The 72,089-nt window shown below is 42.2% G+C and overlaps 2 long non-coding RNA genes across 2 annotated transcripts in view; both read right to left on the bottom strand.

The window, feature by feature from the left end:
- Positions 1-10,531, bottom strand: part of LOC135188009 (uncharacterized) — an 11,044-nt gene extending 513 nt beyond the window's left edge. The window contains exons 1-2 of the long non-coding RNA XR_010307535.1: positions 10,347-10,531; positions 4-165 (exon numbers count right to left, since the gene is read on the bottom strand). This is a non-coding gene — a long non-coding RNA (uncharacterized LOC135188009). The remainder of the gene's footprint in view (positions 1-3; positions 166-10,346) is intronic.
- Positions 10,532-20,237: 9,706 nt separating this feature from the next.
- LOC135188020 (uncharacterized) lies at positions 20,238-39,530 on the bottom strand. The gene is made up of 4 exons (XR_010307541.1): positions 39,427-39,530; positions 29,016-29,252; positions 28,433-28,501; positions 20,238-20,320 (listed from the first exon to the last, which is right to left on the bottom strand). It is a non-coding gene; the product is annotated as an uncharacterized LOC135188020 (long non-coding RNA).
- Between the last annotated feature and the right edge of the window lie 32,559 nt (positions 39,531-72,089).

The raw sequence follows: 72,089 nt of genomic DNA on the forward strand, positions 1-72,089 counted from the left end.
TACCTTCAGTCTGAGGTCCAGCTGACAGGAGAAAGTTATCCACTCACGTTCTTGAAGGCAAACAAGGGCATAGGAGCTCCAGACAATAGTAGTCTTCTGCATGATTTTTGTCATGTCAAACTCCTCAAGAATCATCTTCAGAATATCATCCAGGCCCTTCTTAACCTATGCAGACCAATACCAGCACAGTGATTGGAAGTGTTTTAATTTCAAGTCTGATTTCTTCTCCAGGACAGTGTAAAGAAGCCAGTTTCTTAGGAAAATAAAATCCCTCATCTTTGCTGTTTCTTTGTCAACAGTACTGAGAGTGATGACTCCAAACCAGTTAACTCTTAGCAGCCTCCATTGAACTTTACATTTTCAAGCAATGTTTGCCCCCATCAGCACCTTGTCCCTGAGCTGGGATGTACCCTGAGCTTGACTTGGTTTCTAATCAGGCATGTTTAGTAGTTTGTACATTACCTAATTGCTTCCATCACCCCACAGAGCCCTTACTGTCTCAGGCACTGCGCACAATACAGCACAGGCATACACACCTCTCATCCCCAAGAGAGCCTCTCCCCCTCCATGCAAGCCTGATCTGGAGCTGAGACAGAACCAAACCTAAGAGTACTGATGAGCAGAAACTGAAATCACAACATGACCGCAGCTCAGTCTCCATTTCAGCCCTGGCTTGGGCAGAATTAAATGATGAATGCCACATAAGATCATCCACACTCCCTGAAGTGGACAGGAACGAAATGTGAAAAGCACAACCTTCCCCTGGGAAGCGAAGTGTTTGGCTGCTTGCAGGCAGAGCTGTCGTACTCCCTCCTGCAAAACCTCTATCAGCTCACAGTGATGAGAGCTAGGAAAAAACACAAACCAACCAAAAGAGTGCCCAGAGGAAAAGGAGGGAGCAAGGGAGAGAGCTGCAGAGCAGTAGTAGCAGACATAGGAGAGTTTAAAGCCTGGTAAAGATGAGGAGCTGAAGGCTTAGTCTCATGGTGTGCCTTCTTTACTGCTCATCCTTTAATCATTTAATCTACTAAGCACAGCAACAGTGCTGTTTCATGGTTAAGTCCAGTCTCTTACATTTTTCTGGAATCAGTTTGGTGCTACTAAGACATCTGAGTGTTTGAGATAAAGCTTGACTATGAACAGAATTACAGTGCCCCAGTCAACTCTGTATTGTGACAAATCTTAGCTATGGGTTAGCGCTGGTCCCCTCACATCTGCTGTCTTACAGGTACTAATGTTACTGTTCTGCCAAACTCCAGATTTGGCACAAGAGAGGCGCTGGGGCTAAGGTGGTCAGAGAGCCTCCTTGCCCAGATTTCACATCCTCAGGCTACCAGAAAACTAAAAAGCTTGAAAACCTCCTTCTCAGTTGCTGCTTGCAAGGTAAGTCTCTTGGTGCAGCCCCAAGGCTCCTGCTCAGATGAAGGGCCCAGGAAGGGAAGTGGTGGTAGAGCTCTGTGCTTGGACTGCTCTTCCTGTTGTGGAGACTACAACACCGCTGCTGGGCTGTGCTGTAGATGTGGCAGAAAGCTGCCAGGGCTGTGGGCTGGGAGGGTCTTCCTACACTCAACACAAGCAGGAAGGAGCCACCCAAAGCAGATTTATCACGCAGGAGGTGGGAACAAAGCACAGAGGCAAAGCCTGGACTCACCAACTCAACCAGCTGTAGCTTCTTTTAGTAAGGGAGTGTTGCTGGTACTTGCTTATAAAAGCACACAAAAAAGTAAAATAGATGCATGCCTCGTTTACTACCCCACCTTGAATTCAAAGTGAAAATGAAATGATCTGCAAAACATGTTAGGTGTTCTGGTGCTAATTCCTCTGGTCCAAACTCTGCTCTCATACAGTGCATTGCACAGGCTGGAGCATTAGACTCACTGCCATTAACACTCAGCTGATCTTGGCTAATTTAATGCATCTTTTTCTTCCTAGAAGTGAAGTGTTCTGCAGAAATAGCACAGTAACATGTTCCACATGCCATTCACAGCACTGACAATGCATCACATGAAGAACTTGACCTTTTCATAGAATCACCCAGGTTGGAAGAGACCTCCAAGATCATCCAGTCCAACCTAGCACCCAGCCCTGTCCAATCAACTGGACCATGGCAGTAAGAGCCTCATCCAGGCTTTTTCTGAACACCTCCAGGGACGGCGACTCCACCACCTCCCTGGGCAGCCCATTCCAATAATAACCTTATAAAGAACACGGGGAGATAAGTGAGCAAAGTGTGGGAATGAGATAGCAAATGCCAGTGTATGAGCAATCCTAGCTTGTCAGAAACAGTGCTCCCACTCTGCTTTCCACAGGAACATTTGCCAGTTAGGGCATTTCTCTACGTGTTGTTCCTTCCTTTCCCTTCTGCCTGGGGTCTGGAAGAGATAATGAAAACAAGCTACTTGACTGCACGTCACCAAATGCAGGAGTCTTACCCAGGATTTTGTAGTGCTGTTTTGGGCTCAGCTAGACAGTCACTGGGGATAATTTTCACAGTAGAAAATACTGAGGTCTCAATGAGCTCAATATTGAACCAGAGACCTGTGCTGTTGCTACAGAACAGGCAGGGCTTAACCCTGTCGGGTTAGGGGAGATGAGACTGAGAACTTTAGTGAGATGTACTCTTGGTGGACTGCCCTCCTGCTGACAGAACAGAATAAAACATTTATTTTCCCATCTCCCTGAGCTTCTGCACTGTAAGGACTTCACTGGGCTCAGTTTCTCTGAACCTTATTGCCATGGAGGTGTTTGGCATTTAAACCAGACTTGAAAGTTGCTTTGGCTGAAATGTATTTCAGGCTGCAAAGTGCTAGTTTTCACAGGAGCTATTTCTTTCTAATGCAGGGCCCACTCCACAAAAAACCCACAATAAAATTGAATGGCCTTTGGCATTTAGAACAGTCAATAACAAGCTGCTGCTCAAAATAACACCAGCAAGCACTTAGAGCTGAAGTAATTCTGGTTCTGCAATCAGACATTTAGGTGCGCCTGAACCCGCACTCCTAACGTCACCCACGGTAAGCTGTGTCCTAAGATGCCACTCTGAAGCAGAGCTGAGGCTTTGCAAAAAGCCCTGTTCACCTCCAGCAGAGCAATTCTGCCAGACAATCTGTGCTTACCAGTCTCTCTGCAGGCACTTAAATTTGGTTTCACTGTAGCCCTGGGAGTCATGCATGCAGAAGGAGGCTGTGAGCTACCATGGTTCAGAGCAGGAACTCGCTGCCCCCTCTGCCCTCACCACATTTGCCAGAGGAGCTGTAGCAAAGCTGAGAGGCAGTATTTTATTCTAATGCCCCTCGTGGAATGAGCTTCCAGCTAGAAGATCTCATAACGCCAATAGGTAACAGAGAAGTTAACTTCCTCATCAAACACAAAGCACCATCACAGAGGAGAGGCGTTGCCAGTCTGGTTGCATTCATTTGGCTGCCAGTCAATGAGTGATTTTCTGTTTCTGCTGGTAATTTGGGGCTCTAACATCTTCCAATTACAGCAAAAAGCTTACAGCAAATACCAGTGGATGCACACTCGGGGTTGGGTCCCTAAACTTTGCAAGGGCCATACAAATAGCAGTGATTCTGCCCAGGTTCCACCACCTATACTTATTTTACAATTATTTGAATGAAAGTTCAGGCTTGTGAAGGTTAATGGACTGCCTAAACTGGAAGCAGTAATTCTTTACTTATCCATAGGCTAGAAGCAGAGCTAGAGCTGGCAGGATGAGCTTCCCACCACGCCCCTGTGACCTCAGCTGTCATTTGGAGAAATCAGCCTGCACTGAGGTCAGGAGTACAGTGGTGTTTAGCCTTTCCATCTCCATGGCAACTTAGTCTTGGGCATCTTCTTCTGAGCAGTTACTTCCAATTGCCTTCATCTGACTCTGGCTCTTTGACATATGAAAACCCACTCGCTAGGGACTGCAGGCACACCAGCAAGCTCCCCTCACAACCAAAAGGCAGGCTTCTGCTGCATCACCAAGGGTGAAAAGTGCACCTTCCACAAGTTAGCCAGGCTTGGCAAAGAGCCTGCTCACACAGAACATGCTACCTGTATTTTACCTTTTTGCCCAATTTTATGCTGTTTTTAATTTGGGCCATGAAAAAGTCTGCAAGAGGGCACTTGAAAGTTCTCTTGGCTGGTTTTAGCTCATTGTGTACAATCAGCTCTCTCTAAAGTTCAGCAGCTTAGGAGAAGCTTCCAGTTGGTTTGGGTTTTTAAAAGCTATATGTATACACATACACACTCCTACATATACCTAAATATTTGGTACAAATATGTGTATATGAAAATATATGTAGATGTATACAAAAATAGATGAAAGCAGTTTCCATGCAAGACTTTTGGGAACTAAAATGAATGCATTGCTTTCCTCAAAACTGCTAAGTTTTGTCTCTGATTAGAAGCCACTTAGGCAATCTTGTACTTTGGATGCATTGCACTGCTGTCCAGGCCCAAAACTCAACAACTGCATTTGAACAATTCAACATGTATCAACTATTAATCATGGAACCACAGTATCACAGAACTGCTGAGGCTGGAATAGACCTATGAGATCAAGCCCAGCCTATGACCTAACACCACGGCATCAATTAGACCATGTCATTAAGTGCCACATCCAATCTTTCCTTAAACACCTCCAGGGATGGCGACTCCAGCACCTCCCTGGGCAGCCCATTCCAGTGCCTAATCACCCTTTCCATGAGTGGTTCCTAACATCCAACCTAAACCTCCCCTGGTACAGCTTCAGGCCATGCCCTCTTGTCCTGTCATGTTGTCTGGGACAAGAGCCTGACCTCCACCTTACTACGGGCATGTCCTCAATCTGCCTGAGCTGATCAGTGAACTCACCAACAGTGAATGACCTTCCATTATCACTCCTTGCTAGAAACTTACTGGCCAAGATGTTAGCATAGGATGAAGGAGCAAGCTTAATCAGCTTCTTCATGAGACCTGTTCCCAAAGGAATATCATCGGGCTCATGAGTGCCATGATCTCCATAAAGCACTTCCTTCACAGCAAACTCCTTCAGAAGCTTAATTCCCTGCTCAACAGTGTTCCACTTCTTGGCAGCCCATGGCAAATCATCTCGGGAAGGATATCTCATAGCCACAGCCAACAGAAGGCGTGTCCACAAGCTAACCCTACCAAGAGGACTTGCTAGGTGTTTGTCCACTCCACTCTCCTTAGTGAGTGGTCCCAGCTGCTTGGCAGACTTGTCTCCTACCTGCAGAGCATTAGCACCAATGCCACGGCATCTCACTAGCCAGCTTAGGATTGGCTCACCTGATTCTCTTGTATATTCCTTCCTAACTTCCCTGACCTCTCTGAGTGGATCCTTGGAACCCTGGATGTCATCTTCCTCCTCTTCCTCCTGTTGTTCTGGTGGTGTCGGGCCTAACACAATCTTCCTCATAGCATTCCTAAACTCATTGGAACCATCCTCTCTCTTGGCAGCTAACCTCACAGCACTCCTCTCACTTGAGTATTGTTGTCTCAGCACATCTACAAGGTCTCGCAGACTAACTGCCTCCTCTTCCTCCTCTTGCTGCTGATCACCAGAGGTCCCATCTCTTACATCCTCCTGCGAACCACTCTTTGTCTTAGCTTTTGCCTTAGCAGGTGCCAGAAGGGCCTGAGCAGCAACAGACTTGGATGTGTCTGCTGGAGGATTTGAATCTTTAGGAGTCTGACCTGGAGCTTGTGAGTTCAAATCTGCCTTACTTTTAACAGGAGGATTTTGGTTCTGGTCTGCTGGCTGGGGGTTCGAATTGGCTGAGCTGGTGTCATTAGGATTTGGACTGACTGGGCTAGCATTACTAGCACAGGGCACTGTGGTAAAGGGTTGGACTTGATGATCTGTGAGGTCTCTTCCAACCTTGGTGATACTGTGATACTGTGATACTTCCCTTCAGGTAGCTGTAGTGTGGGATAAGGTTCCCCCGAGTCTTCTCCAGGCTAAACAATCCAGCTCCCTCAGCCTCTCCACAGTAGACTTCCCCTCCAGCCCCGTTACCAATCTTGTCACTCTCCTCTGGACCCACTCCACCACCTTAATACCTTTCCTTTTCTAAAGGAAAAACCAATGCTGCTCAAAATAACTGCCATGAAGAGAGACAAAAGCAACTCAAATACCTCCTTTCAGAAAGCTTCCTGGTTATATATTTGCACTGCTGGTTCTGTTTGTTTAGCAAATAACTACACTGAAACACAGATTTAGGTGTTTTTTTTCAATCCAGTGAGAGGTATCTATAAATACCTGAGTAAAATTATCAAGTTTGTGCCTAAAATTCAGTAAGGGTGTACAGTGCATGATCTGAGCCTCATGTCATGTGCTACACCTTACCCCTTCTAAAAAGCTTTTAAGAGAAAAGTGCATTTTCAAAACACTGCATGACATAAGAGAACATAACTCATTAACAAGCACATGTATTTTCCCATACCAGTCTTTAAAAACATAATCCTCATGAGTGCCAGAAAGGTAACCTACTGTGCCTTTCATGGAGGAGAAATAAAAAAACTTGTATCTGATTGCAGTCTTTTGTAGCTCCTCACTAGGAAGCATTCTGTAACTGAAATTCTACATGATTTGAATTTGGGATGCATTCAAGAACTTCAGTCAAAATTGAATTAATATTAATCCCATTACTACCACCTCACGTAAGCATTATGCTTATTGTAGAACTCCACTCAAAATGCCACTATTATAGCATTCAATTAACAGTGGTAGCACATTTTATGCAAGGAACTACTGTCCCCCCTTTTTCATTTGCCTTTGCAGAGTTTGAAGCTTCTTTCTGCTACCCTTTGGTTTGCAAAATATGCCAGTTTGTGATGAAGCCTTTCCAGATGGGAACTTCTACCACCATGGGGGCAATATTTGCCTCCCAACAGTTCAAGTGAAAACTTAATTACAGGCTTTAAATATTGCATGATGTGATAGAACAGAATAAGTTAAATAGCTGCAGCTATTCCAGCCTGCTTGGTACAAGTTTATTTCAAATTCAACTATGTAAAACTCTAATCTGTTTCTTTTAGACTAGTTTGAAGGAAATGAAAGGAAAAATAAAGAGGGAAAAAAAAAAGAAAAGAGAAAAAAAGGCCAATGGAATATAATATGCAATACTGTGTGCTGGTGATGAGAATCCTGAACAAAGAGTCCCTGTGAAAAATGTCAACAACTTGGATTTAGAATGAAGCATTCTTGCAGTTAGACTAAACCTGCTTTTCTCTTTGTCGGCAGCAGAGATGCATTTTACTGTTTGTCTAATTTCATATATATTTATCTCAAGAAATGGCTTTTGCCTTTGTCTTTTAGAAGAGTCTATCAATATTCTAACTCGGTACAAGCTCATTCAGCTGCACACTTCCAGGACATTGATTACAGCAGGGTAATCAAAGCTTGGGCTATAAAAGGGACATTTTTTTGCTAGTGTGAGAAAACTGAAGGGTTTGCATTAGAAATGGTTTGGGCTGTCAGGTTTGCATAATTGCCATTGTACTCTATAGAATTTTGCACTCAAATAAAGACTGAGCCATTGCTCAAGTCAATGGATATGGTGAGGATAGGAACCCACATCCCCCAAAAAACTCCAAACAACAATTCTGTGAACGTTTGTATGGAGATGAGAAGATGGAGGGGAAGTGTGGGACAATGAGACAGAATCTGGCGTCCTGCGCTTCAACTAAGGGAACTTTAATTACCAGGGACTGGTGTGGAGTTTACCTTAGCAAAGTGGGTTAAGTCAAACTGAAATGCAAGATGAAATACTCAGAGGGAAGCACCACAAACTCGTGCAAGTGATGATGGAGTTAAGGCCACTTGCACTAGTTGACAGACCAGCTCGAGCCTCTCAGTTCATGCTTTCTGATTAATCCCTAATTGCCTTCAAGTCATCCCCAACAGTCAACTGAGAGGTTTTTATCACAGTATCACCAAGGTTGGAAGAGACCTCATAGATCAAGTCCAACCCTTTAGCACAGAGCTCAAGGCTAGACCATGGCACCAAGTGCCACGTCCAATCCTACCTTGAACAGCTCCAGGGACGGCGACTCCACCACCTCCTCGGGCAGCCCATTCCAGTGTCCAATGACTCTCTCAGTGAAGAACTTTCTCCTCACCTCAAGCCTATATATATGTATACACAAACACACACAGAAAATCACACACAAATATATACAGACAGTCATGGTTTTAAAACTATTATCTCTTGTCTCTCTCCAGTATCTATGTTAAGAAAGTGCTTATGAAGCCACCGGATAATGAATCATTAATAGAATGAGAAGGGCCAATAAGCAGTATTACCAAGAGGAGAGAAGAAATAACTCCTGCTCTTACAGACCCTTCTAGTCCTCCCTCTCATTAATTAGAAAAATTAATTATCCAGCTTATGAATTGTGGTTTGAAAAGAACAGAGCTTAAAGCAGTAAGATTTATTAGCACAGAAAACTAAGGGTTGGAACAAACTGATTTTATAGACTTGTTTTCTAAATGGAAAGCATTATTAAATCATCACTATAAAATTAAGCAATTATTTCACTATGACACCAAGTACCACAGAAAAAGGAAAACAGTTTCATGTCCTATTAACTAACTAAAGGTCAGTAGCAGTAAAAAAGGAAAAAAAAAAAAGGAAAATTAATTTCAGAGACTCACAGAATTAACCAGGTTGGAAAAGACCTCTAGGATCATCCAGTCCATCCTATCACCTAACCCTTCTAATTAACTAAACCATGGCACTAAGTACCTCATCCATCCTCCTTTTAAACACCTCCAGGAATGGTGACTCCACCACCCCCCTGGGCAGCACATTCCAATGCCAATCACTCTTTCTCTGAAGAGCTTCTTCTTAACATTCAGCCTAAACCTACACTGGCACAGTTTGAGGCTGTGTCCTCTTGTTCTGTCACTGGGTTCCTGGGAGAAAAGACCAACCCCACCTGGCTACAGCCTCCTTTCAGGTTGTTGTAGAGAGCAATAAGGTCTGCCCTGAGCCTCCTCTTCTCCAGGCTGCACACCCCCAGCTCCCTCAGCTGCCCATCTGTGCCGCCTGTCCAGGTCTCTCTGCAGAGCCCTCCTGCCCTCTAACAGATCCACACATGCTCCTAACTTGGTGTTCTCAAACTCACTGATGCTGGACTCAATCCCCTCATCCAGATCATCAATGAAGATATTAGAGAGGATTGGGCCCAGCACTGATCCCTGGGGCACCACCACTAGTGACAGCTGCCAACTGGATGTGGCTCCATTCACCACCACTCTTTGAGCCTGGCCAGCCAGTCAGTTCCTAACCCACCAGAGTGCATCTGTCCAAGCCAAGGGCTGCCAGCTTTGCTGGAAGTTTCCCATGGCAGACAGTGTCAAAAGCCTTTCTGAAGCCCGGGTAGACTACATCCACAGTCCACCCTACATGCACCAGGCAGGTCACCAAGTCATAGAAAAAGATCAGGTTGGTTAAGCAGGACCTGCCCCTCCTAAACCTGTGCTGGCTGGGTCTGATCCCCTGGCCATCCTGTAGGTGCTCTGTGACTGCACTCAGGATGATCTGCTCCATCATCTTGCATTTCTAAGAGTAAAGACAAGATGGAAAATACAGAGAACACCTCAGGGGCTGACATTTCCCTCTCTTTATAACTATCTCTTAAATTTCTTTAAATTACTGAAAGGGGAAGATGTATTCAGTACTACCCTAGATGGTTCAGTAAATAATAATTACTACTGTTAGTTATGCTTTTCATGTACAGAACTTATACAAATGACCTCAACTGAGTATTTAAACTATACAAGTGTGAAATATGCTGTAGCTCTGAAATAAAATCACTCATCTACCCTTAACTTTGACTCAAGGGGAACATTACAGAGAAAGTCACAACAAGGTGGCATCCTTAATACATAATAATGACACATGCAGGAAATGCACCATTATTTATACATGTGACGTGCTGTAAATTGCTTCCATCATCAGAACTAATTGTAGTGATTATTAATGCAGTGTTATGAACTGTCAGAATTGCTGTATGTAATTACATTTGTGCAAATGCTTCATTACCTGCCTAATGAATTTGGCATATATGCACATGTAAACCACTGTTTTTGTTAACGTAATGAAGGGCATTTTTTCCCCCTTAGCTACTGATGTGGAACTGTTTTGACCTATATTACAAAGTTCAAGAATCCACTGCCTGTAAAAAGCCCCCACAACCTCCTTGGCTTTGATCTGATTTATTTTCATACTCAGCAACAGCATCATATAGAGCCAGCCTCTTAAATAACAGCTTCAGAGAAGGAATGGTGCCCCCCCTATGACTGAGCTGAAATGACCTTGATGTGTGGGTACCTGACCACTACGTCTCACCTTTGTACAGATCTCTACATAGCTGCAGAGGGCAGTGATGCAGACAGTGAGATCTCCAGTGCTGAATGGGCATCTTCCATTCCAGCCCCAAGGGCCAAACTTTAGTCTCCCAGCAACACAAGTGTGAAAATAGCAGAGAGGGAAAAAAAAGAATGCTTTTACCTTCTCCATCTCTGGTACAGACCCCAAGGATATCCTGTCAAAGAAAAAAAAAGGAATAGATTCATTCAGTTGCCAGCCAGCAGCACTATCAATGGCTGTGCCTGTCCCATCAATGGCTGTGCCTGCCCCAGCTGCCAGAAGGGAACACTCACAAGCTGGGAGTTGGAAGGAGGGTGTGAAGAAGGTTCCTTAGTCATCAGTGGCTATTAGGCAGTATGCCCTGCAGTAATTCCCAGCTGCTGAAGTGATGATGGTTACCTTTTTATTCCTGTATGTCTGTCTTCTTTTAAAGGGGCAGTGAGGGAAGACAGAGCTCTAAAATTACTTTCAAAGAACTGCTCCCCCTCCTCCCTGCCAGGGTTGGAAAGAAATACAGAATAAATTCAAAGATTAAACGGAAGCTTCTGCTAATAACTACAAACTACAATGCAAAGCAGTGCAGAAGCATATGAGATAGATACAGAATCCCATCAAGCCCCAAATCTCCCTCCTAACAGACTGAAACCCCAGAACTCCACCTGGGGTTCACCAGAAGCATTCTTTCTTCCCTCTCTCCTCACATTGTTAGGCTAGCTTGGGCTGGCCAGCCCCAAGCTGCCTCCCCCTGCTTTAGTCAGGCCAAACAGACTGGTGATATTAGCCCATTGTTACCAGAGAGAAGAGCAACTCTCCCTGGAAGAGCAAGAACTGGCTTTGCTACCAGCCTAAATAAAGTACCACAAAGAATTATGAGAGTGAAACACCTTGGGATTACAATTTCCTGTCTCCTGGCTGATCTGGACCTCTGTGTCCTGTTCTGGGCCCCTCCATTTAAGAAAGATGTTGAGGGGCTTGAACATGTCCAGAGAAGGGCACCAAGGCTGGTGAGGGGCCTGGAGCATAGCCCTGTGAGGAGCAGCTGGGGGTGTGCAGCCTGCAGAACAGGAGGCTCAGGGCAGACCTTACTGTTCTCTACAACTAAATGGAAGGAGGTTGTAGCCAGACAGGGGTTGGTCTCTTCTCCCAGGCACCCAGCGACAGAATGAGTAGACACAGCCTCAAATTGTACCAATGCAGGTTTAGGCTGGAAATTAGGAAGAAATTCCTCATGGAAAGAGTGATTGGCATTGGAATGGGCTGCCTGGGGAGGTGGTGGAGTCACCATCCCTGGAGGTGTTTAAAAGGAGGCTGGATGAGGCACTTAGTGCCATGGCTTAGTTAATTAGAAGGATTAGGTGATAGGTTGGACTCAATGATCCTAGAGGTCTTTTCCAACATGGTTAATTCTGTGAATCTTGTACTTCATGGTCCTTAAAAGACAAAAGGCTAACCTAGGACAACATCTCTTAGGAAAGGAGGTCCCCTTCAGATACTGGAAGGCCACTACAAGGTCTCCTCAAAGCCTTCTCTTCTCCAGGCTGCAGAGCCCCAACTCTCTCAGCCTGTCCTTATAGCAGAGCTGCTGCAGCCCTCTGAGCATCTTTGTGACCTCCTCTGGACTTGCCTCAACAGTTTGATGTCCTTCTTGTGCTGGGGGCTCCAGAACTGGACACAATACTCCAGGTGGGGTCTCAGGAGAGCAGAGTAGTCCATCTCCTCATTTGTTTGTAGGCAACCTGGTTGACAGCAAAAAAAGCCAAAAATCAGAAGGAATCACCCATCCCTGTGACTTTCTTAGTATCAAGACCTGGAATATGCATTTCTTGTTTAACTTCAGGGCAGAAGGGTTATTACAAACATTCATTTGGGTATTTATTAGGAAAAGGTGGGAGGGAAGCATCTTCCTTCATATCATGAATGATTGCAGGGCTCCTGTCTGCTCCCTTACTGTGCTGGGAACCACAGCTTGCCAGGGGACTGCACAGGTCTTTCCGTCTGCTGCAGAGTGGTTCTTGGACCTCACAATGCTGGCCAAAGCTGTGGCTGCTATCTCAGAAGAGCAGTCCTCTAGGGCTAACTATGCAGCTTCCCGAGGAGCAGTCAAAGCCATTTCATTAAAGTCTCCACTATGGACCTCTGGATGAAACAGGAGCTCTTAATTACGCGGGGGAAGCATATGCCTGAGGGCAGTCCTGCCTACCCACCAGAGGCTTTCTCTTCTGTCTCTCCTTTTCTTATTGGGAAGGTAAGGACAGTGTTCAGCAACACAGGACACTTGTCCTGTTAAATTAGGAGCAAAAAGTTACACCATTATTAGCTGTTTAAAACCTTCTACTGTAATCACTGCATAGTTTGCTTGCGTTCTGGGATTGTCCTTCCAACTGAGGAGACAGTCACCATCAGAGGGGCCCTTAGAGGAAAAGGGGCTCTTATGGCCACATCTGGCAGCTGCCTTGAGTGCCTCCTCTGCAACCATCTCCTGCTTTTGTTCTAGAGGGATATTATGAAGGCTTCCAGAGTCAATAGTGAACTCAAGCCTTTTTCTGCCTGTAAAAGAAATAATTGGGGAAGGGTGAGCAACAGGGGGGGAGAAGGTAGGAAAATTAGCAGAGCAGAAAGGAAGAAAGAATGATAATGCCCCCATTAATTTCACTATCACTTGTGCAATGCATATTACTTCTTCTGAAGCACTTCACTAAACCCTTACAATTTCAACAAGCCAAATTGCGAGCTCTCAACAGTGGCCTTATTGCTGGTATTAGAAAAAGCCTGCAGAAATCTGTTCCCTTGGTTTTAAGATAATGAACCTTTTGACATTTTGATAGATGCTCAGCATTGTTACTGAGCTTTAGAAACTCTTATAGGGGGTACAGAGCAATTCCCTTTTGAAAAAGGGAGCAACATGTGGTAGATATCACATCAGTTTTTTAACTGATTGGTTCAGTGGGTAAATGCACGAGCCTCTCACCTTGTGAGGCCTCAGTTTAAATTGAGCACAGTGAGGTCACAGCTGTATTAACCTGGTATTCCCACTATTGTCTGTGGGGAATAGTAATCCTAAGTATAAAGCTACAGAACCCTATACAATTGAATATAGTTTGTATAATGACCATTATTTAGTCACAGGGGGCACAAGATTACATGAGCATGGAGAAAATTGCCCTCTGGCCCTCATCTAGTCAAAAGGTAGAAAACAGCACAAAGGAAACCTGCATTATGCCAAGCAGAGGAATGCTTGGTCTAAAAATTTCCTTGTACTGTAGTGCTTATGGCCTTACACTTTTCATCCACCCCATTTACCATGAATACAGTGGGGGTGGAAAAAACTTCAGAACTTAGATTTCCTGCTGAAAAGATCTGTGCCCAACTTTCCCATAGCAATGAATACTCCATCATAGTGGCAGATGATTCCAGAAGGCTTTGTTCTGTTTAGTATAAATACCCCCATACACTTCTGTGTGTACAGGGACATACACTCAAGTGTGCAACCATATACCAATTTACCTACTTTTCCAGCCCTGCATACTCCATTTCACTTTGAGTTCACTGTTTCTTTTCTTTAATGAGAAGACAGTTGGAAGAAATAATAGATTACACAGCATCTCAGCATCTTCAGTTGGGTCTACTCCTGAAGACAGAATGAAAACACAGGAGTGGCTGGACTGTTCTCTGTATAAAATTTTAAGTCCATCCTTGTGCTTCCCTTGTATCTTGAACAAATCTTTTTCTCCACAAAGTTCCTATACATATAAGAATGATCAACCAGGTTGGAAGAGACTTCCAAGATCATCCATTCCAACCTAGCACCCAGCCCCATCCAGTCAACTAGACCATGGCACAAAGTGCCTCATCCAGGCTTTTTTTAAACACCTCCAGGGACAGTGACTCCACCACCTCCCTGGGCAGCCCATTCCAATGCCAGTCACTCTCTCTGCCAACAGCTTCCTCCTAACATCCAGCCTAGACCTCCCCTGGTACAACTTGAGACTGTGTCCCCTTGTTCTGTTGCTGGTTGCCTAAGAGAAGAGACCAACCCCACCTGGCCACAGCCTCCCTTCAGGTAGCTGTAGACAGCATCTACATCTACCAGCTTTCACTGAAGGCAATAATTTGTCTTGCTGACTTGGTTTCAGTGTGCAAGGAATGGAATTCTCCTTCCAGCAGTGATGCCTGATGTATTAGTTATTACTGGTAACTCATGTCTACATTTGCAGGGCTATGTGTCTGAGAAAGGAGAGCACCATCCTGCTGAACCATACACGGTACATTCCTATGGGTCTCTTTGTCAGCCCTCTCCATTCTCATGGTGTTTCCTGACTGCTTCCAATGTTTATCTTCCTTGTGTTGAATTATCCCACAGGGTCAGGTAGGAAGAGTTTTCACAGTATCACAGAATACATCTGTTTGGAAGACACCTCAAAGATTCTCCAATCTAACCCTCGTCCTGGCACAGAAGGGTCAACACTAAACCTTGCCCCAAGCACTAGGTCCATGCACTGTTTGAACACCTCCATTCTAATATCCCCCTCTGAAGAAATATTTCCTAATATCCAGCCTGAACCTCTCCCAGTGAAGCTTGTAACCATTTCATCTAGTCCAGTTGCTTGCCATCAAGGAGAAGAGGCTGCTCCCTCCTTGCTGCAACCTCTCTTCAGGGTTTGAGAGATTCTGTGTGAAAAATTCCCTGTGGTTAATCTACCAAATGATCTAATGCTATGAGGAAGAGAGACCCTGCACTGCAAGATTACTAGCTTGCTTAAGTGAGAGCTTCTTCCTGCTGAGAGAGAGAAAGAAGCAGAAGAAGCCATTTGCAGCCCTCATCCTTGACTTGCTGAATGTTTCCTCAAAAGCCTCTTGGCTTTCAGACTGCTTAGGCCACTTCTTAGAAGTCTCTTCTTAGAAACCTGCACACATCCAACTTTTCTTTTCACAAGCCATGGACTTCTTGAAAAGGGTAAGCTCATTTTTTGGCCTAAAGAGCTTTTCAGACAAGGGAAGATTTTCAGATCAGTGATGCTGATGTGCACTGGTTTGCTGTTTCTTCACTAGAAGGCAGTGCCTCTGTCCAAACCTTGTAGCAGTGCAGTTTCTCACACAGTGTGACTGCTGCTTTCAGTATCAGTAATAACTGCAGAAATTCCAAAGATGCTTTTTTTGTAATTCCCCTAGTTTAAAATTCTGCAATGACTTCATGTAGCTGTGCTGAGGATAAATAGCATGAGTTAACTGCTTGTGGTTGGATCATTAGGATTGAAATTAATGTTGCATATAGAATAAGAATCCAGTAAATAATCCATATCTCATTTAGACTGTTATTTTTCCTTTTAACTTCAGTATCTCTATGCCCTAGAAAATATCAGGGCTTAGTGATACTGGGTGGCAGATTTTGCCCTGAAGAGCTTGCTCCAAAAATGCTGGTCAGTAGCAGCTCACTAGAGCTGGTCAGTAACACAGGTGGGAAATAAACTAGAGAAAGGAGGAAAAAAAAAGAGGGAAGAAAAACTGGTGATGATTCTCTGTATCCTGGTGCAAATGAGTTTATACATCTGACCTAAGTTTGTAGCACTGCATTGCTTAACTTCTCTCCTTTGTAGTTGTGGTACTGCAATGGATCATGAAGAATGGACATCTGTGCAGCGAGTGAAAAATAAGCTCAATCACAATTACAGAGTAGGCAGAAACCAGAATAAAGGGCACAATAAACTGACTCATTAAATAGATCTGTAGATGGAAAGAGAAAGGACTTTTAATAGAGAAAGAGATGTATTTATATCAGAAAGGAGAAATAATATATGGTATCACAGCAAAGGTGTTTCTTCTCCTGTTGTATATGATCTCTCTACAACTACCTGAAAGGAGGTTGTAGCCAGCTGGGGTTGGCCTCTTCTCTCTCCCAGGCAACTAGTGATGGAAATAGAGGACACAGTCTCAAGGTGTGCCAGGGGAGGTTTAAGCTCTTCCTCATAGGAAGAGTGATTGGCCATTAGAATGGGCTGTCCAGGGAGGTAGTGGAGTCACCATCCCCAGAGCTATTTAAAAAGAGACTGGATGGGGCACTTGGTGCCATGGTTTAATTGATTAGGTGGTGTTGGGTAATAAGTTGGACTTAGTGATCTCAAAAGCCTTTTCCAACCTGGTTAATTCTGTGATTATGTGTAAAGTGATTAAAATAAATTAAGAAAACCTCTCAGGGAACCTAAAGGATTTTCTTCAGTATACATGCAGCTTATATTCTAAAACTGATTCAGTGTAAAACAACTCTCTCAAAACATCCAAACCAAAAAATAACCAACAAAGAAATCAAAATGAACCACCACCACAAAAAAAAAAAAAAAAAAACACAACAAAGAAGAAATACCAAACAACAGCAAAAAAACCTCCACACCAACCCTACTCAGGATCTGCACATTTCCCAAAGCTTTGTGAGGGCTTGAAGTCTAAAGAGGTCTTAGAATGATGATGATGGTGGAAACAGCTGTGCACTGTTTTGCTTCTCTCTATCTTACGAGTTATAACCAGGTAAAATTAGGTGGAATTCAGAAATCTCTACTTTTGGGGTTAAGTTGGTCTAAGGTTAACTTTTGCATGCAGGATTATGTTGTTATATTTGTTTATACTCCCACAACCTAAAGAAAAGTATCTGCTCTTGTTCGTTAGGTCATCTTAAAATTTGAGTGAATTTGACCTTCAGTACATAAATGTACTTTATATATAAATATGCAGTTATTTTATGGAGAAGCTTTGACTAACAGGTTAGGTTTGGCTTTTGTGGTGTCTTTTTGAACAGATAAAAGAAAATTCATCTTTTGTGTGTAGGAATGGTTTGAAAACATTTGTCACACCCTCTGGTGACTAATAACTAAGCATATCTTTCCCTGTCTCCCTCTCTGGAGATATTCAGAACCCACCTGGACATGTTCCTGTGTGATCTGGTCTAGGTGATCCTGCTCTGGCAAGGGGGTTGGACTGGATGAGCTTTCAAGGTCCCTTGCAGCCCCTGACAGTCTGTGGCTAACAATACATTTCAAGCAACTATTTTAAAATAGCTTTAAAATAAGATGTAAATTCTTATACCAAGGGTTTTCAAAAATAAGAGCAGTAGGAATTCCTGGCAGCTTGAGCTTCCTACTCAGCAATACCTTGAGCAGTGAACACTGCAGAAGCGACTCTGCAGCAAGTGTGATGATGACCTTTATCGATTCCGTATGCCACCAAGATTCTTCTGAGAAATAAAGAGACAGAACTCCTTGAACTGGATTTCCTTCTTCAATTCAAAGTTGAACACACTTAGAGGAATCCTGGTTGACTTCTTAACTACTTAGTCATGGAGTGCCATTAGAGTAGGTTGGGAAAATCGCTGCTCAGCTCTAAATCTCTTTTGGTGTCATTTCTGGAGGTATGCTACAACTGGACAATTTCAGAGAAACAGTTTTTAGTGGAAGCAGTGATGCTTTCAAAGAGGAGTTGGCTTTACTTTTTGAGTCTGTTTTTGTTTACTTGTCTGGTATGCTGTTTTGTAAGGATGTTCTGTTTCACTGTAGTTTGTCTTGTCCTTTACAAGCTTCCCAGTTTGTTCTGTCTTGATGTTTAACAATAAGTAGACAGAATGGCAATACTGACCTAAGTAAACTCTTATCAGTACTATTATTTTCACATGTGTGTGTATGTACACACACATATATCTGTATATATATGTCTTTCAGTATTTTAAGGTGAATCCTTGTGTCTGGTGAAGTACTTGTTTTCCTGTTTTAGTCTTCATGCAGAAGGTACATCATCCATGTGGATGTCTTTGTCATGCTCCCAGGCTATGGCAGTGTGTTCAGGGGGTTAGATAAAGATATTGAAAGCTGCACCAAGAGGTGAAAGAAGGGGATGGACTCAGTGAACGAAGAGAGAAGTCCAGAAAAGGAAAGGCTTCCCCAGGAATGGACAAACAAAAGCTCTCTTCAGAAGTAACCATACTAAGTGTGCTCCATCTGGACAGATGATCTCTTAGGTGTGAAATCTGAGAACATGTCTTTCAGGGCAAGCACTTGTGAGTGCCTTGTATGTGTCAGTGTGGAGAAAATGCAGATCTTCAGAGGAAAGCAAGTAACTTATAAAATGGGCTGATCAACCAGAAAATGAAACTAGTGACTGTGGTCCTTCCAGCTTCTTCTATTGATGAAGAGTCTATGAAGAGGTAGTGTGGTGAGACACAAGCTATGGCATATCTGGAGAGCTAAGCCAAGACTGCATACAGGTATGTTGAGGAGCTGCTAATAGCTGCAAGTGTATTTCTCATAATTAGTTGTCATGGTATTAGAGCTGGAAGCTAACCCACAAGATGCATTTTTTTCAGGTCTACCTTCTTTATAATGCTGTGATATCAAGAAAGATTCCACTGTGGATACTTAAGGTCTTCTCACAGCTGTTTTCCTGTTGTACTGCCTTCATCTTTTGATCCCAAATGGTCTCATAGACCTGATCTTCCACATCCCACCATAAGAGCTTTCACTCATTTATGTGCCTTCTGAGAACGCAGGTTTTCTGTCCAGCTGACCAGCATTTGAGTGACAGATGGCAAGTGGTAATCCTTGTGGAGGCAGAGAAAACTATCAGTATCAGAAGGCTGTAGAACCCTCCTTTGGCAGCAAGTGGTGTGGTAAAATATGGTGGTAGCCTGCTCTGCTGGAGTGACCTTCTGACAGTGAAATAGCTTGACTAGTCATATGTGAAGCTCTTCATCAGAATCTGACCCTCACGCCAAAAGGCCCTGGGTACAGGTATTGTAAGCACACAGCCCCACATGGAACAATATGCAGATGCAGTGGAAAATAGCCAGCTGTTTTCAGGTCATGTTCCCAAGCATATGGCTTTCACTCTTCAAGGGGTAATTAGCTCTCTGACCCAGTTTGCCCTTGCATGAAGCTGTGATACCTCAAGGAAGTCTAGCAAATCTTTGCAGGTGGGGTTAATAAATGACATGAGACAAGGGGAAAGACACTCTAGAGAAACAGGAAGTGTTCATATCATTCATTTCACATCCCCAAGTATTCTCCCATCTTTTAGATCACAGATCACAGTCTGCTCAAAGTCTTCCATGACCAGTTATAAAAGAACTTCTTTTTGTAAGTTGCTATACGTTGGGATGACTGCAGCAGCCACAGAATGCATCTTTGCAGGAATAAATTATGATTTGTTAACCAAAAGCCCCAGGTCCTCACAGTGCTATCGTATCATCTTATGAACTGGCATGAAATTTTATTCACTCTTACTGGCTCCAGATCACCGATGGATAAAGCACTGCAGAGCACTTCAATCCTGCACTCTAAATTAAATGCAATGCCCCGAGTAAACCAAGCACTAGAGAGAAGTGTGGGAATAGAAGCACAATAATAGAAGCACAGTAGAGCTTTAGGTCAAGCCCAGCCCTCTGAGAGCATGGATTTGAGCAAATCAGTAGTTGTACTTTCTACACTTGGCAAAACCTTTCTAATATGTGGGTTACTAACAACTACTGTGCAGCAGATTCAAACAGGCATATTAACACCAGCCTTAAAATCTCAGAAGCAGCAATGAACAGATCAAAAGATAGTCTTTACCTTACATTCTCTTAATTCTGGCCTTCCAGCCCATCTTTGGTGACAGTGAAATTAATGAGGGTGGTCTGAGACTGCAGTTCTGGCTTGTAGTGAGGGTTAGCCAGTTTACTGTGAAGGATGAGATGGAAATTGTTGTGGGATTCACATTCTTTGTCTTCAATCTCGATATATCTAGGAAGGAATTAAATGCACCATAATAGGGATCTCACTGAATTAAAAAACAAACAAACCAACCCAAACCCACCACCCCACAACAACCAACAACCCCCCCCCACAACACACCTGTCTTAGCTTGCAGAAGATGGATACTGCATGACCTTGTCAGCACAGGAAATGGATATAAACCAAACTTCAGGTACAGCCAGCCTAAGAAACAAAATGATGATGATTAAAGACATCACAATTATATGAAGAAGGCACAGAACATTTCTTCATTAGCATAGTTTCATTTGCATATACAGCAGACACCTATACTCTCTGCTGTGCCAAAGAGCGTGGCTTAGGGGTAAATGTCTGTCCTCATTACTTAACCACAAACTTGCTTTCAAACAATCTTTAATGAGATAGCATTAAGTTTTTACAGTAATTTCCTTAAATATAGTTCACTTTTCCATCTTTTGACATAGTTTAGCAATAAATCCTTAAAAAAAACTAAGGCAATGCACATATTTATAGCAAACTGACAGTAACCAGATGAGAGAGAAGGGCTGGTGACTAACAGCAAGAGCCATTTATTTTAAGGCAATCTACTGACTGTTCTGACAGTTTTGTTCCACATCAATTATTTTCTGGGTGAAGGAATACTAGGTTCAGATCTTATTCACTGAGTAAGATCCCTTACTCAGTAGATGTCATTTCCTGACCCCTTGTAGTGAAGGGGAGGTGCCAGCCTGTCCTCTACAGCAACACTACTGCTCCTGTACAAGAGGATCTTTACAGGCTCCACATGGTTCAGTGTGAATCCAACTGGAGACCTTTATTGCTGGTTAAGCCTCTGTTGATACAGTTTTGAGCACAGAGCACACACTTACACATTAGCATAATCTAGGTGAGTACAGCCCAGTCATTTACACACATCATGGCTTGTTTTTCCCCTGGGCCAGATGTCCTACTATCTTTCCTCCCCCGTGGGAGGCATCCTGAAGCTGTGGGAACGAAGGCCAAATGCTTATACACTGCTTGTTATTATTCTCTCTTACACTGGATTCCCACACTCCTGAGGTAACATTTGGAGCCTGACAGAGAGGCAACATAAGGTTCACCTTCCTGCTTCTATGGCACAGCTGCAATAAAAACAAATGCAAAGACTGCTTATATACTGTAACGGTGCTGTGGGTCTGGTCTGGTGTGAGCAGGTGCCACAACTTTGTGTCATCTCCTTGCACAATGAGCAGTTTGCCAACCTTCAGCCATCACCTGTCACACACATGGGCAAAAGTAATGTCTATGAACATTTTCTGCCAAGAAAGGAGATTTAAACAAGAGTAACCAAAATCTGCTCAAAAGATAGCAGTAGAATATTTAGACAATGAAACATGTGTGTTCACAAGCCCTTTTCATGGAATTTGGATTGACATTGAACTCAAATCAATCTTCAAAGTGACTGCAATAGTCCAGGTACAAAACACATAAGATGCCATCATGAAAGTCACATCACAACATAAATAAAATGAGTATTTTCTGTACAAATGTCAACATTGCTTTCTTTCTAGGATTTCACAAAGCATTATCAGAGTTGAGGATGTATATTTCAGCTCTTAACATCCTTACCTGCTTCTGACATCCCTTAGCCAGAAGACATAGGCTAAAGGAAATGGTAGCTGAAAGCACTTCTGCATTTCTCCCAAGGATCAGGAGGAAATTCCTGCAAGTGAATTCCTAAAAATAGTCCAGTATCTCTAGTGCTAGGAGTGCATGCCTCTCACAACCCCCAGCATGCTGAATGCTACTGCCATACTAGAGTCTTCCTGGTGAAATAATATAGCCATGCAGTCATGTCCTCCAGGTAACACAACCTTTTGTGAGTAGACATGAATTCACCCTCCAGTTCAACAGCAGAGATTTCAATTCTGTCTCTCCACAGCCTTCAGAACTGAACTGCAGTTGTAGGGAATATGACAGCAGAGCTTGCCACAGAGAGTGATTTTCCTTTGCTTTCAATAAACACACAGTAAAGAAGAAGAGATCTAACAAAAGACAACCTTTTCAGTTTGCTTTGACAGTGAAAAAATGTTTGCTATGTGAATCAACACTAGAAGGTCTATGTGGTGATGTAATTAGTTTTAGAGTTCTGGATTCAAGTACTTTATGGGTTCTCAATTCACAGGAGCAATAAATTACCAATTTCTGTGGTCATCATCTATGAAAGACAAAAACTACCTAATGACTCAGTGGGTTTTATTACTGCAGCTGTTCTAGGTTTTCTGTTAATTACAAAACTGGGATAAATAAATGTTTTGTTATTGCTCTCACACGGTTCAAGGAGTATAAGCAACAATGATAAACACAGAGGTGGGGAAAGCCAGTAGAAATGCTTCTTTTCTGTTTTCCTTTTTTCAATATAATCTCCCTCTGCAGAGATTAATTCAGGATTCTGAAGAAATGTAGCAGATACAGGCACTATTTATGCAAGTCCAAGAAAGAAGACAGATTAAAATAAAAATGTTGCCAAAGCAATCACTAAGGATGAGTTGGACTCTGGTAATCTTTTCTTCACTATCCTATTGTTAGGAGGAAGTTCGTCCCAGAGAGAGTGATTTGCCATTGGAATGGGCTGCCCAGGGAGATGATGGAATCACTGTCCCTAGAGGTGTTCAAGAAAAGACTGAACAAGGCACTTAGATGACTGGCTAGGGCTGGGTGCTAGGTTGGACTGGATGAGCTTGGAGGTCTCTTCCAACCTGGTTGATTCTATGATTCTATGTTTCTATTCCACCAGCAGAGGCAGACAGAATGGCCTTAATTAATCTGCTCTTCTACCCAGGAATAGACAGAGCTCCATACCTTCATGCAACTCAAACCAAAAAACGAGTAACTTTCAGAGCAGATGTTCTCCAAAGCATGCCACAACTCTAAATGGCAGAAAGTAGGACAGCTTCCTGTAGCTAACTGTTTTGGAACAGCTCAGCAAGAATGAAAAGAAGTGATAAATTCTTGGACAGGAAAGAAAAGGGAAACAGTATTTTTCTGTGTGAAGAAAGAGGGATAAACACATTTTCCAAAGGAGGCTTCTTTCAGTTCCTGCTGATTAAAATTAAAAGCTGGAACCGACTTGCGAACTCCAACAAGTAATACAGACAATGAAGTCGAATAAATCAGGTGAAAACAAGCACAGAACGGAGCTGTTACTAGGCAATCTCAGTAGGCAAACTGTGCAAGTTGGTCAAACTAGTTCAGCGGGAAAAGCACTGCCTTAAAGTTGCACAGCTGGTGAGATGTTCAAGGCAAGGCAAGCTTCTCTGTGGAGCAGCCGAGTGAATTGTCTTGCTGTTTCATGAATAATAGTCCTGCCTCACAAGAATGGAAATTTGTTCACACAAGCCACATTTGCACATAAATCAAATTTCAAGACATCTTAAAGAATCTTGTAATAACCTAATCTTGAAACTGAAGAGACATGACTACCACTTTGAGAACGTGCAAATGATTCGAGCAGGTGTAGCAGCTTATGTGAATGCAAATAGGAGCCTCGTGAACAATGAATTGATTCCCTTATCTTCTCTCTTATGAGTCAAAATGACATTGATCTGTTAAAATTAATGTTCATAACCAGTAATCTCCACAACAGGGGTGCTGGGGAGACAGGATAGGAAACACACAGATTAAATCACTCAAGCCTATCTATGCCTAACAAATCTGTTCATTGACATCACTCCTCTTATGACGAGGATCAAAACTCAACATCATGTACAACTGACACCTGCTTTGATTTACCTGCTCCACAAAATCTAAGTATGGGCATTCTGAATCATTTTGGCATACATTTTGAATCACAGGAAGCTGCACCTAAATTTTACTTGTTTCTTTTCCTGTGCCTTTCATGCTTACATAAAGCTATGTAATACAACTGATAGGTATTTTTCAACGTTATTTTATGGGGTTTGTCTTTGGAAATAGATAAAACATGTTATGTATCTTGAAGAAAATATCCAAAACTATTTTAATTTAAAAAGATTAGCATTTTAAAGCCACTTTGAACATCAAGTCACAGACTAAATTGCATTTAAACCCACTTATCAGGATTGCAGCTCCAAAATTAAAATAGCATCCAAATACGAACACTTAAAATTGCTTAGGCTTTTGAATACATACTATGGCACTTAGGCAAGAAGCTTTATCTTCAGAGATAACAAGCATAGAATCATAAAATCAACCAGGCTGGAAGAGACCTCCAAGATCATCCAGTCCAACCTACATCCCAGCCCTATCCCAATCAACTAGACCATAGCACTAAGTGCCTCGTCCAGGCTTTTTTTTGACACACCTTTGGCAGCTTGGCCAAAGTACCTGTAATTCACTCTATCCTATTCCAGAACTGTATCATAGAATCATAGAAACAGTCAGGGTCAGAAGTGACCACAAGGATCATCTAGTTCCAACCCCCTTGCCATGGGCAGGGACATCTCACACTAGATCAAGGTGCTCAGAGCCCCATCCAGTCTGGCCACAAAGACCTCCAGGGACAGGGCTTCTACCACCTCCCTGGGCAACCTGTTCCAGTGTCTCACCACCCTCATGGTGAAGAGCTTCTTCCTAACATCCAGTCTGATCTACACATTTCTAGCTTTGTCCCACTCTTCCTAGTGCTACCTGACATCCTAAAAAGTCCCTCCCCAGCTTCCTTGTAGAACTTTTCAGATACTGGAAGGTCACAATGAGGTCATCTTGAAGCCTTCTCCTCTCCAGCCTGAACAGCCCAAACTTCCTCAGTCTCTCTTGATAGGAGAGGTGCTCCAGCCCCTGATCATCCTTGTGGCCCTTCTCTGGACACACTCCAGCACATCCATATCTTTCTTATAACAGAGGCTCCAGAACTGGATGCAGTACTCCAGGTGAGGTCTAACCAGGCAAGAGTAGAGGGGCAGAATCACTTCTCTCAGCCTGCTGGCCACACTTCTCTTGATGCATTCCAGGATCTGGTTGCTTTTCTGGACTGCAAGAGCACACTGATAGCTCATATTGAGCCCTCATCCACCAGCACCTCCAAACCTCTCCCCTCATAAGGAAAAGTTGAGAGACCTGGGGCTCTTTATCCTGAGAGAGAGAAGACTGAGAGTCATGAGGATAGGGCTGGGCTCTCCTCAGTGGTGGCCAGTGACAGGACAAAGAGCGACAGGTACAAACTAGAACACAGGAGTTTCAATTGAGCTTAAGGAGAGGTTTCCTCACTGTGCAGGTGCCAGAGCATTTGTGCAGGCTGCCCAGACAGGTTTTGGAGCCTTCTTCTCTGGAGGCTTTCAAAACCCTCCTGGACATGCTCATTTGCAGTCTGATCTAAGCTTACCTGCATTAGCAGGGGTGTTAGATTAGATGATCTCCATCAGTCTCTTCCAACCCCTATCATTCTATTGATTCTATGATAATGGCTCATATTTTGAGGGAGATGTAATGTGTAAACTTATACATGTATTTGAATTTCTCTGAAGCTGAGCATTTCTTTAGCAGGTTTTGAGGAGACCTTATAGTAGCCTTCCAGTATCTGAAGGGGGCCTGCAGGAGGGCTGGGGATGGACAACTTACAAGGTCTTGTAATGACAGGATGAGGAGTAATGGGTTTAAACTGGCACTAGATGCTAGGAAGAAGTTCATTTCAGTAAGAGTGGTGAGACACTGGCACAGGTTGCCCAGGGAAGCTGTGGCTGCTCCCGCTCTGGAGGTGTTCAAGGCCAGGTTGGATGAGGTCTTGAGTGACCTGTTTTAGTGGGAAGTGTCCCTGCCTATGGCAGGGGGTTGGAACTGGATGATCTTCAAGGTCTCTTCCAACCAAAACCATTCTGTGATTCATTCAGAAACAATACCAGAAGCTGGTGTTACAGAGCATCAGAGAGCTCCACACTAGAACAACTTTGGTAGATAAGGAATGGGAGGGATCCTTTTATGAAGCTGCTTCAGAGATCAGCAAGTTCTCCAACATGCAGGCTAGTAAATTTGCTTTGGAAGGAGTACAAGTTGATAAATCTCCCTGGCTATGCTTCCTGTCGATTGATATGATAAGATATATTCTACTTAAAATTAGGATTGTCTGAAGCTCAGTGGATTTAATTATTTGTAATTACCCAGTTGTTGTCAGTATGTGGCCATTTTATGACAGTGGTATCTACTGTGTGGGTCAGGTTCAACTGTATATCTTTTCAAACACAAAATTAATGTGCTATTGATGAAACCATTACTAGAACCAAATTAAAGTCTGAGCTGATGTATTGGTCCACAGGGTGCTGTCAGACATGAAAGGAGTAATTAGTATTCATTACTTCATACTCTGCAACATTCCAATTATTAATGAACTTCAACTGCTGGACTGTACCATATCTATCACTAATACCTTTCTAGTCTTTCTTTATTAGGAAAAAAAAAAAATTAAAGCACCTGACAAATACTAAAATAAACAAATAACAGAAATTAATCCAGAATGAGCAAAATTCTGCTTATTCGGTAATAAAGGAGTATATATATTACCAACACATCACAAAGGAGACCTGCTGCATCTTCAAAGGGCCACAGAATGCTAGGTTATGTAATGCCTCTTAAAATATTCACCAGAGCCTATATTTGAATAGCTTCAGATATTTGGGCTTGTGTCTGTGTGTACAGCTCTACTGTGCTACACAGACACCTTTGTTAAGTAAAAGCAAAACTAGAACTGCTGTGACCCCTTGTTCTTTCCCAATAGCTTATTTCTATTGTTTTATGTCCCTCTGTATCATGTCTTAAAGACTTGTGCAGTTTCTGATCTCTCTTTCAGACCAGTATAACTCTAATCCCCAGCAGCTTATTCTCTACAGATTCTAAAAACGAAACTGCATGATCTTAATCTAAGTATTTCAAAAGCCACTATAGAAAAATGTAACAGGATTCATTCTGAGATCAGGGTAGGGAGAGAATGCACCCTCAAGCAGCTCCATGAGACCTGAGCTGTTGTGCATGACTTGTATCTACTGTGCAGGCATCAATGCCTGCAATATAGGGATGAAGAAGGGAGAAAAATTGTGGGTAGTCTGTCTAAGACTAGATACCATTATTATTTCATATTTCATATTTTCTCTTTTACCAACCTAAAACTGCTCAATTATTCTAAACACTATTTAAGTAAGATTGGAGATCCATACAGAAATGCTTCAGGGTTATCACTGATTTTTCATCAGATGAAAGGTCATATTCTTCAGTATGAAAGATGTAGCTTGTTGATGTGTTGTTTTAAACATGAATAGATGAAAGGAACACTTTCAGGCTTAAAAACAAATTCATGTTTGAGCAGAGACAGTAACACAACATTTCAGTCCCTCAGATGAAACATTTAATGAAGTTTACCAAGTTTACTCTCATGCAACCACAAATCAACATTATTCTTTAGCTTGACAGCTGCACTGAAGACTGAACAATCATGTCAGAGGTATTCATGAAAAGTGATGGAAGACAAAGGAGCAGACTCAAATTCACTTGCACCACGTACAAGCTTCTTCATTTTTCCTATTATCATCCTAAAAACATCTAAAGGTATCTTAATTAGATCTCGGGGAATATTTCTGATGATATATTCTAAATGTGACATTATTTTTAAATCTAGAGAGAAGGGGAGCATAGGAAGGAGAAAAAAGATTCATAGGTATCTCCCATAAAAGGCCAGAATGTAAGTTTACCATCCCTTGTACCATCTAGCACTCCTACTCTTGCAGTGATAGAGCAGCAAAACCACATTGACTCAGCCTTGCATTACTCAATCCAAATTTGAATCTCCCACTTGAATGATCAACTACAGACCTCTGAGGTGGGGCCAACATGGCTGTCAGAGCTGTAGCCCTTTCATTGGGAAGGGAGAAGTCAGAACAGTCCCTGTACTCAGGTCTCTGGATTATCACATGAGAAAGGAGGTGTTTGAGTTTTGGTGTTAGCAGACTAAGATCCTGGGTAAAATCAAAGAGCCATCACCATTACTGCTCCATCCACCCTGATGGATTTGTGCACACCATGAGCTGGACTGGTTCGATGCACAGAATGCTGGCAGCAACACTGCAGTGCCTGTCTTTGGCTTGCTTATTTCTGACCCATTTTGTACCCCATCAGTTTCTCCTCCTTAATGGAATGGTTCAAAGCAAGGGCTAAAACACTTGTGTCCCCCAACAAAAAAGTGAGGGGACACACAGAAAACTCAGGGCTGAGATTAAGGGATAAGAGTTTAATGTAACATAAGATATCATAAGAACAATGCATAGCTACCCTAGCCAATAATCTAATGACTCTAATTATACAGTGCATGATTACCTTGGCTTAGCTCAATCCATGGCACCCTTACTCTTTTCCCTCTTTTTTTCTTCTTTAAGCCAGTTCAACCTAAACATGAGAAAAGATATGAGCAGATCAATTACATGCAATTGCTTTCAACAATCACATAATTCAGCACCAGCAATGAGACTTAAACCCAGCTTTGTTTAACCGGGAAAGGATATGATCCTAGCTTTTGCCTTGGATGCCATATACACTTAGTGAATCTTTCCCCTTGCAAGGTACACAAGGTACACATGCTGTGTCCTGCTACCTGAACCGTGCAATAGAAGCAAGGTTGTATCATCAGGCTTTGTACCTTTCCTATTGAAAAAGTGATGAGCCCCTCACAAGAAGCGCAGCTCAACCCCCACTTTATTTCCTTCTCAACTCTTGGAAACAGTATAAACCCCCTTCCTTTTAAAGCACCATCTTCAATGGAAAATGGTGCTATGGATAAATAAGCAGCAATGGTGCAGTATTTCAGGTCTTCAAGTAAAGCTATTCCAACAAATAGAATCTTATAAAAACTAGAAATTTAGAGGCAGTAAACATGGAAGCCAATTCTTCAGCATGCACCTACCTTTTCTGTCCTAAATGTACAACTTTAAGGTCAGCTCCATATTTATTCTTTATCCATTTAATTCCCTGTTGGTGGAGGATGTATCATCAGGGGGCAGTGTTTGCAGTGTGTTAGAACAGTGGCATTTCCCACTGACATCCTATCACTGGACAGTCCCTTGTTACTCCAAGCCACAATTGTAGCCTCATCTGTCAAGGTGGCAACTGGGCCCAAGCTCTTCGTCACAGGAATAGAAACCTTGGAATCAAAGCAGAATGTAATCATCCAGCAAGGTTACCATGCAGCAGGACACAACTCTGTGCTGATATAAATTAAGATATGGGCTGATATAAATTAAGGCTTTCTAAGCAGAAAAGTAAGGAGGATCCTTGTGGAATTTCAGATGCAAAAGAATATGCTAGGAAATGTGATGAGAAGCAGTTTAACATAATTATAACAGATATGGGGAGGGGAAAAAAGTATTTTAATTGATTTACTTCATATAAATATTTATACTTCAATAAAGTAAAAAAAAAAAAAAAGACCATATATTATAAATTTCACTGTATATAGATTCTGATGTTACTAATTCAGTGATCATGCATACTCTTGAGCAGGTATCTCTGGAACATAAATCAGTATTTGTCCACACAAATACTGTAAGAGTCAGATTCCCATGGTATCTTATTAATACAGTTAAGCTACATGTTAATCAATTCAAAAGACAGAGAATGGAAGCATTGCTGGAGGCAGATGGATCCTTAGAGCTCCCTGTGAGTCACAGTATCACAGTATCACCAAGGTTGGAAGAGACCTCACAAATCAAGTCCAACCCTTTACCACAGAGCTCAAGGCTAGACCATGGCACCAAGTGCCACGTCCAATCCTGCCTTGAACTGCCCCAGGGACGGCGACTCCACCACCTCCCCAGGCAGCCCATTCCAGTGTCCAATGACTCTCTCAGTGAAGAACTTTCTCCTCACCTCAAGCCTAAATCTCCCCTGGCGCAGCCTGAGGCTGTGTCCTCTTGTTCTGGTGCTGGCCACCTGAGAGAAGAGAGCAACCTCCTCCTGGCCACAACCTCCCCTCAGGTAGTTGTAGACAGCAATAAGGTCACCCCTGAGCCTCCTCTTCTCCAGGCTAACCAATCCCAGCTCCCTCAGCCTCTCCTCGTAGGGCTGTGCTCAAGGCCTCTCCCCAGCCTCTTCGCCCTTCTCTGGACATGCTCAAGCATCTCAATGTCCCTCCTAAATTGGGGGGCCCAGAACTGAACACAGGACTCAAGGTGTGGTCTAACCAGTGCAGAGTACAGGGGCAGAATGACACAGTCATCAACTGTGGCAATGCTCTTGTGTGAGTGCCCATTCTGTAAAAAGGAATCTATGAGCTCTACCTCCAGTAAAGGAGCTAGATACTAACTTGTCACAGGCATTACAAAAAGATGAACCCAAAAGAAATGGATTATCTGAAATCAGTGCTTACATAATGGGTATGGGTGGGGAAGGGGAAATGCCTAACACAAGTAAGAGAGAGAGAATAACTAAGTTATTTGGGGGAAAAAAATAGGCTACTGGATACAGATACATCCTGGATGTCTGGAATTTTCCCTTATTGAAGGAAAAAGCAAATCTTCACCAAATCCTTCACAATGTAACCCCTGGCTTCCTTATTTGGGATTTCTGTGCTGAATTCTAAATCCAAAAAATTAAAGGAAGGCACAGTGCTGCTACAGTGTTTGACTTCCCCTACCTTTGGCCTCATTTTCATCTGCTCTAGACATGTGCAGTCCTTAGTGCTGGCTCGTAGGCTGGAGATTCTTTTAGAAGTGCACACTGAAATAGAGAAGCATGTAAATCTAGTGGTCATTTATAAAGAAAACCATTACATCCATTGTAGTTGAGCCAGACTTGCACAATTACTACTATGAATTGCACCATACCTCCAGTGCATTTCTGTGACATCATGTCATGGTTACCATATCATTACGAAATATAGTACCCTAAAATTATCTGACCCCTGATTCTAATCACAGAGCCAAAAGTAAAACAGAATTTTGATGAACCTGTTGAAGACAGAAATATAAAAGGACCAAGAGGTATACACTCCCCTCTGCAAGCATGCAACCTATTTTTCTCCTGTGTAACATACTTATCTAAATATACCAGAAGACTAAGAATATGATTTGTCCCTGGACTGTAAGGCAAGTGGTGCAACCATTTACATCAGCTGCATCAAGAAGTGTGTCCAGTAGGTCTAGAGAGGTTCTTTTTCCCCTCTGCTTTGCCCTAGTGAGACCATACATGGAATACTCTGTCCAATTTCAGGCTTCCTAGTTCGAGACAGGGATTTGCTAGAGAGAGTTCAATGGAGAGCCACAAAGATGACTGGGGGACTTGAGCATCTCCCTAGGAACAGAGACTGAGAGACCTGTGGCTGTTAAGTCTGGAGAAGAGAAGACTGAGAGGAGATCTGTCGTTTATCCACTGTCTGTACTGTACTTATTTTTCAGAGCAACAACAGTAATCAAAATATACTTCCCCAGTCCTTTACATGATGTAATCAAAACCAATGAAAAACAGTGAACAGAAAGGATCCTCCATACTTCAAGCAATTTTATGCAAAATGCTTACATTTTGCTGGTGCTAGCTGCTTGAGAGCTTAAAAGAACACTCTCAGTCTTGGAAGTCTTTAAAATGCAGAAATTCAATCTCCAGTAACAACTTGCTCTCATGTAAAAGCCAGGTTTCTATGTGTACAAACTCCAAGTAACAAAATAATTGTTGCACATGAGTATATTGTACACTTGAGTTACACATCAAGTATTTGCCACCTAGATTTTTCAGAAAACCCAGAAATATTTACTGAAATGGTTCAATGTCCTGTCCTGCAAAGACAAACACAGAGCTCTGTGATAACAGAGGATTCAAGCTCCACTGATGCAAAGTGTGCACCTGCAGCCCAGGCTGATCGCGTCCTGGGCTACATCAAATGATGCATGGCCAGCAGAGAGAGGTGATTCTGCCACTTTGCTCTGCTCTGGAGAGAGACCTCTTTGGAGTACTGCATCCAGGTCTTGAGCCCTCAGCACAGGAAGGACATGGACCTAATGAAGCAGGTCCAGAGGAGGGCCATGATCAGGAGTTTGGAACACCTCTGCTATGAAAACGGGCTGAGGGAGATGGAGTTGTTCAGCCTGGAGAAGAGGAGGCTCTGGGAAGACCTAATGGCAGCCTTCCAGTATCTTAAGGGAGCCTATAAGAAGGAGAGAGAGAGATGGTTTACAAAGGCCTGTGGTGATAGCACAAGGGACAATGGTTTCAAACTAGAGAAAAGTAGATTTAGATTGGATGTTAGGAAAAAGCTCTTTACTGTAAGGGTAGTGGAACACTGGAACAGGTTACCCAGGGGAGGCAGATGGGGCCCGATCCCTGGAGATACTCAAGATGAGGCTCAACAGGGCTTTGGGCAACCTGATCTAGTAGCCTCTGCTTACTGGACAGGGGGATTGGGCTGGATGACCGTTGGAGATCCCTTCCAACCCAGACCATTCTTTGATTCTGTGTGATGCTGTGAAAACATCCACTAAAAACCTGGACACATCCTTAACCAAAGTACTGTGCTTAAGTTAACATTTACATAGGCTGGATATTAGGAGGAAGTTCTTCACAGAGAGAGTGATTTCCCATTGGAATGGGCTGCCCAGGGAGGTGGTGGAGGCACCGTCCCTGGGGGTCTTCAAGAAAAGCCTGGATGAGGCACTTAGTGCCATGGTCTAGTTGATTGGTTAGGGCTGGGTGGTAGGTTGGACTGGATGATCTTGGAGGTCTTTTCCAACCTGGTTGATTCTATGATTCTATGTTTCACAGTGTAAACCAAGGACCTCCATGTGAAGATCACCTAAACTACATTCACAAGGGATGACCAACAAATGACAAGTAAAGGACTATTCCTGTTGAAAGCTCTACCAGCAAGTCTTTGTAATGTAGTGGCTTTGTTGTGGAGTCTGTTGGATATCCATTTTTGCCTACAGAAGCCATTGGATTCCTCTCTAAACCATTAACTGAAGGCAACGAGACAATAAATCCATTAATTTACAAGAGGACTTTTTGATTTATCCATTCTCTCTTCTTATTGTCACTGACTGGTAAGTCATAAACAATAAAGAGCACCCACCTCATTCCCCAAAATAGCTTTGAAGTTCAAAGATTTACTAAACATAGAATGATTGTCTATTTAAACCTTTGGTAATTTTACCATACCACCCAAGCACCATAAATCACTACTGACATTGGCTAACAAGGGTTTAAGAGTTAGAACATGCAGTGTAATAAATTTCCAGACAGTTAAAAATCACTATAATTTTATTCTAATGCATTATAGATTGCCTGTAATGTCATCCTGGCTGGGGTGACCCATTTCTAATTTTGAACAGCTGTTCAGCTCGGGAGTTAGTTAATGATTAAATATAAATTGCCTGATTTATTAGTCTGAATGGCTGAGCTTCCAGGTCAATGCTATATAGACAAAATCATCAGTCTTGATGCTTTTCAGAAGTTAACTGTCTCCTGTTCTAGTCTAAAAGGATTTATTCTCAGAGGAAAAGACTTGACGTTCTCAATCCTTTTAGATATTTCCCCCCTTAACTTACACAGTAAATTGCTACTAAAACCTCAAATAGTGGCCAAAAAAACTTCTTTTGACTACATATAAACCTTTAGATCAAAGACCTGAAGGCTGCCTATGGGTAAATACCATTTGCTCCCGTAGAGCTTCCAATGACTTTGGAGGTCTGCAGAGTTGGGCCAGCAGTAACTGTCTATAGAGTTCTGGGGCACACAAAAGTTTTCATACCCCAATTGAAACATCTACTTCACTGATTTTCTACCAAAGGAAAGACTATTTACATATTTTACATTTACAGCCATACTAATTATGGAATCTGATACCAAAAAGGAATCTGATTTAAGTGCACTCAAGTTTCTGGGTTAGTTCTATACTCTTACAGTAATTTTTCCCCCCCAGAACCCCTGCTTTAATCTTGATTGCCAAGCTCTGCTGTTTCAGAAACAGGGGTGTTCACTTTCATCTTAGAATGAAAGGTCACAAGGTTTTTATGAAAGCTAACTTGAAATATTTATTCAGACTGCCTTGGGAGCTTGTGTAACCATTCTTTGTACTTTTTATTTCCTGTTACTTACACTTATGTGTCAAAAAGGAATAGTTAAACTTTTAGATGATGAATTGAGACAGCACAGCTTCTGTAAAGCCCTAGGACAGCCTGCACAGCAATGCTGTGGCTGACTTGAATGGTTACTGACCACTAAATAGGCACATATTTGCTTAAGTGATGCTTGCCTGCAAATAAAGCTAATGACCACGCTGAAATATATATAATTTTAAGGATGAAGTATACTATTGAAACAATTAATAGATTCTGCAAAAGGGAAAGAAAAAAACAAAGGAAAGCAACAAAAGCAACCAGCAAATAAGTGATTTGTATCTTCTGCTGATCTGCAAACTAAAGTGCAACAGAGGGCAGATGCAGGGCAACTCCATCCTGACCTGGAGGATTATTCAGTCTTTCTGCTCATTAACTAGAGGCAGCCCAGGCTGTCACAATGCGTTCACAGTTGTGTATAAATGTGGTCACTTGGTTATTGAGACTTCTCTTTAGCAATCACACAAGTATCAATTGCTCAGCAATGCAGGGTTTTTAGGAAATGCATTTGTGGTGCAGCACATTTAATTTCTCAGGATTTTATCATGGCTACCCAAAGAGGTGGTGGAATCCTCATCACTGGTAGTTTTTAAGGCCAGGCTGGATGGGGCTCTGGCCAAACTGATCCAGTGTGAGGTACCCATGCCCATGGCAGGGGGGTTAGAGCTGGATGATCCTTGAGGTCCCTTCCAACCCTGACAATTCTATGATCCTACGTTCTTCAGAAAACTTAACATGACAATAAAAACATAATAAAACCTCAAAATTGTTCACAAAGAATTTCCTGTTGGTTAAGAGTTCAACAATTTTGAGTTTAACATCTTTCTAACCATGCTTTTGATAGTCCTCATATTAAACAAAAATATATTGCAGAGGCTTTTCTTCCAATAAATAAATAAATAAAGCCTCATATCGAAGGCAGTAGAACTGACCAAAAGAAGTTGGGGGAGCACACATGTCTTTCAGCTTCTCTTGTTTATTTTGTGCTTGCTTTCTCTTTATACCCACTTCATAGGTTTCCTTACACAGTGATTCATACCCTTAAAAGACCTGACGTGAGCCAGCTGGAACACATTCCATAGGCCAGGGGTGCACATCATAAAATATTGAATGAAGAAGATTAAGAAGTTACCGTGGCTGTATAAATGGAGGCAATGAAATTTTGCTGTATGTAGAATTCTCTGGAAAAGTGGAGGACAGCTGGTGAATATCTGCACAGCATTTCATTCTAACTGTAAAAACAGATGCCAGCAAAATGTCAGTGTTTCACTCCGAATTTCTGTCTTTTCATCAGCTAATCCCAGTTAATGCTACTGCTGTACATAACAGTCCTCCCCATGGGACATCACATTGAACATTATGCCGTTTAACTTGTGGATTGCTACAAGTTTCCAGCTGAGTAACTCCAGCTGATTTTAAATTTAAGGTTGAATAGCACAATTCAGAATCGTTGAATAGGGATAAGAAAGTTATTAACTGTTGACTACGTTGTGCATGTTTAGATGGAGAAAGAGGCTGAGCCCAGACAGCTAAGTGGAGGCTCTGTGAAATGCCAGCTATAACTACAGCTAAACCCAAGAGAAGTGTAGGATTCTATTGAACTAACAAGTATTAATTCTGCTAAAAAGCAGAAGTGCAAAGACAGGAAAGGATCCTGTTTCATAGCCAGTGGTCTGCAGAGTTTATGCCACCTACCGAACCGTAATAATGAACTCGGCTCCTCATCATCCTCCAGCATTTCATAGGTAGGAAACTGGGCATTAGCTGCATGGTTGAGAGATGTGTTTCATTGGATTGCTTCTTCATACGAAAAATGTTATCCCTTTTTGGCACCTTTAAAGTTGTGGGCTAATTTACAGCTCAGTTACAAGAAACAAGTTAAAAGCAAGTTTTCCTGCAAGAAATGCATGCATTGCTTTTTACTACATTACAAGACATTTAACAAGGCCAAATGCAGGGTCCTACACTTTGGCCACAATAATCCCAAGCAGCACTACAGGCTGGGGACAGAGTGGCTGGAGAGCAGCCAGGCAGGGAGGGACCTGGGGGTGCTGGTAGAGAGTAGCTGAACATGAGCCAGCAGTGTGCCCAGGTGGCCAAGAGAGCCAATGGCATTCTGGCCTGATCAGGAGCAGGGTAGCCAGTAGGACAAGGGAAGTTATTCTGCTCCAGTACTCAACACTGGTCAGGGCACACCTTGAGTCCTGTGTCCAGTTCTGGGCTCCTCATTTCAAGAGAGATGTTGAGACACTGGAACATGTCCAGAGAAGGGTGATGAAGCTGGTGAGGGGCTTGGAACACAGCCCTGTAAGGAGAGGCTGAGGGAGCTGGGGGTGTGCAGCCTGGAGAAGAGGAGGCTCAGGGGTGAGCTCATTGCTGTCTACAACTACCTGAAGGGAGGTTGTAGCCAGGTGGGGGTTGATCTCTCCTCCCAGACAACCAGCAACAGAACAAGGGGACACAGCCTCAAGTTGTGCTGGGGGAGGTCTAGGCTGGATGCTAGGAGGATGTTCTTGCTAGAGAGAGTGATTGGCATTGGAATGGGCTGCCCAGGGAGGTGGTGGAGTCGCTGTCCCTGGAGGTGTTCAAGGAAAGACTAGATGAGGCACTTAGTGCCATGGTCTAATTGATTGGCTAGGGCCAGCTGATAGGTTGGACTGGGTGATCTTGGAACTCCCTTCCAATCTGGTTGATTCTATGATCCAACTCTTTCTTTCCACTCATTCTCTTAAGTGCTACAAGTACATGGAATCATAGAATCATCATAGAATGGTTTAGTTTGGAAGAGATCTTAGAGATCATCTATTCCAACCTCTCTGCCACGAGCAGGGATACCTCTCCATTTGACTTGGCTACTCAAGGTGTCATTTAATCTGGCCTTAAACATTCCCAAGGAGCAGGCATCCACAACTTCACTGGGCAGCCTATTCCAGAGTCCTACTACCCTTACACTGACCAACTTCTTCATACGATCCATACTGAGCCAGTTTAGCACACATAATATACACACTGCATGGAGAAGTATTTCCTTTTTATTCTTCTACTGAAGTTCATATTCTTGTAAAACATTACCAAATTAATAAAATTTCTACTCTATTTTTAGAATCATGAGATCATATAGGCTAGAAGGACTCTGAGGTCATCCAGTCCAACTATCACCTAAAAATGCACTAACTGGAAAGTTTTCTTTGTACTGTCCACAATCAGACCCAAGTCTTCTTCCACAAGTTAATAATGAACAAACAATAAGAAAGACATTCATAAGAAGGTTTTTTTTCATTCCAACATATATTTTGTGTTTACCACTAATGAACTACGTCAGCTACAGTGTTATCCATTCAACAACCTCACAAGCTCTGAGACTTCTTATTGCTATGAGTAATACCTGCTGGAGAATCAATAATTATAGCTACAGCTCCTTATAAAACGTTTGCTAGGTTTAGCATCAATGGAATGAACCACAGAATTAATCAGGTAGGAAAAGACCTCTAGGATCATCCAGTCCAACCTGTCACCTAACCCTTCTAATTAAATAAACCATGGCACTTAATGCCTCATCCAGCCTCCTTTTAAACACCTCCAGGGATGGCGACTCCACCACCTCCCTTTGCAGCACATTCCAATGACAATCACTCTCTTTGTGAAGAGATTCTTCCTAACATCCAGCCTAAACCTGCCTTGGCACAGCTTGAGACATTGTCCTCTTGTTTTGTCACTGGGTGCCTGGGAGAAGGGACCAACCTCAGCTGACTACAACCTCCCTGCAGGTAGTTGTAGAGAGCAATAAGGTCTCCCCTGAGCTTCCTCTTCTCTCCAGGCTGAATACCCCCAGCTCCCTCAGCTGTAAAAATATCAGTTTCAACTGGATCCTCCCACCTTGTGAAAGGAAGTGTGGTTGAACATGCACTGTAGATTTTAAAAAGTGGTTAGGAAAAGTATTTATATTAAATGACACTTTGATAACTGATGGCCTAACCCAGGAAACAGACAGCAGCAGAGGGAAATGTAACTTTTTTTCCTGTGGGGCAGAATTTTTCCTTCCTAAGAACTAAGCACAGCTAAGAGAAAAACTAACCACTGCTGCTAACCACTTCCAGGAACAAAAAAAAAAAGTTCATAAGGAGATGAAAGAGGAAGTAAATAAATACAAAAAGACAGGACTAGGTTCAAAGCTGGAGATCAGAACAGGAAAAGATTCTTTGAGATACTGTCAGACATGGAACAGAGATGCATTAGTGCTCTTTGAAGAACACATTAAAACAATTTAAAAGCCCATGAGTTTCAGGGCTGATTGCTGAGCACTATTATTTTTTCTTTTTATAAATCATTGAAAGGCCATAATTGGCCAAAAAGTAAGTATTTGCACTTCATAAACATACAGCAGCATAGATGTGTGAAATAAAAACAGTGATTCTTCTGTAAAGCTATCTTCTAGTGTAGATACAAACTTAATTAGGGCAGATGCACTTTAATCTGAATGAGTAACTTAGGCTGAGGCAAGGAAGTGCTGAAGCAGGTGATGGGATTTTTGGGCTGGGGGAAGAAGGGCCAGAAGAGGAAGACCAGTGGTAAAAGCTATCTTTATTTACCTACTAAATCTGCATTTTCTTCAGAACAAGAAAGTAATGCATGACACAATAATAACAGAAGGAAAAACCCAGGAAATTGCTGAAATATAAAATTAAATTCTCAAACACTACAACTTGCAGGTTTGTAACAGTTTCTGTAAGAAGTGAATCTTATTCATCCTCTTAAATTGTGATCTTAAGGCAAACCAGAATAATCCAGACACTACACGTTTCTTTACCCTGACTGGCTAATATCTCATGTTGTGAGAATTCAGATCTAAATATTTCCAAGGAAAAAAGTCTTATGCCAAGTCAAAGCTCTCTAAACCTAATTAATGGCAGATCTTTCTAATCATTTGAAGCTTTTCTACTAAGTAACTCTCTTTCAGCAGGGAGACTCCTTCCACTCACTATCTCCCAAGGTACCACAAGATGTCTTTTCTTCAAGAACACTTTGTGTGGCAGTTGCTCCATTAAATGCATACTTAATAACTAACAAATAATCTCTCTAAAAAGTGACATGAACTAGGAAGTAATAAAATCAACACAAGTAAAATTAATTGACTAACTAAATAAAAGAAGAGCGATAAAGTTAAGTGAGTTCAAGATGTTGAAGAAGAATGCTTATTAATCAAGCAGTACTCACAGAAGGCTGTTTTCTGACTGCTTCTATCTTTTCTCAACTCTTAGGCTCCCCAGTTCAAGAAAGATAGGGTCTTCCTGCAGACAGTCCAGCAGAGAGCCACAAGGATGATTTGGGGACTTGAGCATCTCCCCTATGAAGAGAAATTGAGAGACTTAGGACTTTAGTCTGAAGAAGAGAAGACTGAGAGGAGATCTGATCAATACATTCAAATATCTGAGAGGTGAGTGTCAAGTGGATGGGGCCAATCTCTTTCTGCTGGTCAGCAGCAGTAAGACAAGGAGCAACAGCTACAAACTGGAACATAGAAGGTTTCACCTCAACATGAGGAGAAACTTCTTTATAGTGAGGGTGACAGAGCACTGGAACAGGCTGCCCAGAGAGGTTGTGGAGTCTCCTTCTACAGAGACTTCCAAAACCTGCCTGGATACATCCCTGTGTGAACTACCCTAGGGGATCCTGCTTTAGCAGCAAGGTTGGGCTGGATGATCTCTGGAGGTCCCTTCCAACCTCTAAGGTTCTGTGATTCTGTAATTCTGTAGCTGCTGCTAATACAGAATTTGCCTGGGCCAGCACACAATGTTTTAGCTGTACCTCGCCACAAACCTTGATAAAGACATGTGGTATAGGCACATTACCCAAGAAACTGGTCTCACCTTCATTGCAAAAGTTACAAATGAATCCTGGTGAAAGACTTTCAGATAATCTTAGCAGTCTCTCATTACACACATTTGCTTTAGAGCCATCTTTCTACACAACAGTGAGACATATGGAGGTTATTAGCTCATCGCTAACCCAATGACTGCAGGGGATGTGATTGCAGCATACAAAGGGTATCTTAGGCAGGACTGAATGCATCCTCAGTGGGTCTACTCTCCAACTAAAATTAATCTATATGTATCACTGGTTTTAGAATACAGGTGGAAATCAGACAGGCAGTAAGCTTGAGTAGATTTCAACTAAAATTGATTAGGTTTTTACTATTTTCTAATTAAATGGTAACATGCTATAATACTAGGATGAATGGAGGAATCCTGCTGCTAAGTGCTCAAGGGACTCACAAGTGATAATCTCTGTTTTGCAATCCAGACAGCCAGACTCAAATTGATGTTTCAAGTGTAACGTTTGCATCTGGAGAAGGATATTTCCTGGCCTGCATCACAATGACAACTGAAAACTCCTGCACAGCCATGCTTATTTAAACCACTTTCTAAAACACAAATAGATGCATACACACTGTTAAGCAATGCATACTGCCCAATTGATCTGTGGTTGCTGTTACACACTCCCTAGAACACTAAGCTGAACTTATCAAAACAATAACAAATGTCAATAACAGAAGTTTCTCCCACCAGGGCTAGTTAAAAGAGGAACAACTATGCATAGCCCAATGAACTGTACTATATTGATGATCCAGGCACAGAGACCAACTGCTGCAAAGATTTTTTTTATTACCATAATTTGAGTTGAAATCTGAATCCTTCCAGTAATATTCCTTGATGACTTTCAGATAATTCTGAGGAATATGTTCCTTATTATAGTTGATCAAAGCTTGTGAGAAGTCATCAATCTGAAAGAAGGTTCAGTGTATCAATCCTTTACCATTTCAGACAATCAAAAGCTAACTCCTACTCTCATCACAATATCCTGCACCAGTCCATCGGTTTGCAAACATTATGAAGTACAAAGCAAAAATATTACTTCCCCCCAAAGTCTGAAGTATTTACTCTCACAAACACTCTTTGCAATTTACAATTCACTTGAGGAATTTGGCAGAGTTGAGGTAAATATCAAGCAATGTTCTCCCTTTGACTTTTCTAAGAGCTCTGTGGCTCTCAGGTTGGTTTGAGTTTGTCACCAAAAGCACACAGAAAAGACTAAAGCATGGTCATAGCTTATTTAAACTGTAAGAAAATGAAGTTGTAATTTAATTTCTCTTTCTCTGGCTCTCATTTCTAACTATTACTTTCTCATATCATCTCAGGTACCATATGATGTCCCACTGTTCATTACCTTTCCCATAAAGACTTCAGCTGCTTTGCCAGTGGAACTGCTGCAGCAGTAACACTGATTACAGCCAATGGTGTGTTGGTGAAGGTTTTCAGTTCTGTAAGACTAACCTGAAAAAAGATCAGAGGAAGAGGTACAGAACTGTGCAATGGCAGTAGATTGGTTCCACAGAAGCTTTCTGATTACCACCATACAATGCTGACTTCTGCAAAGACTATTGCTAATTATTTCATGTGGTGAAAATATTCATGATTGCAAGCTTGCTCACCTTGCACTCTAATCCTGTATGTAGCTTGGTCAAGTAGGGTGATGAGAAATGTCGTGTCAGATCAGCAGATGCCAACTCGTTGCTTTGGAGCATGCCTGGAGCATACTTCCTAGGCAGAAGAAGATGGAAATTGGACACACTATTTCCTAGCCTTCGACTATTTGAAATACAAACAAGTTGCTTTTACAGATGTTCAACTGTATGATCTTTACCTTAGTAAACATGTCTAAGGCTGTTGTAGCAGCAGATAGAGCAGATTCAATGTTCAGGAGGTTATCCTCACATTCTTTCTGTCTCAGAAATACTCTTCCTTGGACTGCTGCTACCTATTAAAACAAAAGTAAGCCATATGAAAATCAAATCAGAGCTTCTTAAGCACTCCCACTTACAGTTTAATGTCTGTATACACAAAGGGACTTTAAAAAACACCCTGCCACTCAAGCAGGTTTGTGCTCAGCTCTAAACTTCATCTGTTATGCATGGTGAGAATTAACACCTCCTGTTTACACCACCACGCTGCAAAAGAGTCAGTCTCACCTCTATGCCTGGGAAGGTCAGGGAACAGATCCTCCTAGAAGCTGTCCTAAGGCACTGTGGAGGTCAGGGAGGTGATCTGAGACAGTCAGCACTGCCTCACAAGTCTTGCCTGACCAGCTATGATGGGGCAAGCACATCAGTGTACAAGGGAAGAGCTATGGATGCTATCTATCTGGACTTCTGGAATGCCTTTGACACTATCCCTCATAGTGTGCTTCTCTCTAAAGTGGAAAGACAGAGATTTGGTCCTGCTGTTCAGTGGATAAGGAGTTGGTTGGATGGTCCCATCCAGAGGGTAGAGGGGTGGGCTCAACATCCATATGGAGATCAGTGACTACTGCTGTCCCTCAGGGGTCCATAGTGAGATCAGTTTAATACCTTCATCAGTGACACAGAGAGTGGGATTGAGTGCACCCTCAGAAAATACACAGATGACAGCAAGCCGAGTGGTGAGGCTGACACCCCACAAGGATGGGATGCCAACCAGTGAGACCTGCACAAGTTTGAGAAGTGGGCCTGTGTGAACCTCATGAGTTTCAATAAGGCCAAACACAAGATCCTATGTGTGGGTCAGGGCAAACCCCAGCATAAATACAGGCTACAGGGTGAAGGGATTGAGGACAGCTATCTGGAGAAGAACTTGGGGGTACTGGTGGATTAAAGGCTGACACAAGCCGTTAATGTGTGCTTGCAGTCCTCAGCTGCATCAAAAGAAATGTGGCCAGCACGTCAAAGGAGGGGATTCTGCTGCTCTGCTCTGGTGAGCCCTTGTCTGGAGTACTGTGTCTGGAGTCTTCAGCATGAGAAAGACGTGGACCTGTTTGAGTGGGTCAAGAGGAGGGCCACAAAAATGATCAGAGATATGAAACCTCTCCCCTATGAAGGAAGACTGAGACAGCTGCAGTTGTTCAGTCTGGAGAAGAAAAGGATCCAGGAAAACTCTTTTTCTATAACTAAAGAGCTTATAAGAAAGATGGAGTCAATGTTTTATCATGGCTTGTAGTAACAGGACAAGGTGTAATGGTTTTAAATTCAGAGAAATGAGATTTAGACTAGATAGGAAAAACTTCTTTACAGAAGGGTGGAGAAACACTGAAAGAGGTTGCCCAGACAGGCAACAGATGCCCCATTCATGGGAACATTCAAGGTCAAATTGGATGGACCTCTGAGAAACCTGACCTAGTGGAAGGTGTCCCTTCTTTCTGCAAAGCAGGGGGCCCAGATGACCTTTAAAGGTCACTTCCAACTCAAACTATTCTATGATTCCATGGTTCTAAGAGCTGGTGGGCTGGACCCTCAATAACAGCTGAGTTTTGTAGTGACAGGACTTCCATAAGGCAGCCAGTGCTCACTTCAGTAAAGCCTCTTCATGCTCTGTGTAGGCTATAATACGTAGCTGCTCAGGAGGGAAGACTTCTACATAGTGAGGATAACATGATAAAGAGATGAAGGCAGAGGAGTGTGCTGGCAAATAGGCTATCTACAATCATTAGAAGTTAACAGGCTTCTCAATGACTTATGACCTCATATTGTACCTGCTCTTTCTACTAAAGCAGTAGTTTAGCTTCCAAGTAGCTGAATCACATTTATTTCAAAGAGAAAATCTGGTATGTGAAGTTCCTTTCTTCGCCTCTGCTCTCAATCACCAAGCATCCTTGCATGTTGTGCTGCCCTTTTAAGGGCATTACTGTGAGACAGGAGGTGAAAACTTGCTCCCCTTTGTGGAGAAAACACACGGAGACTGAAAGAGATGAACAGGAAACAAAGCTCTGCATTGCAGTACCAGAAGCTGGTTTTGCTTACCCTTAAGGACAAATGTCTGTATCATTACAAAGAATCTCCATCTGTGTTAAAACAGCTGAACATTCTGCATCATCCTCCACTCCTTAATTTTGCAAACTGAAACATAAGAAACAAGTACTCATGTTCTATCTGCTAAAAATGATTTATACTTGAAATATTTATTCACTTTAGGAACTTTCCTCTTCATGGGCTGCTCTGATTCTGGCCCTGACAACTTGGTCTTATTATCATCTTTAACATGCATGCAGTTAACTGATGGGGAAAAACCTTTGGCTTACTATAGAAAACATGGCATTTCCACACAATTTTGGATCAAGCACTTGGTGCCATGGTCTAGCCTTGTGGTAAAGGGTTGGACTTGATGATCTGTGAGGTCTCTTCCAACCTTGGTGATACTGTGATACTGTGTTGGCAGTAACAACCCTCTGTAAAATCCTTCTACAGCTGTATACATGGAAAGCACTCGCAGCACTTATTACACAGGACACATACAGACACTGTCCATGGAAATAACAAAGACTAAAAATCAAATTACATTACAGACATTGAAAATGACAAGGCACTAATTAAATTAAATCTTTCCCCTTCCACCTGTGATGTAGCTTTCAGGATTAAATTCTCAAGGTTAACCACAATATACTTTTAAAATTAAAACACTGCATACACAACTGCAGGTTTGGTTTGATTTTTGTTTTCTCTGTAACTGGAAGTAACTTAAAGGAAAAAGTTTAGGACAGCCAAATGCTCCTTCTGCTTAAGTTTTTAAGGATGCAGCTGGGTGAAAAAGCATTGCATTTAGTGTACCTTCTGCTTCTAACATGGCACAGTATTTTCCATGAAAACAAACAGCTAATTGAAGTCACACAAGTTGCATTACAGTTCTGCGTGGGTTTGTTTTGAGGGTTTTGTTGGGGTTTTTTGTTTGTTTATACTTAGCTATTCTTTGCTTGCTGATGCCCAAAGGGATAAGATTTAAAAAGTTGTTTTTTAAAAGAAGAAAAAAAATTAAAGAGAGCAGGATGCATATAAGGCATAGGATAGTATTTCTCAAATCCACTTCCTCGCACAAAGAGATGAAGGAGCTTTTCATCTCTGTCTCCAGCAGTTTAGCCCCTTTTACATCAATAGCTCCTACCATACAGAGCTCTTAAACAATGACTAAATTGTTAGGAAAGATGAAAACTGCATGCCCTTAGCCATCAGACCACGAGTAGAGTGGCTCAACTATACCATGTAAATAAAGGATGCACTTCAGCTGAGGGAGGTAAATCAAAAAAGTTGGTCAATCTGGATCCATCTCTGCTTCTGATCCTCAGATAATGTCACTGTCACCCATATACTTACACCTTGTCCTGAATGTTTTCTTCCTTTGAAGGGTTAGATCCCATTTTAAAAGGCAATGACACACACAGCTTCATCTGTAACCCACTCTAGCTGGCATCACTCAGAGACACAAACAGCCAGCAAAATGACAGCAGTGCTGCTGCCCACTACTTTAAAACCTTAGCAATGTCACATTCCAAGTCAGAGCCTTATTGGTTACTCTACAGATATGTAGCTCTATCACATTTATGGGGCATCTAGACTGACTCCACTTTTCCTGACGAGTCTGATCTAAAGTGCCTTCCACTTTTCACCTTTTCTTAAGTAATGCTTCACTCTAAGGTAATACCTCCAGGGTATTTACTGGCTCTGTACTGTAAAATTCAGAATCCTTATAAACTCCAGCATGAAATCCATAGAACAGAAAAGCCAAAAAAAACCCCAAACATTTAAAGTGTGACAGAATTGAATTGGTTATGAAGAGTATTCACAAATTCCTTAGCTGGAAGATGTATTTGCATTTGCAGATTATTTTTTTTTTGGTACCAAAAGTTACAGAATATTAATATAGGGACACCATCAAGAGTCATGAAATACTTTTAACATAGCACAAAATGACACTTCCAATGAAAACATTTCAGAAATGCAATGAAGCAATGAACAGGGGAGTGTGGTAATCATTAGTGTCATGTGCTAAACCTCATCCCTGAAACAAAGTGGCCCAAAGATGTGATTATCCCACAATAATCACTCTGTAGTTGCTTAATGAAGTAATTAGAATTGTGTTAAGGGTGCATTTTGATTATCCAAATCCATCAGAAACATATGGAACCCATACAGGAAAAACACCACTGAAAAGTGGTCGGTAGGACGTTGGTAGCTGTTGGATCCAATTTGAGTAAGTTTAATTAATTGCACTACTTGGACTTTAATCCTCATCACATTTTTAAAAGTCTTATATGAGATATGGACTGGCAAAAGGCTGAAGTCCATAATGGACATAATCCAGAGAAACAGAAAGATCCTGATGCAGACTTTACTTACGTCAGTGTCAAAAATCATTTTTCCCTGAATAAAATCAGGATGAGACACAAGGTCATTAAAAAGGATCAAGTACCACCTAATAACAAGGTCTTAAAACAAAAGAGGGGGGAAAACCATTTTGATTGCTCAAGCAGTATAGTTTTCGCTGTTGCCTGGTTTCCAAACCTGAAGCTTCCATCCAGCATGAACAAATTTTTATAAGACTTATCTCCATGTTATTCATAAATGACAGAATGCACATCAGATTTTATAGCAAAATGCCACAGTTTGTTAGACTTTAAAGGCAGAGGAACTCTAGTTTACAGCACTCCATACTGCTAGTGTTTCATTTCAAAACCTGTGCTTGTAAGAGTAGATGAAAATACTGGAGTCCAGATTAAATGATGTATTCATTCTGTGGTGAGGACCAGTGCATGTAAACTTCTATCTTCCAGCGTGGATGGTGATAACTAATGTTAATAGACTCAACTGAGAGCAAAAAGATGATGATCCAACACTGCTGACACATATTAATAGGAGTGGTATTATAATCTCAAAATCCAAGGTGTGCACCTTGTAATATTGTGAGATACTGGAATGAACTTCTGTACCAATTGAGTTGTTCAATTTACCTAGAGTCCCAAAGCCTTTAGAAATCTGAAGTGCTCAGAGATGACTCTCTGACCTTTACTGTATTACAAATAGGTCTGATTCTCAAGATCCACATCCATTAAATGCTTGAATGAGCTCAGTATTTATTGTTCTTTCATCTCATTAAAACAGCTAAAAGGTTGTGAAAAGGCATAATATAAAGAAAGGTCAAGTGGTAATCGTGGTGTGAAATGCTGTTACATGTGTAAGTATAATAATTCTTTAGATTTTATGCTCCCTGGAGGGGAAGTTGTTCGAAACTGTTCACCTAAAAAAGGTTTATTTTGTGCTAAATATGGCTCAACAGTACTAAATGGGGGAGTTAGACTGACCTTTTGCTCCTTTGCATCTGCAATGGCCTTTTCTTAGCTCACTTTCTCAGTCTGAAACTGTATCTTAGCAATCAAAGCCTCAGCACCTTGATTTCTCAGTTGCACCTTTGAGTCTTGAGAAGCAAGTTTATGTTTCAGATCTTCTACCTATGGGGCAAAAGGTAATGTGTTATTTGGAAGCAAGAATCATTAAGTATGATACTGGAAAGATTATACAACATGAGCCCCAAAAAGCTGAAATGAAAACAAACTTCATGTTTTGTGGGTCTCAGTTCTGAGTGTTGTGTTTTCCTTTTTTATTTCATAGAATCACAAAACTTCAGAGGTTGGAAGAGACCTCCAGAGATCACAGAGTTCAAGCCCCTTGCCAAGGCAGGACTCCCTAGGGTAGTTCACACAGGAACAAATCTGGGTGGGTAGTCAAAGTCTCCAGAGAAGGAGACTCCACAACCTCTCTGGGCAGCCTGTTCCAGGGCTCTGTCACCCTCACTGTATAGAAGTCTCTCCTCATGTTGAGGTGAAATCTATGTTCCAGTTTGTAGCTTTTGATCCTTGTCTTACTACTGCTGACCAGTGAAAAGAGATTGGACTCCACCCATTTGACACCCACCCCTCAGATACTTGTACATATTGAGGAGATCTCCTCTCAGTCTTCTCTTCTCCATACTAACCAGCCCCAAGTCGCCCACTCCTTGTTTGTAGCTCACAGAGTTTTGTCAGCATAGAAGAATTTAATATTAGAACAGCCTAACTGCTCCCATCAGGGATCCCATAGCTCCCCTGAGATGCTCTGTTCAGCTGCTGAGGTTGTGTTTGTCACCAGGTGTCTCAGCAGTGCAACGATGCCCACCTGCAGCACCTAGCAAAGGTGCAAATGTAAAAGCAAAAGGACATGGTGGAAAAATTCACAGGAATCACCCTGAGTAGGCAATTCCAGCAGAGGTTTGCTGAAAGGTTAAGACAGACTTAGAAATTGATGACCAAAGACTACCTGCTAGTTTGCTGAAATAACAATCTATTGCCTGCCAGGTGAGAAACACACATCAATGTACCCAGTGACATTCAGTATCCCTCCAGCTATAAGGGAAATGTTTCAAACACATGGTGATTTTTGGGGGTCTTTTTCCTCTATCCCTCCAAGTATTTTATTTGGCAGCTACTCATGCTAAAAGGTTATATTTTAGCCAGAGAGGGCTTGTTAATCTGATTTTGGATAGGAGTGATAAGACAGAGGAAGACAAAGATCAGAAGGCTTAAACTTTTATCATCTGGAAGGTTTTAAAGGCTTTTCTTCTTTGATAGGCTACTGGAATCTGACAAAACCTACCAAAATCTACCTTAGCTGTAACAGATGTCTGTAAAGATTCCAAATCTCTTCACTCACTTTATTTTTCAGTTTATTTGGCCTGACTTTATAATTTCTTCTTTCTGAGAAAACTAAAGTGCTGCATATTATATTCTTGTGTAGATCTCCAGAGAGCAGGGTAAAAACATGTGTGTCTGTTCAAGCACCTGGACTAGACAGGAGCTGTGTCTCTGTTAGCACAGCTAGCAGCGCTTAAAGTGGTCCAATTACCTTTTGGTTATTGTGAAATCTGAATTCAAAGGGGGAAAAAAAGCACTTTAACAATTTACTACCATGAGATTCATTATTAAAATAGGGTAAAAAAAAAAAAGCAGTTACCCTTTTCTGTTGGCTATTTATTTCTGCAGGTCTGCAAACTAGCAAAAGTGGGAATAAGCCAGCTAGCTCATACAGTAGCATCAAGATGCAAAGGTTGCAGCCAAGCATTTCATTTGCAGGGTTTTTTTTGTACAAGCACAGAGAGATTTTATGTTTAATAAAGAAAACTGATGGATTACAGCTTGCTTTCAGCGTTTGTAAAAGAGATGATGGAGCACGCATGGGTAGTGTAAGAGGAAAGCTTCAAAGCTGTTTTCCCTCCATTCTGCCTTTGCAGAATCATTAGCCACAAATGAACTGCAGGCAGAAGAACTGACTGGGAGCTATGTGGCACTAGTCCCACCAGGAGGTGACAACACCTGATGGAAAGGCTCCATACTTGGTCCTCTTGGGTTCACTACTCCCTCAGCTGGCCACGCACAAAATCTCCATACTCAGAACCGTAGTTTCTCTCTCTCCATGTTCTCACTTCTACTGTGGCACTTGATTTCCCTCTTGCCCTTTTACTGTGGCCCCACTATGCTACTCTTCCCTCCAGGTATTGTCCTAGCTCAAATGGATGGATGCTTCTTTCCAAAGACAGCTAAAGAGCTCAAAAGCTTCTACAAGAATGAAAAAAAGCAACTCCAAACAATCATCCCCCCCCCAAAAAACTTAAACCCAAACCAACCCCAAAACAAACACAAAAACACCAACCACACAAACAACAAAAAAAAACCCCAGTTTCCAGAATGGGGTAATTTCAATGGAACAATAAAATGTTACCCCACAACTAATAAGTCTAATGAAAATGTCCTGCAATAAAAGCAGAACTATCTATAAAAAATGAAAGAAAAAGGCTGTGACTTTCAGTTTGCCTGGAAAGCTTCTGCCTTCAGTGTCTGTCTACCATTCACCAAGTGCTCCACGTGTCCCAGTATCACAGTATCACCAAGGTTGGAAGAGACCTCACAGATCATCAAGTCCAACCCTTTACCACAGAGCTCAAGGCTAGACCATGGCACCAAGTGCCACGTCCAATCCTGCCTTGAACAGCTCCAGGGACGGCGACTCCACCACCTCCCCGGGCAGCCCATTCCAGTGTCCAATGACTCTCTCAGTGAAGAACTTTCTCCTCACCTCCAGCCTAAATTTCCCCTGGCACAGCCTGAGGCTGTGTCCTCTTGTTCTGGTGCTGGCCACCTGAGAGAAGAGAGCAACCTCCTCCTGGCCACAACCACCCCTCAGGTAGTTGTAGACAGCAATAAGGTCACCCCTGAGCCTCCTCTTCTCCAGGCTAACCAATCCCAGCTCCCTCAGCCTCTCCTCGTAGGGCTGTGCTCAAGGCCTCTCCCCAGCCTCATCGCCCTTCTCTGGACACGCTCAAGCATCTCAATGTCCCTCCTAAACTTTCCTTTTCCTTCCTATGAGTATCTTGCATACCATGATTTACTCCAGAAAACTCACTGGAGTGGTATAATTCTATTGCCTCTCAATTTTATTTAGCACTCCAAATATGCACGTTGATATGGGCGTTGAGCCCTGCATGAGTGACTGCACATACCTAAGCAATAAGAACAAGTACAGAATCGAAGAAACATGTCCAAAACCAAGTGTATCTATGTAAGCCAGAAAAGACTAAGTTCCTAAGGATAGCTCATTCAAAAAACTACTCTTAGAATCATAGAATCAACCAAGTTGGAAGAGAATTCCAAGATCAGCCAGCCCATCCTATCACCCAGCCCTGTCCAGTCAACTAGACCATGGCACTAAGTGCCTCATCCAGGCTTTTCTTGAACACCTCCAGGAACAGTGACTCCACCACCTCCCTGGGCAGCCCATTCCAATGCCAATCACTCTCTGGCAACAACATCCTCCTAACATCCAGCCTAGACCTCCCCTGGCACAACTTGAGACTGTGTCTCCTTGTTCTGTTGCTGGCTGCCTGGCAGAAGAGACCAACCCCACCTGCCTACAGCCTCCCTTCAGGTAGTTGTAGACAGCAATGAGGTCTGTCCTGAGCCTCCTCTTCTGCAGGCTGCACTCCCCCAGCTCCCTCAGCCTCCTCTCACAGGGCTGAGTTCCAGGCCCTCAGCACCTTTGCTGCCCTTCTCTGGACACGTTCTAGCATCTCAACATCTCTAAATATAATTTTTGTCAGCATGTAAAAAACGTTAAAAGAAAATGAGCTTTCTCCAACCTTTTTTTGGTGTGTAAAGTAGTTATGACTTGATGGAGTTCATAGGAGCTCCAAAGCTGCAACAGTTGACACATCTTCCCTGTGTTCCACCCAGGCATCAAATCACAAGATATACCTCTAGTTCCAAGCAAATGCTGCAGACAGGACCTCAAAACGTTTCTGCACTCCCAGAGGACTGTGCTGTGGGTTCCACAGCACTGCATGGGATCTCGCTCTCATCCCAGGGAGGAAAATGCAGCTGTGAGACTGGAAAATTTCTTTCACATACTATATGATAACCCACACGGGATAGGTGTGTTTAAAACAGTTCCAGATAATCATTCAGTCACAGCATCACAGAATTGTCAGGGTTGGAAGGGACCTCAAGGATCATCTCGTTCCAATCCCATTGCCATGAGCAGGGACACCTCACGCTAGCACAGGTTGCTCAGAGCCCCATCCAGTCTGGCTTTAAAAACTTCCAGGGATGGGACTTCTACCAGCCCTTCTTCTAGTGTCTCACCACCCATACGGTATAGAACTTCTTCCTAACGTCCAATCTGAATCTACCCACTTCTAACTTTGCTCCATTCCACCTAGTCCTATCACTATCCAACATCCTAAATTCCTTCACCAGCTTTCCTTTAGGCTCTCTTAAGATACCAGTCATGTATTTTTAACCCAAATGCAAAGGTAAAGTGCCTGTCTTATTCACCCCACAGCAAGAAGTAGCTCCAGGACTAAAGCTCAAAGGTCCTTTTTCTATTTTCTTTGAAAACTGATCAAGGAAATACAAGATACTTCTATACTACTTGGAATGAGAGCATACTTCCCCAGGAAAAAGGTGAAACAAGACATCCTCAAATTGAGTTTTGTTTGTTTTAATGGCCCCTCTCTACCTGTATCACTAGAATAGACACACATGCATGTCTAAGCAAGAGTCCTGTATGCAGAGTTAACAGGGAAGCAGTAAGAAAAACCATCTAACTCCATCACTCTACCTTCCATTTTGTCCTCTATGACTTCTAGCATGCTTAAACTTTATAATTTGTGGAGTCACATCTCCCTCATTTTAATGATTATTTATTGCATTCTGTACAAGGCAAACCCGGTTCAATTAATCAAGGGAAGCCTAAAAATCAATTAATATGAATTAAATGAGCTACACTGGCTCTTAGGAAAGTCACACATAATTTACCAAAGCATTGTCAATAATGCTTAGGGAACTTTGGGAAAATTGCTCACGAGTGGCTGTTGATGCAGTTAAATGTTTTAAGCCTACATCATTAATATTACAATCAGGTTGATGCAGAAAGACTCTGCCATTTTTCACAGTAAGAAACCTCATTATTTTCTTGCGACTTTTAGGAGCTAGTTTAGAAGAATGCTTATTTCACCTATGATCACAAAAAACACCCAAAAACCCAGAAATAAAACCAAGAACTAAATAAAGAACAATTTGCATTTAGGGAGAGCAGAAATAAATTGCTTTCCAAATTAAAAAAAAAACAAACCACACAAAAAAGCCCATAAAAAATTAGAACATCATTAGTTGAGGCACAGCTAGCACAAATTCATCTAAAAAATGGTTTGTAAAAACAAGGCTAGTCAGCAGGGATGGACATTTCAGGCAGATTCGAGCAGCTCTTGGCTTCCAAGTGAAACCTGGTTTGGCCTTTTTACTCCTTCCTTCCTTCCTTCCTTCCTTCCTTCCTTCCTTCCTTCCTTCCTTCCTTCCTTCCTTCCTTCCTTCCTTCCTTCCTTCCTTCCTTCCTTCCTTCCTTCCTTCCTTCCTTCCTTCCTTCCTTCCTTCCTTCCTTCCTTCCTTCCTTCCTTCCTTCCTTCCTTCCTTCCTTCCTTCCTTCCTTCCCTCCCTCCCTTTCTTTCTTCCTTCCCTCCCTTCCTTTCTTTCTTTCTCTTCCTTTCTTTCTTCCTTCCCTCCCTTCCTTTCTTTTTCTCTTCCTTCCTTCCCTCCCTTTCTTCCTTTCTTTCTTTCTTCCTTCCTTCCCTCCCTTTCTTCCTTTCTTTCTTTCTTCCTTCCTTCCCTCCCTCCCTTTCTTTCTTTCTTCCTTCCTTCCCTCCCTCCCTTTCTTTCTTCCTTCCTTTCTTCCTTCCTTCCCTCCCTTCCTTTCTTTCTCCCTCCCTTTCTTCCCTCCTTCCTTCCTTCCTTTCTTTCTTTCTTTCTTTCTTTCTTTCTTTCTTTCTTTCTTTCTTTCTTTCTTTCTTTCTTTCTTTCTTTCTTTCTTTCTTTCTTTCTTTCTTTCTTTCTTTCTTTCTTTCTTTCTTTCTTTCTTTCTTTCTTTCTTTCTTTCTTTCTTTCTTTCTTTCTTTCTTTCTTTCTTTCTTTCTTTCTTTCTTTCTTTCTTTCTTTCTTTCTTTCTTTCTTTCTTTCTTTCTTTCTCTTCCCTCCCTTCCTTCCTTTCTTTCTTTCCTTCCTCCTTCCTTCCTCTCTTCCTTCCTTCCTTCTTTTCTTTCTTTCTTTCTCTCCCCCACCACTGTTTGTGACACACACACCCTGCAGCACAGCTCTTCCTAGCAAAAGACAACCTCCTTGCACATGATCCTCATGAGAGGTCTCTACTCAGCAGCCCTGAAAAGCCCTCTAACAACAGTTTCCTTTGTAAATCAGCGAGGGAAGAAGTGGGTTCCGGTAGAGCTGGAAGTGGCCCGAGACAACTTGTCTCAATGGGGCAAAATAACTATTGTTACCCAGCTTAACAAAATGGCACAGCATGGGAAAGACGCCGAGCCAGAGAGCAGCTGGTTGTAATTCACACTGGTTTTCAGCAAACGCTAATCGTTCCCGAACAGACCTCTTTGAGGATTGGTCTTCCCTGCACTTTCAATTTGTCACTTTCTCTTATGATAAGGTCAGCGGTGACAGCACTTCCTGACATTAACAGCTGTGGCTTTTAAAAGGGTCATTGTGGAACTACTAATTGCAGTAATTTCATTAGCATAAATTATTTATTCTGCCATTCATTTGTCTCCAGGAGTTTGGTGGGTTTTCTTTTTATTAATACTACATTGTACTTTTCAATATATGCCCATTCAGGGTTCTAGTCAAAGGAAATTATTATTGCCAATTTAGCCTTCCTTATTAAAAAAAAGAGGCAAACAAAAAAGAGTTGATACAGTAACAAAATCTGACTTAGCTGCAGTTCACTAGAAAGTGTAAAACAGGTTGAAGCCACAACAAAAATTAGCCTAGTAAAAATCAAAACCATTTAATAGCCCTAAAGACAACAGAGCCTATATGCAATATGAAAGAAAACAGAAGGGTGAAATCTGTTCACTCTTGTGCAGCCTTTCTAGTCTAGGCCTTAGCTGATCCACTTTTACACACGTGAAACAAAACCTCAAGGCAAGTTACAAGCAGAGTTTAGACAGGAGTTTTGCCTGCATCCTCCCTCTAATTTCCCTCAGGACCTGAAACAGTCATTACCAAACTGCTAAGTTTGCAGTTAGCTTGACTTAGCTGAAACGTTTTGAGCAAAAGGCAAAAAATAACAATGCCACTGGACCTGACTGCATCCCCCAGACAGTCATCACAACTGAGAACAAACTCAAGCCAGCATCTGTCCGAAGGGAAAGGGAACTGGGAAGCGTATGTGGGAAGGCAGTGAGGAATTTAAGAGGCAAGGGGATAAGACAAAAACATTGCTTTAGGCTGCTTCTCTGCCTGCCATATGTTGTAATGTACTTTGAAGTAGCATAAACTAAGAGCATAATGAATTTATCCTTGCTACATTTAGTGTGCACTCTTCAGTGCCAAGCAGCAGGGGAGCAGCACACAAAAGCAACAGCGAAATACTACAAGGAGACGGTAGAGATGCAGGTTGCTCTTGTTTTCAAAGGCGTGGACTGAACAATCTTGTTTCGTTTCTTCTGTACTGAGTGCTGGTATGTGACACCAGCTGAAAGAAGAGAGATTGTCTGCCACAGTGGATTTGGAGACAGAGACCTTATTTGAAAATACTATAGATTATGTTTTACAGCAAATGAGGTACAAAGGCTGCACAGTGTTCTGATCTCGTGCTCTTTTAAAATTAAGTTCAGCAATTTGAGCACTGAAAGAGAAGAGAGCTCTTTTCCTTTCTTTTCTCCCAAGAAATCAAAAATATGCAAATTGATTACATTTCTGATATTATCCATTTCCTTCCAAATACCACCGAACCTAATGTCTCTTGTTGTTAAGTCACACATTGACCAACGTTCCCCTGAGTGAAAGGGAGTTCACAGGACTTATTTTCAGCTGGCATCATAATTAGGGAGATCTACTTGGTCTTTCTCTTCAGATACCTTCACACAGCACTGATGGGACTTTCACAGCATCCTTCACAACACATACTGATGCTGCAGGTCACCATCTCCCTCTGAACTGCATCTGTCCCTCTTCTTTCTTTGAATAAACTGTGTCTTCCACCAAACTACCTACACTTGGTTTGGAGACAGAAAGATGGAGAATTTAAGACTTCCTTCTCAACTCTCATATTTGTTGTTTGTTGTGGTTTTCTCTTACTGTTTAAACTCAGAATTCCTCCAGTTTCTGTTAAAGCAATGTAGAGATGATGTGATATTTGCACAGAACTTTTAAGAGGAAAAAAAGCAATCAATCAATCAATCAATCATTAGCTTAACTTGAAGCTAACCTCATTAAAAGTTATCTGTAACACTGTTACACAGTGATGAACCAAAAATCCTATTAGTTGCTACTGCTGCATTCTTAGAAACCTTGAAAAAAGAACAACTAGGACCCAAGTGTCAGTTATGCTAAAATAATTGCACAGTAATAGGCATAGCACTGTTCATCACAAAGGACAGCATGATTGCAGTATGCCTCAGAAGTCCAGTCATACATGAGTCCTGACTAACAAGATTTCTCTAAGAGCAAACAGAAGGCTTTCCTGAAATAGCTAAAATGGAGTGAGCAAAATGATGTATGAACACATCATTGAGATGAGAGTAGAAGAGAAGACCACCTCCCATAAATCTTCAACAGAGAGGAGATGACAGACTGCAGCTAGATTCTCTTGTCTTCAGGGTGGTCCTTTTCCACCCAGCCCCTCTCATTCTTTTGATATCCTAATACAGCTCTGCAACTCTTACCGTGCCCCCTCCCTTTATTAATTACTTCACTGTGATCATTATTCCTTCACCTCCCTTTTACTCCTCCTCAGACTGTTTGCTGTACACCTCTCCTACATTTCTAGTTCAGTTTTGCTTTTCTGCTTCTCCTGCCTGAATTCCCCTTCTGTCCTCCCACATCACAATCATAGCTTCTTTGTTATTTCAGTGCCTCTGTTTTTCCATCACTTTCAAATCCTTCTCCTGTCTCCTAATACTTTCTGCATTCTGCTGTCTGTTGATCTTCTCATCAACTGCACATGCAGACACGACTCAGGCACCCACTACTGCTTTACATGTGCTGATGACATAAAAACCTTAAGTCACTGTCAGTAAAGTGCCATGTTATTTTGTTACTTGCCATTTATTTCACTTACTGGGAATGGAGCAGTGGGGCTATTTACCAGGAGCAGTTAAAATCAGTGTGGAATATCAACAATTGCTTGGATCAGTGAAATCTTTCCTAAATATCTTAATAATAACAAAAATCTATAGAAACCTGATGCTAAAATAAAATAATAATAATAATAATTAATAATAAAGAAGGTTTCAACATTTCACAAAAGTTTCAACATTAGAAGCTTAAATTTTGATGACTAGGTGTATTTTTGAAGGAGAAAAATATAGTTAGCTAAGGGTCTGGGGGGAAATAAAAAGTAAAACTCAATTCTATTCATACAAACGTATCCATTTCTTTTAAAGAAATGATGGTCTCGAAGTTAGTACCGCGTTAAAAATTAATGCAACTTGACATCACACCCCCCTAGCTCACCCGGCAACAAACAGCTCTCCCGATTACGCTCTAAATGTCTCAGGAGCTGCTGAAATAAAGCAGCAGGCGCTGCCGGGGATCGGGAAGCCAAGGCTCTGTGCCGGCTCCTTCCCCCGCAGCCCTGCAGGAGGCACCCGCAGGCCGCAGCAGCGCGGGCGGCAGCCGGCGCTGAGCCTCTGCCGCTGCCTCTCGCCCTCGCACAGCTTCCCCGGAGGAAAAGTGCCCACATCTGGGAAGCAGCCCCCGGGCATCTCTGAAGGTTTCCTCTCTTTTATACGAATTTGAATGGAGGGCAAATGCCGTAAATGCACCAGTCTCTGACGCAGGCATTTCCAGGAGACTGTTGCTACCCCTGACTAAAAGCAGATGGCTCTTCCTTGGGCATTCCTTAAATCCTCAGTTTTTCACCATTAAAAATCCTCCATACAGATGAACGGTGCAGTCCAGAATGAAACTACTGCAAGTGTGCAACCGCTAAAGGCAAGCAAAGCTTTTCCAGAGCTATGTGAATTACTGCACCGGCAAATACCTGGCAGCCTCATCACCAGCACCACAGAGGCAGCTTGTCAAACCTCTTAGAATATGGAAATATTGCTTTTTCCTCAAACAAAACTCACTAATGCACATTATCTATCTATCTATCTATCTATCTATCTATCTATCTATCTATCTATCTATCTATCTATCTATCTATCTATCTATATCTATCTATATATACACAAATCATTTTTTCCTTGAAAACAAAGTCACGCTCCAGATCAATTAGGAACAAAATCAGAATAATTGCTCAGATTCTAAAACTCTAAATGGATTTGGTATGTGGTTACAGGGGAAATTTTCACCTGCTCAGCTCCTGAGCAGAGGGAAATCCCTTCTTCAGTTAGCCTGGATTGGGCACTACAGTATTTCAGCCTCGCTTGCTACAGCACTAGTGAACAGATTTAACTCTGTTCACAGTATCAACAAGGTTGGAAGAGACCTCACAGATCATCAAGTCCAACCCTTTACCACAGAGCTCAAGGCTAGACCATGGCACCAAGTGCCACGTCCAACCTTGCCTTGAACAGCCCCAGGGACGGCGACTCCACCACCTCCCCGGGCAGCCCATTCCAGTGTCCAATGACTCTCTCAGTGAAGAACTTTCTCCTCACCTCGAGTCTAAATCTCCCCTGGCACAGCCTGAGGCTGTGTCCTCTTGTTCTGGCGCTGGCCACCTGAGAGAAGAGAGCAACCTCCTCCTGGCCACAACCACCCCTCAGGTAGTTGTAGACAGCAATAAGGTCACCCCTGAGCCTCCTCTTCTCCAGGCTAAACAATCCCAGCTCCCTCAGCCTCTCTTCGTAGGGCTGTGCTCGAGGCCTCTCCCCAGCCTCGTCGCCCTTCTCTGGACACACTCAAGCATCTCAATGTCCCTCCTAAACTGGGGGGCCCAGAACTGAACCCTGTTGAAAAGGGTCAAATAAATTCTGTGTTTGTAAGATCCTAAAAAGCCTAGAACTGAAGTACTCTGCAAACGTGGCACTATGAGTTACATGCCTCTTCCTCTCACTTCTCTGCCTGTGCTAGAAAGCTCTCTAAGCTCTGCTGAAGGAACAGTGACACACTGGGAAAACTCAGCTTTTAGCAGAGGTGAGCTTGAACGACACCAGTGGCAACAAGTATGCAAGAATGAGCAAAAAGAGCATTGTGGTCTTTCCAGCTTACTCATTTCAATGATCTCCCTCACATGCTTAGAAGACTGACGAGTTGAAACTCTGTACCTCGACCCCCTCAGCTTCCTCAATGAGCCTCCTGCTGATGGAGAGCTGGGCCTCCTGCGGCCACTCGTGAACTCCATCAATAGCTGCGCAGCTAACTGTGGCTGGGAACTTCTGAGCTCCTGCTTGCAGTGTGGGACTGGCAAGAGAGAAATGCAAGGGAAAAAGAGAGAGAAAAGAATCACACAGCAAGTTGGGGCGATCAAAGACAGGCATGCAGTGAACCATGGCCCAGCACTGGTGCCAAAACAGTGCACAGCTAAGGCTCCAAACCAAACTTGGCAGCTACTGAACTTCGTCAGCTACCTTGGGCAAACAGGTTTTACTCCCTTTCCACAGTACAAACACAGCATACTTGCAGCTTCCTTCCACGCTGGTATCAGTTACTGGGTCTGATAGCTATAAATAATAAGGCAGCCACAGGGACCGGCTGCCATGCAGGCAGCCAGAAGGCACACATTCAGCGGGTCACGGTGACACAAATGCAGCTCTTGAATTGCTAAACCTGTTCAAGCCACTTCCTTCCATTTTACTACACGTTCCAACCTCTTTCCAAAGAACAGGAAGAAAGGGAGGTCCAGATCTGATCTTGTACATTAGTTTTTTGAGACTGGAAAGAGATGTCCAAATAGGGGTAGCCTAAAATATTCAAAGGAAAACAAACCTGTGATTGGCTGTTAATGTCACCAGGCCTGTCTGAAGGAAGGGTTATTCTAGTCTCTCAGTTCTGTCTATGGTCCTGCTAACTGCAGATGGCACAGGTTTTGGCCCTTGTATTTGCTTTTGGTTAGAAAAAAAGACAGACATGGAGCTAAGACAGGGCTAGAGTTTCTTCTACATACTTCTTATGAAATGAGCTGGGTTTTCTGTACAGGGCTTCTCAAACCACATGGCATCAACATTGTTAATTCAAACAAAAGACATCCAAATGGCGTGAGAAGAGTTTATCACTTTCCCAACAGATGTGAGAGTTAGGACAGAGCCCAGTCAGGCATGCTAGGTAAGTGATAGGTTTATTCTGCCTCTGTAATTATCCTGCCTTTGTAGGAATCAGGAATCGACATTACCTATTAAGATGGAGGCAGAACAAAAAAAGAACAAAAAGTTGAAAGAAAACAAGAAAAGAAGACTGAAGAAAGGAGGAGGTTGACCTGGAACAATATTTCCCCAGGTTTCAGAGAAGTCAGAGAGGAGAAAGATAGTGATGAGTATCTAGCACCAGTGGGAAAAAGTTTCTATGGCATCTTGTATAGAAAGTAGAAGATTGTATTTAAAATGGGAAAGGCTTGCCACAATATATCACAGGGTTTTTTTAAATACATCTTCACACTGTACATCACAACCAAAATTTCTGCAATTATCCTTTAATTATGAGCAAAGATGAGTAAGTTTCAGTAGAATGAAGTCAAAATAAGAAATCTTTTACCATTATCCAGAAAACCCTCTTGAGGGGAAACTATTTCCTGGGACGTGCAGATTTCCTAAAGCTTGGATTTTATGCTGAATATCACAGTATCACAGTATCACCAAGGTTGGAAGAGACCTCACAGATCATCAAGTCCAACCCTTTACCACAGAGCCCAAGGCTAGACCATGGCACCAAGTGCCACGTCCAATCCTGCCTTGAGCAGCCCCAGGGACGGCGACTCCACCACCTCCCCGGGCAGCCCATTCCAGTGTCCAATGACTCTCTCAGGGAAGAACTTTCTCCTCACCTCCAGCCTAAATCTCCCCTGGCACAGCTTGAGGCTGTGTCCTCTCATTCTGGCGCTGGCCACCTGAGAGAAGAGAGCAACCTCCTCCTGGCCACAACCACCCCTCAGGTAGTTGTAGACAGCAATAAGGTCACCCCTGAGCCTCCTCTTCTCCAGGCTAACCAATCCCAGCTCCCTCAGCCTCTCCTCATAGGGCTGTGCTCAAGGCCTCTCCCCAGCCTCGTCGCCCTTCTCTGGACATGCTCAAGCATCTCAACGTCCCTTCTAAACTGGGGGGCCCAGAACTGAACACAGTACTCAAGGTGTGGTACACAGTACTCAAGGTCAAACAGGGCATGTCCCTTTTTTTTTTCTCCTATGCCCATCCTCTTTTTTTCCAAAAACAATTAAGAAATGGCCTCTGGTCACAAGCACTGGTCAGACTATCTCACAAAAAATATCTTTCTCCTGGCTGTACAAACTGAGTGGGATTTTGAGATTGTTGGAGGCTTCAGGTCAATAAGACTATTTGCATAATGGTGAAGTATATAAGAGCAAGACAAGCATATGTGGTCCTTTCTGGTGGAAGCCACAGTGGAAGCAAAGGAGGTGAACAGTAGAAGACATTTGAAACACTATTGAAATAGAAAGGGAAAGATCTGGAAAAGGGCAAGAGGAAGGAGCAAGGAAGGCAAACAGAAGCAATGATAGTCCCTCATGTTGTGACAGACGAGGAGAAATGATGCAGACTGAAGCACTAAATAAGGCATAAAGGGGAAAGGAATTCACTGAAACCTTTACTTCTGAATGAGCCATAAATATTCAATAAATTAGAGCCCGCAAGCTCACGCTTTGACTGCACTGTGAATTAACTGCATGTTCCAGTATTTTTTTAGTCCATTTACTTCTTTTTATTTCTAAATGGAGAATATTTGCTAGCACCTATTCAATTTTCAACATGCTTAACCAGCTTCCCAGAAATGCAGAATCTCACATTAGATTTTTTCCTCTCTTGGAAGGGGATGCAGAGGACTATTTCACATTAAAAAAGAGATCTGAACTGCTGTAGTTATTCTGGTCCCCCTACTGATGTTCTTTATTGTCAGAGTTAAAATACCTTTCTTACATGAGCCTCAGATTTCTTCTAACCACAGATGATTTGTACATTTGTCTAGGAAGTATGTGAGGATGTGTCAGCAAGAGAAACCGCTGGTTTTAAATCAGATGTGACCTTGGACTCCTGCAAGAGTTATAAACAGCAGTGCACATTCTCATATTTGCAAGAAAGTAATGTTTGTGCCCATCTTCCATAATTTAGGCATGCAAGAACACAATTGAGTGCAGGCTGTCCAGGAATGCTACAATGCCAGGCTGATGAGCCAGTAGGTACAGGAGGAAATGCAATTACTTTCAGTGGGTTTGGCACGAAGAAGCAAGCAGCAGAAATGCCCATGTAGAAATCCATCCTAGCCAAACTACTCTTGTTATGGGTTAGAGTGGATCCCTCCTCCAATAACTTATTGTAAATCTTCCCCAGAGAGAGAAAATTCCCTACAACTCAGCATTTGGAAAGTCAGAAAATGAAATTGTATTTTTACAGTTAAAATAAATTTAACAGTATAGACAAAATATAGCAGAGAACATAGGAACCTAACAGGAGGTGGGGATGGAGTAAAGTGACGCTGCAAAGCAGCAGCCAAAGCAGAGTTGGGGGGAGACAGCAGTGAGTGCAGCAAGCAGCAAGGGGGAGACACAAGCTGTGCATCCAGATAGAAAGTTTTTGATGCTCCAATGAAATGATATTGTCTATTGTTGTCATTTTATGGCCTATCCCTGGTATGTTTACCTTTTCAACTAGAGATCCCAGTACTTTTCCACTTTACAATCAGTTTCTCTGTTCTTATTTTTTTTTTAATGTCTGAGATAGAAATCTACCTCAAACAGCCACAGCTCTAAAACTGTCTGAAAGATCACAGAAGAAACAAACAAAAAGACTCGAGAATAACTGGTCTCCCTCAGACTCTGAATCAGAGAAGAAAAGTATGTGAAGAATTAGGTCTGTTTCACAATTCTCAAGGGCCTTGGACACCTCTGTGAGCTTACTGAAGTTTCATCTCTGTTGTACCATGTATCTTTGAATCAATATTCTCTCTCCCTCCTGCTCACATCATCTCATTTACTGACATATTTCTACGTTCAGCTGCAGTATCAGATGCATGGTGTGTAATGCAGATGCTTAAGGCACCTCATTTTCTGCTCTCTTGCTTCTCTAGTAGCCACCTTCTCAGATCTGTGTATTGTCCCTGCTACACTAGCAGCAGTGGTGGAAAGCCCAGAGATTTCTGTCCCTGTTTTTTGATATGCTACTCACAAGCACCCTTGCTATCACAGTGGTGCCAAACTGATCTATCACACCTTCAGAGCTGCAAAGCACACACAGTCTTGCTGGAAGCTAAATTTTCTGCACCCTCCTACACTGCTCACATTGCTCATATTTTGACTTAACTGCAAGAAGAGTCCAGATCAAAGTCATGGACCATTTGCTGAACACAAATCAAAATTTAATGTTTTCCTTGGTCTTGTATCCTAAGTAATATTTTATCTCCTCCAAATGTTTGTACAGAATAATTACTATTTATGTCATATGTATATAAATCTTATGCTGAACTTTAGGGGAGAAGGTTCTTTCTCTATCCAATGTAATTTGTTAGAACTAGTACTTTTAAATCACTCCTATCTATAAGGAGCTCATTAGTTTTCAGATGAACTGCAGATAGGTGAGAAGACAACACTGACCTTTAAGGATGGTTTGCTTTTAACCTCACCCTAGCATCTAGATTTCCTAAGTTATACCCAGAACTAAGCTGTTCTTTCCTTGCCCTTGAAAAAATTGCTGTAAGTTTCTAAGGAGTACACTACAGTAGAACATTACAGTCTTTATTCTTATCACCTGCCTATCCAGCACACCACTGTTCGAGTTGGTGTAGCTAACAACAGGACACAGAAGTTTCTCAGCACCTAACTTCCAACACAAAAAAGCAAGGAACAAGAGATGAAGTGATAAATGAAAGCAGATGGGAGAATCTGGTAGGAGTCTTGATGGAAAACAAGTTAACAATGGTCCACTACATGCCTTTGTAGCCAAGAAGGCAAATGATATCTTGGGGTGCATTAAGAAGAATTATCCTGCTCCTCTATTCTGCTCTAGTAAGGCTGCATCTGGAGTACTGTGTACAGTTCTGTGCAGTTCAAGAGAGACAAAGAACTACCGGAGAGAGTCCAGAGGAAGGCCAGAATGATGATCAGGAGACTGAAGGATCTCTCTTTGGAGAATAAGCTGAGAGAACTGAGGCTATTTACCCTAGAGTAGGACAGATTAAGAGGATATCTTATCAGTGCTCACCAATATCCAAGAGACAGGTGTCAAGAGAAGGGGATAGATGCTTTTCAATGCTGCCCAGTGACAGGACAAGGGACAACAGGCACAAACTTGGAACACAGGAAATTCCATCTAAACATGTGGAAAAACTGTTCCTTTGAGGGTGACAGAGCACTAGAATAGGCTTCTGAGAAAGGTTTTGGAGTCTCCTTCTCTGGACATACATTCAAAATCTGTCTCGGCATGATCCTATGCAACTTCATCTAGGCTCACCCACATTAGTAAGAGGAGTGATTAAGCAAGGAGGGCATATTTTGAAAACATTTATCTTCTGCCCAGGCCATAAATGACAGTCTAATTTGATAGAGAAGGGAAAAATGGAATAGGAAATGCTCTGTGTAAGGAATGCTTCCTTTCTGGTAAGACAATGAGGGTATAAATATTACAGCAAGGGTATTTTATATCATAAGAGAAAAACTTAGGAAGTTCTCCAAGATAGATTTACTCCTCTCTTTGAAAGAAATGTGGATTGAGAGGGACTCTGCAGGAGCCTTTTATCTATAAGACTTATTTAAGATTTAAATTTGCACAATTGAGTAATGAAGACAATCAATAAGGACAAAAGAAGTGGCATAATGTGAAGTTAATGACAGCTTCTGTGTAGCATTCACTGTTCCTAAGAAAACAACTTCTCTCTTTTCTCAAATGTCTCATTTGAGCTTTTCCTGGGTTTTCCTGGGATAGAATCTTAGGTCAGTTTTAGTATGCAGGCCACTCACAGTTTGGAGTCAATCAGCAGCTTAAGCCAGGGCAGCTGAGCTGAAATGGCTCACAGGGGTTGCTGAGGATGGGAGCTCCTCCTCTTCCTCTTGTTCTGAAGGAGCTTGCAAACTGGTGACATTCTGCTCCCTAGAACTGCTTTCTGGTTAATTATGACTACCACATTCCCTGGGCCAAGCATAACTTTGTATACTTTATATTGGCATTAATATTAATACCAGTTTTGCTATTTCATTGAATCAGTTTTCATTTCAACCCATGACTCTCCTCTCCCTTTTCCTGATTCCTCTTCTTGGATGCAGAAAGGTCATCAGGGGATATAACAACTGCTATAGCACAGACATGGATATGAGCTAAATGGAGACTGAGCTTCATACTTAAATGTCGGTTTCATTACAGATGTGTTTCTTACACTCTATTTTTCAGTTTAACCTCTATCTCAGATGTGCAAGCTCTCTGAACACAGAGCAGGAGAGACAAGTGTACCTTCACACAACCTTGGCCGCTGGTCTGACAGGCCCCATCCTGTCCAAGCATTAACATGCTTGCACAGATTTGTCCACAGGAAGCTAAACAGTGATGCAGCAGGACTAAGATGCTGTACCACCATAATTCTGTAAGCAGAGCAAGGGAAAAGCTAAGCCATATGGATGCCAGCCATGTCATGCCACTAGTCCACAGGACCACACAAAAAAACCCTCTTATATTTATTAATCTATATGTGTCCTTAAAAATCAGCTCTAAGTACTAGAGAAGAGATGGCTGACATCCAAATGAGAAAAGCCTGAAGCTTCTCATAGAGAAACAGGAACTCTGAGAGCCTGCCAACTGCAAAAGCAGCTGCTTTGTGTGCTACAGAACTTGATAACTTCTTGGCTGTCTAGTAACTGAGCTTTCATTTAGGGCAGGGTGCAGTTAACTCTGTTTGGCCCTGATCTACCTGCCTCTGTGGTGGCACGTCTGGAGTTAATATTAGTTTAAAATAGACCTAGAAACCCCAAAAAGGTGGTTGGTTTTGGTTGGGATTAAAGCAGTCAAGCCAGTAAATGTGTATTTATATCCTTGAAGGAAAAACCACAGGAAGTGGTCAAAAGCTGAGCTGAGGGCTGCACAAGTTCCTCTTGGATTCGCAGATGAAGAGTGATGTTCTCTCAGCAGCAAAACAGTGGTCTAACGTGCCCTGATGAAAGAGGTTTTGGAAATGAAAGGCAATGACTCAAAAGCAACAGTAGTAATACAGATGAGATTGCCTGTGGTGATGCAGGGCACCTGCCCTCTGCCTATGCCTGACATTAATTCTGGCTGAGTTGTGAAACTACTGGATTGCTGAGTTCTGTAGAAAGCAGAGAGTCAGCTCAATACCGATGGGACTATGTAAGGAGAAGTCAATTATAAGGATGTGGTGGCTACAAAGTAGTCCATCCAAGTTTGCTTATTGGAAGGAAGCTGGAGAAATGGCATTCCCCTAAAACTAGTAAGTTTCATTCTTAATGCAGGGACTTCACAACTTTGAAACACTATGAAAACACACAATGAAGAAACTTGCTTTAAAAAGGAGGAGCAAGTATTTGTGTTAGAGATCAGTAGCTCAGGAAGAAAACTGACTGCTCATGGATTAAGTACCAGAGGAGTGCAGAAGAAAAGCCATGTAATACAAATGATGTATGCCTTTAGAATACATGTTTTTGTTTAAGAGCACTGAGGAAACAGAGATGAACTAGTTGGAAATGTAGAAATCAGAAACCATGGAAGATGCAATGTTGTAAAGAGCTGTAAAGCACAATGTGGGCCAGCAATGTGCCCTTGTGGCCAAGAGGGCCAGTGGTATCTTGGAGTGCATCCAGAAATGTGTGTCCAGCAGGTCTAGGGAGGCTCTTCTCCTCCCTCTACTGTGCTCTGTTGAGACCACATCTGGAGTACTGTGTCTAGTTTTGGACTCCCCAGTGCAAGAGAGACAGGGATCTGCTAGAGAGAGTCCAACAGAGACGACAAGGATGATTAGGGGACTTGAGCATCTCCCCTAGGAAGAGAGATTGAGGGATCTGGGGCTGTTTAGTCTGGAGAAGAGAAGACTGAGAAGGAAACTGATCAATGTGTACAAATATCTGAGGGGTGGGTGACAAGCAGAGGGGGCCAATCTCTTTTCAGTGGTACACAGCAATGAGACAAGGAACAATGGATACAAAATTGAACATAGAAGATTTCATCTCAACATGAGGAGAAACTTCTTTACAATGAGGGTGACAGAGCACTGGAACAGGCTGCCCAGAGAGGCTGTGGAGTCTCCTCTGGAGACTTTCAAAAACCACCTGGATGCATTCCTGTGCAAACTACACTAGGGGACCCTGCTTCTGGCAGGGCAGTTGGACTCAGTGATCTCTGGAGGTCCCTTCCGACCTCTACCATTCTGTGATTTATGAGTATGTTTGTGTGGGGCATAGGGGCTGCAAGGCATCTGAGCATGGTGTTCCCATTTGTGGGGAAAAGTTAAAGGGCTGCCATGACCAAAAAAATAAAATCAGATGGAGCTCCAGAGTCAGTGAGACTACCTGACCTTGCCTCATATCCACACGAGGACTGGTTGCTACTTCTAGCTTTTACTTTTCTAAAAGCATTTGATATGATGCAGAGTATTTAAAGAATGATTACTGCACAGAAGTGTGGGTAATGAAAAACTTCTGGAGCTCCAGTAAATCACTGCAAGCCTTAGAAACTTCTCAGCTTGTGGCATGCATTAGCACTGTGAGCACCTTTGTCATTCACAGTGTTTGTCCATCGGCTTTGTTTGATTAAGCAGCATTCTTCCTTTTTAATTTACTTCATCATTCATCATGAAAGCTTTTGAAATCCTCAGGTCTATGCATGTGCTCATACTCAATTTTGGATCCATATTTTATAATCATGCAATTTGCTGTCTTCAATTGACTTCTGACTGATACAAATTTGCACTCAGATATAGGGCACATTCTTAGCGTGTTAACAGCAAAATTGACTGCATATTCCAAACTGAAAAGAATCAAACCAAACCCAGGACAACCAAAGAACTATGGTGGTTGCAAGAATTGCACTGTATGGTTTGGGCTCCTAGGCTACAGACTCCTCACCATAAACAGAGCTACAGGGTAGAAGATGATGGGTGAATCCAAGATAAATGTAGCATGTTGTGGTATGGTTGGTTGTTTTTTTAACTATCACTTCATTGAGCTTTAACAATCTGAAACTGTTTACATTCTCTCTTTTGTTCTCTTTCACATTTTATTAGTCTTATTCTTCAAATCTAGGAAAAGGAGGAGGTGATAGGTCACCCAGCACTAACTAGAAGTCCATACAGACACTTGCCAGTGTGTTAACTCATGAAATTTATGTCTCCTTCGGCACTATAATGTCTCTGCTTTGCTTCTCTTCAACATGAATAGATATCTCCTGTTCTTGCCTCCAAAAGTGCTAATTTGCACAGCGGGGGACTGGTGAAATGGTTGCAAGGTAAAAGGCATTTGAAAGCTGGCTTTCAAAAAGCCCCCCCCAAAACAACAAAGAAGAAATTGTTGGAGAAATAAGGAAAACACAACGGGGAAGAAAACCCAAAATGTAGAGACATATTAGAAGTCATATTTCTTTCCTGTCTTTTCTTACAGAGGTACACAAATTCAACAGTCATGAAACAGAGACAATGAGCACTGACTAGACAGAGATACACGAAAGCACCAATGCTGGCTATGTCACTGAAGTCTGGAAAAGTGAGAACAATATAGTGTATGTTACACTCAATCTTGCACAAGTTGCTATTGGCCTTTTAAGTAACAGAATAAATTTGTGGAGGGACAGAAGTGACGGAAAAAAATCATTAGAGATAGAAGGGAACATCAGTAAAATGAAGGCAAGATAGGAAAAATGAGAAGACAAGGAAATAAAATGAGAAAGTGGCATACTGGAAAGTGTGAGAATTTGAAAAAAATCCCATAACCAAATCAGAATGGTCTTCAGATCTGTGGTGATGAAACAATTCAGATTAAACAATTCAGGAGGAAAAAAAACCTGCACAAGGGACTATTGCAGAATAATCTGCAAAGGGAAGGCTCTTCTCATCCCTAATCAAACAAATCGGTCTCATACATAAAACACAGATTACATATTCCTTTCAAAACACTCCCTTTCTAAAGGATGGTGGTTTTCAGTCTTCTCATTTTCTTATCAGCTCCATACATGCTTCAGGTGGTGTGTAAAAAACTGAAGCCTGCATAAACTGCAAATTCCTGAAGATGCCGTTCCAAAAGCAGTGTGACCAGCTCCTGCTTTCCAGCCTTCAGGAGAGAACTACAGACTGCCCCAACAAATATTTGCCTCCAAAATGGAGTTAAAAGACACACTTGTTGCAATTGTGGTATCATATTAATGTCTATTGCTAAAAAGCTTTTTGACCTGAAAACAGCAACATGGGTGGTTTTATTTCCCCATTTTTACATGGCATAGCAAATGTAGAAAGAATTAACACTTACTGTGAAATTTGACTGCACATAGAGTTATGCTAGGTATTATTATGACATATATCTACATTTGCACCAGCTGCATCACTAGAACCTCACCAGCACCTTACTTCTCTCCGAAATGCATCATTCTATTCAAAATGCAAGACCATGAAACTAAGATACAGAGCAGATCCATGATTTTCCAGTAATCAGGTAAGAAGTCAATAGCCAGATTAGGAGTTAAACTTGGCATACATGCAGCCTCCACACAAAAAAGGCTACACAGGGTTAACACGAGAGACAGAGAAAGCGAGAGGTGAGTTTAGTGTCATGTGCCAGTTACTAAGCCTTTGAAAACAAGTACACCAGCATGTGCTGGATTATGAGATAACTGAAATATGTTGCTCTTATGACCAGCCATGCACTCCCCTCTTGCTCTGAAATATGTCTTACCTGTAACTGGAGCCACACTCTAGTCAAGAAGAACCACCAGCAGCTTTCTCTGGTATCCATCAGGCCCAGAGCTCAGTCTTCTCTTTTAACTCCTGTAACTATGCCCTCCACATCTTGATTACTGGAACCTCTCCTGCAAAAAGACAAAGGGATAGCCTTACACAACATGACCTGAGAAATAATCTCCTGCACAGTATTGAGCACAATGCGGGGTTTAGGTGCATAACTAGGGCTGTGCAACAACAGTAGATCAAGTAGCAAAACAGTTTCCTCCTGTTCCCCACACTTTTTCACTTAAAAAAAGCTTTTTTTTTTGTTTGAACTGAAAGAAAATATCATTGTTTTAAAAAGATCTAAATATTTGCCCTAATGGAAGCTCGTTCATAAATGATGTATCCCTCAGGATTCTTTTTTATACATGCTGTTAGAAAATTATTTCCCAGTCTGGCTGGAAAAAAAAGCAGCTTTGAGATGCTCTCCAACTATATAGCATGGTGTTGTTGCCATTTTTCTTGCACATTCAGACTCCAGTTTCTCTGATTTTTAAAACATAGGGGGAAATACTTTTACAACTACAAAGACATTGCTTGAAGTCAGTGAAATTATGTGAAAGCAAACATGGCATTAAGTCAAAGAGAGATTCCTATTTAATGACTTAGCAACTCCTCTCCTGAATGGGCAATGCTTTCTTGAACAAGTTAAACTCAGTGCCCAAGTTGGATGGGTTGATTTGTTTTCTCCAAAAGCTCCCTCTATAAATACCTGAAAGAAATAATCTCTTTAAAGTTCAATGAAACCTTAGATCATTTGTCATTGGAAAAGATCTTTCAAGAAATGTGTTGGTCTAATCACCTGATGTCATCAAGTCATCAATCAGCACAAGAAAGTGTTCATCTGGAACCTGGGCATCTGTCAGCAAAAACACTGTGGGCATGTTCTTGGCACCAGTCTTGGTATATAAACTGGCAAGATCTACCTGTAAAGAAAAGAGGCAATCACTCATGTTCTGTTAAAACATTCATACAGAAGAAGTGTGAAACGTTAGTGGATGGCAACACGTCGCTGACTTCTCCTTGCTTTTTTCACTCTATTTACATACTGCTCATTTGCTGCATAGTGTCCAAAGGGAAAAGCAGTTTGCCTGTGCTTTTCATGTCAAACACCAACATTTTGACATGGCCTCCTGCTAAAGATCAAAATGGACTACTAATCAAGGAAATCCCCTCTTGAACATACTAAAAAAAGGGAAAATGCAGCCATGAAAGTCCCCATCAAGAGTAGCCATAACCATACCAACAACACCTGGGAATTAATACTGAAGAGTCAGATTTATTTTAAACTCTCTTATCTCTGCAAGACTTTGGGTTTGATTTTTTGTTTGGGGGGTTCTGTTTGTTTGTTTTCAGGTTTGTGGGGGTTTTTTAGTTTGTTTGGTTTTGGTTTTTTTTCCCCTGTGGTTTTATTTAGGAGAGCCTTCTCATGAAGAAAACCCAAACCCAACAACTGAGTGGTGTGCTGGTGCACCTTTACTTTTGCTGTCACACATGTGTGTCCCAGAATGATACATGGCATGGAACCATTGTGCTAGCAATGGTATAAACATATGTTTTGGCACGGAGTCTCAGAAAAAATACAACCCATGGCAGTTGCATTCAAGTGTAATCATAATTGAAATACAGAATAAGGTCAATGCTAGCTGATGTGACCAAGGTGTCACACAATCTAGAAGGCAAATCCCCAGATACGTTAACAGAGGCTGGGAAGTTTCCCCACCTGGAAGCTGCCTGGGGGAAACCATTTGAGACCACATCTTACACTGTACCTTATTTGCCCAGGGAAGGAGGACACAAAGTTACACAGCATGTAAGAGGCTGAAGAACATGCAGCACTTTTTCAAAACAGAGAAGCATGTTGCTCTAAAAAGTGATGCCTCAGGCTGTACATTCTTTGATGGTTTGGCTAAGAGAAGGGCTTTTTAGGGATCACCATCCACAAAGTTTAGCCATAATCAGATCCTTATTTAGCTGTACATGAAATTCTTAAAGGTCTTTCCCAACTGAAATGATTCTATTGTTCGGAAGCATTGCTTGTTGTCAGCATGAAGTGAAAAAGAGGAAAGCATTGGTGTCTTTAGTGTTTGCTCACATAGAGCTCAGCCTTGCAAGCTCCTGAAGCCTGTAAGCCTGATGTGGTATGTCAGTCAACTATATTTCTTATCTTTACCTATGACCAGTTGAAGTGATTAGCTTATTCTCATGCAAGAAGGACAACATTTTGCCATGTTTCACCCACATCAATTTTATGCCACTGAATGTGACATGTAAAAATGTGTAACGAATGGTTAACTTTAAATATCAAAACTTTAACCACATCTAAGTTATTTCACTCATTACAAAGAAGTAGAGAAACTATAAAAACCCTGTGAACCATATAATCAGACACTAAAATA

The sequence above is a fragment of the Pogoniulus pusillus genome, chromosome 28 (assembly GCF_015220805.1).
Source record: "Pogoniulus pusillus isolate bPogPus1 chromosome 28, bPogPus1.pri, whole genome shotgun sequence".
Taxonomy (NCBI): domain Eukaryota; kingdom Metazoa; phylum Chordata; class Aves; order Piciformes; family Lybiidae; genus Pogoniulus; species Pogoniulus pusillus.